Raw genomic sequence first — 72089 nt, 5'->3', positions numbered from 1 at the left:
TTGAGTGACAGACTGCACGTAGTTTGCCTGGTGCCAATAGAGCAGCAAATTGGAATTCTGTGCTCCAAATTCCTATTGTGGTTTCTATTTTTTAGCAGCTGTCTATCTAACACAAAGCGTTTAGACGAATCATTTGGCCTTTTGGGAAAGAAAGAGGGAAAGAAAGGACTCCAGGCCAAATCAACTTAGGGAACTGATACATGAGAGCAGGTTTTTCAGGAATATTCAGGCAGCTCCTAATCTGTCTCCATTTTTACCCCATTGCTGGGAGCAGAGCCAGCAACATCCACTTGGTTCCAGAGAAGCAGAAAATGAAGCTGAAGTACCGGCGAATGACAGTGAAGAGGAACCAGAAGATGTTGAAATGTATGTGACAGATAAAGTGTGTCTTCAAAGTCTAATTTCTGATACATGGTAGAAACAGGTTTCTGCCAAGCTTTATGGTTTTTCTTCCCTGTTCATGAACTCCTAATTAAATGTATCTTTCAGTAACACTTTAGTAACACTGAAGAGGCTGAAGTACATAAAACTAATTGAAAGGGGGCGGGAATGTTTCTAAATTAGAATAAGGGGTGTTTTACTTTTTGGCATTTCTCTATCAGTAACCTGTCATGAATGGTGAAATTAATGTTCTAATGTTCTAATGCTGCATGTTCTTTCTGCACCTGTTCTCTATAGCACAAGGCCCTCTAGTAGTCTCCTCTGCGTGATTTGCATGAGATGCTACTCACAGGTAAGGATCCACATGTTTTTGTCCTGTCACATTAGTGGGAGGGGAAAGAACAAAAAGGGGAGCTGCACAACTGAGCTGTTTGAGGTGGGTGCCACGGGCAGCTGGCTGGAAGCACAGCCCCTTCTGGGAAGCTCCAACTTGCACATCCTTCCAAGTGCCTCCTTGGTGGTGTCCTTAGAGGGAGAAGCCCTTTCCAGCAATGGCACTGGCAGATCTGTGTGTTCCTTGTAGTTCTAGCATTGACTGATAGAATTCTTTACTCACAAATTTCTGTTGTGGCTTCCTTCCTTCAGCAGCTGTTCATCTAAGATGAAGTGTTAAGGTTATCATAGCAGAATTTGCCAGTTTTGGGGAGAACAAGGGAAAGGAAGAGCTCCAGGTCAAATCTGAATAGGGAGCAGGAACAGGGGACCAGGGAGGAGGCTGTTCAGGGGGTGCCTAAGCTGCCTCTCTTTCTACCCTGTTGCAGCAATGAGAGCAGAATCAGCAGCACCCACTTCTTTGTTTTTCAGGGCAGCAGCTCTTTGTGCTACTGCTTTGAATGTTCCCAACCAAACATAGAGGGTGATACCCTACCCTTGCTCACCTCCCCTGCTGTAACTGCTTTCTGAGCTGAGGCTTGTGTGAAGCACCAGTGGGCTCACCAAATCTAATTGTATCTTCTTTTCTCTCCCTTCCCATGTGTTCCCTTCCCATCAATGGAAGCTTCTTGAAGGTGAGTTGATGTTTTACAATTGGTAATGGACTTTTACCTAAAAGGTAATAGTTATTTTTGTTGTTCTTTTCCAAGAAAGTCGAGCAGCGGGGATTGAAACTGCTTTTTAGCAAAAGGCAAAGCACTGGGCTAAAGCCTCTGGCCAGTGTCTCAGAGAACAGATGCAATGTGTGTGTGATGGCCTCTGTCAGTCACAGTGGGAAATCCCTGCAAGAAAAGTGGTAGCTGAATACTTATGCAGAAGGAACTTTTTAAGTGGTAACACTTTCTGCACTTTTAGCTGATTGGTGGTTGATTAGTGTGACATGGACACTGGAGTTGCAGAGGTCACCATTGCCTGCGGTTTCTGAGAGTTAAAGAGCAAACAGCATTTCTTGACCCTTTGGCTGTTACAGACCAGGCCATTAGAAATGGTTCTCCCTGTAACTTGGTCAATATGTTGTCCACAAAAATTGGACTTGTTGCTGGGGTGCAACAGGTAAATAATGATACACTTGAGGGAGACATTGGTTGTTTGTTTCAGTGTTTCACCAGTCTGGGTGCTCAGTGATATTTCACAGATCTGACACACCCACTATCAAAATAACTTCTCTTATTCATAAATTTAAACAAACAAGAAATTAGCTGTAACTGGTTGCAAGTGACAAGGTTATCTTCTGAGCTAGTATTCTGTCTCCTTTTGGTTAGTGATTGTCTCACTTCTCACTGTAATTAGTCCACTCAGTGCATTGCTCAGTCTCCCTCTTCTTTTGGGCTGGGGGGTTAATCTTGAGTTGCTGCTCCATGAGTCGGGGCTCACCATCTCCCCCTGCAGGAATTACTTTTTACCAGTCAGAGCTGATTTCAGGAGAGTTGGGTTTCTTAGTTTCTTCCTTATCTTGGGAGTTGTGCCAGATGTCCATGTGGCCCCTCAATTCTGCAGTTTTTGTGTCCACTCTCAGTGGGCATCCTTCTCCCCAAGCTTTGTTAAGCCTTCCCTGGCTCTGAGCTCCTTGAAGCATGTCAAGCCCTGAACCTTAACAAGGCAATTCTACCAACAAGGAATTTGCCCATGGGCAGCACTTAGATCTTGTTTGTGAGTTGTTGTCTATTTAATGGAATAAATCTCCCTTCCAGCTGATTTGGCTTGCAGGTGTACAATGATCTGACCTAGAAACACACAGAGCATCCCTCCTTAAGAAATCTTTTACATGTTCTGCATTTTGCATCACATATAACTTATGAAAATTAAATTACAGTTTATCGACAGCAAAAGAGAAGGGCCACCCTGAAGAGACATGGACAGGTGGATGGCTCTGGTAATGGAACAGGAGCTAATGATGCACCTGGTGCTGACTCAGCCCCTGCAGAACAGGGAGCAGCAGAGGAGGGAACTTCACTTTCAGAGTATGTATGCCTCATGCCCCTACCAAACGTGAATTGTTTTACCTTTTTTTTTGTTTTCTGCATCGGACTAACTTATACTGCTGTGCCTGGTTTATTTTTGAAGCCTTCCCATACTCTATGTATTTCCCTCCCTCTCCCATTTTGCATGATGATCAAATGATACCATTTGCATTTTGGGAGAAAAAGGCAGCCCAGGGCAGATGTACAACCTTGCACAGAACCTGAGAGATGAGTGTGGGGGTATGGAGATGGGAATTACTTGCATCAAATCCGAGAGCTGGGTGACTGACTACACCTTTCTTCTAGTGAAACCAGGACACCCTTTCCCTCAGGACAGGGAGACCCCAAATCCTCATTAAATGCAGCACACAGAGACTTAAAGAGAGCTGGGTTCTTCAGAGGAAATGTGTCATGGCTAGTCAGTGCAGTTGCATGATTATGTGAGATGTTATGTATCAATAACTATTGAAGTGTGCTGATCTTAACAGCTGCGTGTTCTTTCTCGTTCTGTTCCCTCAAGTGCACAGCAAGGAGTTGTCATTAGGTGTCCCATTTGCATGGATTCTTACTCAGAGGTAAGGATCCACCTGTGATGGTCCTTTCTGCTTTGTGGGAGGAGAAAGCCAGAAGGGGAGCTGCACAAGTCAGTTGGATGATGTGGGGTGCTGTGGGCAGCTGGCTGGAAGCACAGCCCTTGCTGTGAAGCTCCACAAGTCACTTCTTGGTGAAGTGAAACCAGCAGATCTGATAGTCCCTTGTAATTTTTATTCCAGGTGCTTTAAGTCTCATTTGCCTGGTGCCAATAGAGCAGCACACTCAAATTCTTTCCTCTCAATACCTGTGATTTTCTTTCCTTCAGATTTTACAACGTGGACGACTGATTGTGGCAACCATGTGTGGCCATGTCTTCTGCAGCGAGTGCCTCCCTGTTGCCCTGGAGACTATCGGCGCGTGCCCAACCTGCAGGGTGGAACTTACTCCAGATCTATACCACCCCATTTATATATGAGTACTTCTGCTTCTCAGGACAGACTCAGATAGATTTGGACTATAGGCAGTGTAGAGACTTGTTTTTTTATGTATATAGTTCTTCCTGTATATAGTTTCATTTTTGCTCAATTCAATTATAAATAAAGTTTTGAATAGCTGAAATATTGTCTGTCTGCTCTTCTGTGTTGGACTGTGCTGATAGGCAGAGATGTTGTGTAACAGGTGGAAGTAAGGCTCTTGGGAGAGCAGTCAGAAGCTTGTTCTTTTAATCTCCCTGTAGTCATTGATTTGGGGGCAATGTGCTAGAGCCACAAGCTTTGTAGTTCTTGTGGCCAGCGTGTGTTGTACGGGGAAAAAGAAGCAGGGCCTGCTCGGGGTGAGAGGGATCCGATTTCTCAGGGCAGACTCTGGTGCACGCTTTGGTGAAAATGTGCTGATTTCATAGCTCAGAAGATAGAAAGAGTAGCAGGTTGTGCACACATCCAAAGAAAGCAAGGTTCTTTGAGAATAACTGGTACATTAACAAACTGCTGCTTTGAGTGTTGTAAGGTTTCATTAGAATTAGAATCTGGAGGCTTTTGAAGGAATGTGGTTTTGAATGCATATAGTTGGTAGCTGACTTTGAGCTGTTGGCAGTACAAGTGTGTTGTAGCTCCAGTTCCTTCAATTACAGCCAGACAATCCTAAGTTCCACTGAAGAGAAATGCAATTGTCCAGAGATAAATTCACTGGACATAAGAGAGGAAAGAAAATGATTCTGTTATCCAAAAGTAATAAAGAGACAAAGGCAGATCTCAGCTAAAAATGCAACTGTAAATTCATTGTACCATGAAACAGAAAACTGAAAATTAAACTTTCCTTACTTCCAGCATTGTCTTGAAGACAATTTTTTTTATATCTTTCTCAGTTTTGGTGTTTCATTCCTTTGGATTTCTGTATTTTTGTTCACCTTTCATCAGTAGCATTTCAAAGGCCTTGGCAGGACTCCCATCACAGGTCTATAATTTTGTAATGATTAGGGAATGATAGGTCAAGTGTTCCTAAAATGATGTTTCAGATATGATGAAGGATGGAAAAAATTCTCAGTTCTAGACTTTATATGGGGAGGTCACGCCCATTTCTCAAGGAAGCTGCAGAGTTAGATGGAAATCATAGTGTTTTGGGTTAGAGGGCTTCTAAGAGGCCTTCCTCTCATTTGCCCAGGGGTGGAAATGAGAGTGACCTCCATGTAGGTCCCTTGAGTTGTCCTTCAGGCTGAAAGATTTAGCTTTCTGAAATTATTGGGAAACCACCCCAGGCTTCACATCCTTTCAGGCAATAAGCAGCAGCCTCATGATGATGCCAGCCAGCTCTCCCAGGACTCTCAGATGGGTCCTGTTTACTTCTATGGACTTGTATGAGTCCGAGAACTACACCCACGTAGAGAAAAAGAATCTGTGGCTGTGGAAGATAAGAAATGGCAAACATGGAGGAAATGGGTACATTTTTTGACCTCTGAAATAAACATGGATAAGTCTAAAATGTCGTTTTAAACTTGGATAAGAAAAAAAACATAAAAACCCCATCTAGTAGCTACCCTACCAATATTTTAGATGTTTTAGCCTGATATTCCCCACATAGGTGGGATAGTTCTGGTGCAGGCATGTGGAGAGGAGCAGTGGGGTATAAATGTGCAGAGGTAAGGGTGGGCTGAATGGAGTGTGGTTATTTGACATACTCCAGCTGTGGAACTCTTTCCCTCTAGCAATTTTGTTCCCCTCCCCTGCCATATGTTTATAGAAAGATTTTTAATCTGGTATATCCTGGATTGTGGACTATTTCTGGCTTATCAGTGGCTGTTTGAAATGACAGAGGTAAGACCTCCTTATGTGGTGTTTGGTTTTTTAGTTTTGGTGACATGCTGATCTCCAATTTGGTTGCATTCAGTCTTGTATAAAAAATACACATTACAATGCAAGCAGAAGCTGAAAAAAATCTTGTGGGTGATTTTAATAGCTTTATGCAAAGAATCCTACTATTTTGCAAAGAAAATACAAAAATGGTGGTCTGGGATATCATAAAAAAGTTCTTGTAGAGCTCTCAGTTTGCAAACTCAAAGTTAAGTGATTGCATTTTATAACATGCATATTTCTTTGTGGTATTTGTATTTAGCCAGTGGAATTTCCCACAACAACTACCATTGAGCCAGGTTTTAAATTAGGCTTTCAGATAGAAGGGGTTTTAAATAAGGACAACAAAGATATGCATAGTTAAAATAGATGACAGGGAAGGATCATGAGGGATGGAAGCCTCATGGTTTAGAACTTAGGGCAAGAATTTTGAGCCAACTGCTATTCATTACAAAATTTGTTGCTCCTTTCTCAGAGGCATCAAGTCCAGATCACTGTTGGCAACCCGAAGAATCAAAGATGTGATTCACTACTGCAAATCCCAGGCATCCTCCTTCAACTGAGGTCTGCAATGGGCAACTTCCTAAAATTAACTTTTATTCAGTTATATTTTGCAACTATGCAAAGGCTGTAGAATTGCCAGGCTTCTGGTTATTATGGGGCTTGTCTATCTAAAATTGCTTTTCATCTTCAACTGTAGATTCTCTCATGAATTGACACCTATTTTTGTACCCATTTTGCAGTGCTACAGTTCCTGAGCTGTAAGGCATATATTTTGCTATGGTTCAATATAATCTTGGACGATGACATTTTGGGCTGATAAAAACTTCTGGTGTATTTTATTGGCATTCCTCTCTTAAACAAAATCACATCAGATACAGACTATAGAGTTGGCTGAGAGGTCAGCAGTTATAGTAGGTGTGTACAATTTTGCACACATTTAGCTAATTTTGTAGAAAGAGTTAATGTTTGGCACCCAAGAAGGTTGTTTTTATTCATCTGGCATGCTTCCATTCAAATACCCATTTAATGTGGTCACCAACTATAGAAATAGTTAAACAGTACTGTAAATGGACATGTTTTCTTTGTTGGGATGATCGCTGACACACTGAATTCTTTTCATTAAGTAATTTGACCACAAGCATCTCTTTACTTTGGAAAAAGGAGGAAAAAAGCTCTAGCAAACACGCTTCCTTTCAGTTTTCATATTTGCAGTGTTTATATAGGGGGATATAATTAGAATTTCAGGATAAATTGCACAAGGTATTGGAAGAAAATCAAGACTAAAATAAACATTCAATTCCTTTTTTTTTGGATTTGACCACTGCACACAAACATTTGGTTATAAATAGGTACTTCATCCGTGTTGGAGTAACATTTTACATTCAAAGTACGATTCTGGAAAAGAAAATCCTTTTCAAAGTGATCTGAAGCAAACATGCAATTTGAAACCTTTGGTTAGTTTATGAATCTTTACTACAATTGGATTACATTTATATGCTCTGTAGTAAATACCAAAAAGCCTCTGAAGTAAAATACGTTCCAGTGGAATAATCCTTACTGAGAGAACTTGCAATTGCAGTTGTTTTTGTCTCTTGATAATTTTGCATTAGCAGGGTATTGTGTACTATTGGTATACACACTAGCTGCTGTTCCAAGAATAAATACCACTGGCATGTACACTGCCAACCTGACAGACATAAATCAGCTAATCAATTTGATGGTAGCACTTACCTTACCTGGAAGAAGTGGGAGCACTCATTTTCTGAGAAGAACACAGCACCATTCTGTGTCTACCATCCTTATACAGAATATGCTACTCTGTGTGGAGATTGCTGGAAAATATAGTTTTACATTTTTCCTTGTGAAGTGAATCTTGAAGAATTTTAGTGCCTCTCTAAAGATCTGTTAACCATGAAAATGTAGGCACACACATGTACAAGATTCCTAGTAATTAGTACTTATCTTCATCTACAGAGAAGAGTCAGTGCAGTGCAGAAGACAGTAAGATAAAGTTTTCAGCTGGTGTTCTCAAGCTGTACTTTTGAAGAGTAGTGTTTTCTGCCTGAATTATCAAGTCCACTAGATTCATTTCTTATATGAAGCACATGAGGTTTCTGTAAGTACTGTCTGACTCTCATCGTTGTATATATGCACCTTCCATTTATTGAGAAAGAGTAGAAAATACCTTTATTTGGTAATTTGCTGGTTTGAGCCAAGAAAATCAAAGCTGAATTTCACTCCCATGAAACCAAATAGGAAGAAATTACTCAAAGCAGTAAATGCTAGGAGGTGCTAGTTTAATTCTAATCAATACTCCAGACCTTACTCTGCTGTCACTGTGTAAGGAGTGAGAAACTCAGTCAGGTTTTGAGATGTAGAAGGAATCTATAGAAATTTCTATGAGAGATATCCCTAGGGCACACTGAAACAGTACTCTTTGGAGTTGCATCCACTGTACACAGCTGCCCTAGAAGTGAGCACACCTAACTTTTCATTCCTCAGTGCTATTAATTTTGGGGAAATGATTCATAAACTAAATGAATTAAAAGTCCAGGACAGCTAGGTTTGGCTTCAATATTTGTTTGTGTGAATCCAAAAAGCGTAGTCTTCTGGGAGCCAAGAACCAGAGATTAGCATCTTCAGTGTCATTTTATAGCACAAACAAACCTGACTCTTTAAGTGGACTTCTTTTGGTTTCTTCCTGATTTAACATGCTTAAAATACATTAATTTTTCCTTAGGTGATCACTGCATTTCCTTTCAGTGAAAGTACAAACTGAGTACTATGCAAGCCTGACAGTCTGGTTTTCTGATGGGCAGCTGACATTCTTTAACTGCACTTAAAGGAAAAATGACACCTCATTTAACTGGATAGTTTCCCTTTGTCTTTTAGAGCTGACTATTTGTCACTATAAAGGTGCAGCTTTTATGCTATTCAGATTATTGGAAAATATTTTAGAGGAGCTCAGGCTATGGTTCTTGGAAGAAGGTAGGCCTTTCTGTAGACACTTTCCTGTCTAGTTTTTCAACTCTTAATAGTTCCCCCACTTGACCAAGCATAGTTCTCAGTCATGGTTGGTTGATAAGGGAAGACTAAGTGGTGTCACCTGCCTGGACTTGTGCAAAGCATTTGATACTGTCCCACATGACCTCCTTGTCTCTAAACTGGAGAGACATGGATTTGATGAATGGACCACAGAATGGATAAGGAATTGGCTGCATGGTTGCACTTAAAGGGTTGTGGTCAATGCCTTCATGTCCAATGCTCATGGAGAGCAGTGACAAGAGGCATTCCTCAGGGGTCAGTCTTGGGACTGGCACTTTCTCATGTTTTTGTCTGTGACAAGGACAGTGGAATTTTAGTGTGCTCTGAGACAGTTTGCTGACAGTACCAAGCTCAGTGGTGGGTTTGACATGCTGGAGGGAAGGGATATTACCCAGAGGCACCCTGGCAGGGTCAACAAGAGGGTCCATGCAAACCTCATGATATTCAGCAAGGCCAAGTGCCAGGTCTTGGACAAGCACAAATGCACAGGCTGGGTGAAGCACAAATAAAGGCTGGGTGAAAAATAGATTAAAACCAGCCCTGAGGAGAAGCACTTGGGAATGTTGGTGGATGAGAAGCTCAATGGAGCTCATCGATGTGCTCTTGCAGCCCTCTGTCCCTCCATAGAATTTGTCATTAATTCTGCCACTAAGTCTCTTACAGGTGGAATCTGTAGAGCTCTGTAGGACTGTTTTTAATTTATCTTGGAACATTTTGATAAAGTCTGAAAAACAGTTTTTAAAATTGTCAATAGATTTGTTGCAGTGTCTTTTAGAATTTCCCTCTCCTTTAATGATATTCATTACAGCTCTTTTTGAAACTTTCTTATTTCATCTTCTGTGGAGTCTCCTCATTACTGATGGAGAAATCTTCTAGTCTTGTGCTCCCAGTCTAAGTCAGAACTGTTTTATTTCTCTGCCCTAAGAAAATTGCAATTCAGGAGAATTGTGCTTTATTTCAATAGTTCCGGCATGCGTTGGATTGCATTTTAAAGGAAACACAATACTTATTGTCTCTTCTTGAAAAATATCCCTGAAAATACATAGAAGTCTTCAAAAGTGTTATTTGTGTACTTACTGGTTTTAAATATACAGCTTCAAAATGAACATAGTATGAAATAAAATTGAATGCTACTGCATTGTTTTAGCAGAATATAAAATAATCAGTAAATGTCCACCAACCCCTGTAGATAACCCTGAAACTGCTTTACTTCCTTTCATGCTCAGCACTTAAAACTATCTTAAAGCTTCTGCATCCTCTTGTTTCTCACAGTGTATTCTGAAGACGTGAAGTTCATGCACATCTTAGTCTCTCAAATACTACCTAATGAAAACCACAAACAAAATCTGTACTGCTGAAAGGCAGTAAAAGGCTCCCAAGCAACTCTCTGTGTACTAATCATGATACTAGTCAAGTGCCTTATTTATCTATTACTACTTTATCTATTACTAACCTACTTCTATGAGATCTTGTGTTTGTTTGTTTTGACTTAAAACAGATGAAAATTTTATTGCTATAAATTTCTAGTTTCACAGAGGTTTCACTGGGTCCTGATCCGTTTAATGTCTTTGTTACCAAACTGGATGATGTGGCACGTGTGCCCTTAGCAAGTTTGCTGATGACCCCAAACTGAGAGGGTGACTGACATGCCAGAGGGTCATCCAGAGAGACCTCGACAGGCTGGAGCAATGGCTGGCAAGGGCTCTATGCAGGTCAGCAAAGGCAAGTGCAAAAGTTCTGCACCTGCAGAGGAACAAGCCCATGCACTGCACGCTGATGGCTTTGCAGAAAAAAGCCTGGCATCCACTGGGGGCCCAGTGGATGCCAGGCTGAACAGAAGCCAGCAGTATGACCACTGCAAAAGCAGTATCCTGGGCTGCATTAGCAGGATTGCTGCCAGCAGGTCAAGGGAGGTGATCCTTTGCCTGTACTGAGCACTGGTAAGGCCATACCTGGATTGCTGAGTTTAGCCCTGGGCTCCCAAATACAAGAGAGATACAAAGCTACTGAACACAAGTCCAGAAAAGAACCACCAAGTATTTAAAGGACAAGACCATTTCTCCCAGGAGTAAAGGCTGAGAGAAACTGGACTCTTTAGCCTGAAAGATGAGAAGGCTTGGGGGAATCTCATCAATGTGGAATAATACTTGAAAGGAAGGTGGTGTAAAGCAGATGGAGCCAGGTACTTGCCAATAGTGTCAGTGACAAGACAAGAGGCTATGGACTTAAACAGGAGATTGCACCTGCACTTGAGGAAACACTTTTTCACTGAGGGTGACTGAATGCTGGAATGGGCTGCCCCGAGATGTTGAGGGGTTTTCAGCCTTGAAACAATTCAAAAACTGCCTGGACACAGTCCTGGGCAACCAGCTGTAAGTGACTGTGGTGGTTTGACAGGAAATATGTTTTCTGGGATGCTGTGGTCAGGCCAATGGGTGCTCAGATTTCAATATTGGCACCTAATGTGGCCATTGGGACATTGGACCCGCCTCTGAGAGCACGGGGTTAAAGCAGGGCTCTGCCCTGGGAGGCTCTCTTGGGTTCCACTCAGTGAAAGGTTCAGAGCTCCCCTGCCCGGCTGTGGGCTGGGCGGGGCAGGGGCAGCCATGCGGCCCTGGGCAGGGGCCGCAGCCATGCGGGTGAGGGGCAGCCATGCGGGTGAGGTAGGCCGGGCCCTGGACAGAAGGGAGGGGAAGGCCCCTGCAGGATGGAAGGGTGGAGGAGCACTGAGAGGCATCGGGCAGCCACCACCTCCAGGAGAGACAGAGAGAGAGCCTGTGCCCGTGCTTGTGCCACCTTGAAATTTAATAGTGGCCGGCCGAGAAGGAGAAAGGGGAGGGTGCAGCGAGAAGGTGCCTGGCTGGGCAGCCATGGGAGTTCTGGACAGACAGAGCCTCAGATTTTTAACCCTTTTCTTGGATGATGGAAACCTTACAAATGCTAATCCTCCTGGAGCTGAATGAGAAGAGAGATAGAGATATGATAAGAGGAAATGGGCCACGAGAGAAATAGAGAAGAACTCAGGTGGAAGAGATGATGGAGTGGCTTATGCTGGACCCTTTTTGTGTAGCCATGGACAGAGCCATGTTCCTTGTGATACAGGGACTGCATTCTAGGGGGAGGCAATGCCTCAGGACCAAGAGGGTTCGGTGTGGGTACCCCTCGGCCCCAGGGGGTGAAAAATATGGGGGGGACAGATGTCCCAAAGTTGAGACTGTGCCTTTTTGGAGTGGGACAAAGCATCCTTAAAAGTCGACCCTAGAAGCAGCTCTGGTCCATGTTCAGTGGTGAGAGCACTGGACCTGAAAGGAAGAGGTCACCATTGGCACAAGAAGGACTCCTTCTCCTCTTGATGAACTGAGGATCGAGTATTCTGAAGGGTAGTGCCAGACTGAGAGTCGATGATTTGGGGGATGTATTGTATTGGGAATTTGGTGGGGAGGAGGAGGAGATGTATTTGTGAAGTTTTCATTTTCCTTGTGTGTTTCTTCTTTTTTTTTTTCTCCCTTTTCCTTGTAGTTTAGTTAATAATTTTTTTTTTCCTAAGTGGGAGCCTGCTTTGCTTATTCCTGGTCACATCTCACAGCAGAAACCAGGGAGAGGGTATCCTCATGGAGGCACTGGCATTGTGCCAGTGTCAAACCATGACAGTGACCCTGCTTGAGGAAAGAAGTTGAACCAGGTGACCAACAGAGGTCTCTTTTTCACTCTCAACTATTCTTTCAGAGTTTGCTGTTTAATATAAAGTTGAACAGAGAATCTGGGTCAACAAAATCAAAACTAAATGAAAACTTCCTCAGAGCATCTGCACTAGGTTTTCTAGCCTGCTATTTCTCCTTGGTATCTCAAAATATACTAGGAATTTTCTGTATGTCAAAACAAGATTGAAATCAAATAAAGAATTCCATTAGACACATCCATTTTCCCCTTGAGAATAGCAATTTAAACTCATTTTTATATGCAGTTCTAGGTCAATTATTATTAACAACTAGTACCAGAGGATGCATGTCATTACACAACTATAGCTGAGCTTACGCAAGCAAAGGTACAGCACCTGAAACGAAATGAAACCTGGTTTTCCCCTCAGGAAAGAGGGACCAAGTGTGATTTATTTATTTTCAGCTAATTTACACTATCTTTGTTAGAATTCATGTAGAGATTCAGGTTCATTATGAGAAAAATAAAACAGCCTAAAGGACCAGGTTAAAGTAGTGCTTGATCATTTCTCTCTGGAAAGGCATTGTTATAATTTATATAGGAAGTCTGGGCAGCATACCCATACTTGCCCTCTCCCTCCTCCCCCAGTATTGGCAAAGAGCCCAAGGCACAGCGAGGAACGAAGTTATGAAAACTGTTTGACAGTCTAAGCTGGTACCTTAGGCAGTTGTAAATAATTTTCTTCTGGTTCTGCATCTCCCAGTGTACTTCTTGCTGTAAGGACCATAATTCATGAGCAGGAACAATTGAATCCACGCTGCAACAAATTATTTTCTTCTTTTGTCATGAAGACAGTACTGGTAACTTTTCAGGTTGATTTACGGCTCTTCCTTATATATTAAAATTCTTATATAACCTAAGAAATTCTAGCTTGCAGTTTTGGCTCATGAAAGAGAAAACTTAGCTGAATTTTTTCAGGTAATATACAAAACTACTGGCCTGCTTAATTCAATACGGTTCCTATTAGAATTATGTGAACAAGAGCATGTCTTCATGAAAATCTCTTCTGTTAATGTTATCTTTTTCTTTTGTTGAAATTATAGCAGAAATTGTGCAGTTAAGTTTGGTTTCAACTCACATATTTGTGGTTTTTGATTCTTAAAAGCTTTTTATTAGTTATCCTCTCTATGACATACATGACTCTTCCTATTTTATTTATATTTTATTTAGTTATGGAGAGTAATCTGGTGATTACATTTTTGTTTTTTGGGTTGTTTTCTTTTTTAAAGAATCTGTCATCTGCATCTAATGTTGTTGAACAGAAGGTTTTTATCCACTTCTTGCCCATGGAAAAGACAGTGCCCTGTTGACCCAAATTGTTGCTGACTGTGTATTTTCTTGCCATATAAGTAATATTTCTTTGGTAAATACCACTAAGGCTGAATGTCTTGCTTCTGCCTCAGTTTTGGTCTCTTCCCTCTGATTGCTAAATGCACATGCATGCATCCTATGGAGATAATCAGGATTTAAGTGATAAAGTACTGATGATACAGTACGGTGTTCTTGTGTTCCAGCACTGGCCTTCCTGAGGAAAGCAGACAGCATCAAGCATTGGCTGCATGCTGTAAAACTGGACATGAAGAGCTGTAGCATGAGCTGAAAAACACATGCTGTAAAGCTATCGGAGCTGCATTGGACTCAGTGTATTACTGGAACAGTAGAACCTTACAAAAATTACAGGGAAAAAAGTGAGGCAAAGTAGACTGACTCCCTAATGAATGGGGTAATGTTAAATTTGGGGGATTATCATTCTGATGCCTTGTGCAAAATATGTTTGGTAACAAAATTGGTAATGTGGAGAGCTAGAAATCCTTTAAAATTATATATGCACATTTCATACATATGAAATTTTACAGAGTTTTGAAAGGCAAATTATTGTTTATTTACAGGGGAAGATAACTTCTTTGCATTGTAATGAAATGCAGTAAACTTCAACAGAAATACTACTCATAGTGTTTAAAGAAGGATCAAGTATATGTGGAAAAAACCAAATTAATTTGGAAGACTTCATGCAGAAAAAGCATATGGAAGCTTTTGAACTGGTATCCAAAGCACAGGGTTTATCTGCATAGAAGGTAATTGGATACTACAGTGTCTGACAGGCTGAATGATTTCCTTACCCTTTCAAGAGGGTTTACTAAGAGAGAGCTGGAGTATAAGAGTGATTTAGCTGATTGAATCGCTGTATTTCCTTGATACCTTATAGTTTTCTTATTAGCATGGGAGTCCTAGAGATTTTTATGTGCCATGTGATGGAGATAATATTTACTTAATAAATTTTACTTTTAAATATACCATAGAATTGCATAGCCCCAGAGGAAAAGTAGTGCCATTGAAAGTCTTATAGGTAATTTGGCCTTGGATTCTTTCCTTCTGTTCCATTTTGTAAGAACTATCCTTGTTACATTAACAGCACAAATGCAGACTGTAACCCTGCTTGCTATTAACTGCAAATCAAGTGGTTTTTACACAAGTTGTGGTGTGATTTAGTGACTTGGGATAATGTGGGATTTATGGTCAACTTTCTCAGCCTCAACGAGAGTGAAATACCTAGAAAAGAGGAAGGATGGATTTGTGGTTAAAGTATGAAATTGAAAAACAGGAGATCTGTTCCGGATTTGATGACAGATTATTTGATTTGTGGAAAAGTAATTTTTCTGTTCCCTAATTTCTGCTTGTGTAAGTGGCAGTGTTATTGACTGATTCTGCTGAATAGAGGACTTGATTTATTAACATTCATAATGTGCTTTAAGACAAGGAGGAAGTCAATATGAGGAAAATGGGCTCGAAAGAACTTATTTAATACCTTCCTCAAAGAAAAGTTAGTTGGCAGTAGAATACCCTGAAAGCAAAATCTTCTATTGGTGTGTTTATGTCCAATTCATAGGTATGTGTAACAATGAAGATAAATGTTAAATTTCTTTCTGTGTGATTTCTGTTATATCTACCATATTCTGTCATCTACCATATGTACCAATATCTGTCAGCCTAAAATATCTGCCACTTGTATCTTTACAGCTCTTTTTTTTTTTTAATATTGCCTGTCCAGATGATGCCAGGGAGTATTCTGGAAACTGTTTCTGTTCTGTTAGTTTTCCCCCTTGGGAATGGTTATAGCAACAAAGAACATAAAAAACCCTGGAGTTCATCCTGCAGCAGAAGTTTGGAACACTGAGGCTGCTGGGCACAGCCTACCTCAGGTGAAGTAAAAGTAAGTAGTGCTGTTAGAGAGGAGCAGATCCCAAGCACACAAGGTTCATTTCACTAGACAAAACTGCAAATAAGCTTGTCTTCCTTAGAACTGGGTTTCCTGTTTACACATGTTTTTAGTTGATGTTCCTTGAGTTAGCAGTTACATGTATGGCTCATGACAGTGATTCTTGATTCTTTAATGGAGTACACACTGCAAACATACTCTGCACTGTACTGTTGTGGATTTTTGAAACATCACTACTGTCCTGAGCAGTGCACTGAACACATTCCCCCATGTGTAGTTAAACTGCAGTGTGCCAGATGTCACTGTGTCACACTTTCTGTCCTAGAAGCAGCAGTTGCTCTCACCACCTTTACCCTCCCTGCAGCAGAATTAGCAAGCCCCTCTCTCAAAGCATTTCTTCACTCTCTGCTGCCTTATCACCAGGATTCAGATTTGTGTGCAGTCAGATGTGCCTTCGTCACTTATGGTGCAGAATACAGCAATAGAATATGTACCTGAGACTTGATTCCCTCAGAAGTTATAGATAATTCAGAACCTAATGGGCTTGCTAATGGCATGGTCAGATGCAAGTTTTTTCAGCTACAAGTATTTTCAACTCTTCCTCTGCTCTTGACACAGTGTATCTTATCATGTTTAGAATCTTGATTTGCATAGAATTGTCTCAATCTGAGCTCAACATACCGCTGAGACTAGAAGTCTGAGATTAAGATCATGACTGATAGTGTGGCTATTTTGGCACAAGACACATAAAGATAATTATCAAGGAATGGAGAAGAGTAAAAAAAATAAACAGGAAGGATCACTATGCTTACATTAAATGAACACTTTTTCAGTCAAATTCACCTTCCTATGAGATTTGACTTTTTATATAGAAGGATAGAAGCATTGCTATCCAAAATACTATCTTTGTTTGCTTCATTGTTGCTAATTTGCAGCTAAAAACCTGACTATCATGTTATGCTTAACCAAGTGTCTTACCAGTAACTTTAAAGAAACCTGCTTGGACACTTGTTCTAGTCAAACATCTGAGGGCTTGATGCACAGCTGCTGGATTCTATTGTTAGCTGAGTCTTGCTTTACATCAGATCAGCCCACCCCATGGCATCAGCATTTTGCCAGACTTTCATACTGCTTCACTAAACATAAGGCACAAAAGTGCTTTTTATTGTCACACTGCTAACAACTTCTCTGTTTCCATCTTCTATATAGTATCTTGAGGCATACCCACACAACTTAATACACCTTTAAGTCATCAAGAGATCTGGTTCTTTGACAGCTCAGTAATCCTTCTACTGTCATGGATATGAGAAACTGCCTTAACTGCTGGGAGAACACCACTAGTCATGATGAACCATTGCCAAAACAAATGAATTCATAAGTGAGTGGATGTTCAGTTCCACTGATGGGTATGGAAGTGTAATATGTGATCTTTGAGTGACTGGTTAACTGTTTTTTTGGGTTGATGTTCCAAAACAAATTGTAAAGGCAGCAGAAGTCAACCAAAAGCAGACAATCTTAATTAGAGTAGGCACCATGTCTGACCAGCACACTAGTATTAACATAACAAGAGAGCCAAACAGGCTGCTGAGGAAGTCTTAAATACTCAGTGCAGTCTGGAGAGATTAAATGATCTTACTGCCATCTGTGAGTGAACATGCTTTAAAGGAATAGCGTGTGCTTTAAAGTTGCGGTGTACATTAAGTAACGTTATGCAGCATTGCATTAAAGGAATTGATTTCATGACATGTCCCTTTGGACATGAGAGGGAAAGTGTCAGGTTGCCCTAGACCTTAATTCAGAATGATGTTCAAATGTTGTTTTTGGCACTTGTCTTGGACTTGGCAGTGGTGTAATTTGTGTACACTTTTTTTTTTCCTTCAAGTTGGAAAAGCACACGCAGATGCTGTTGCCAGAAAGAAATCCTAGTGTTTATCACAAATAGGTTATATCCCCTTTTGCCCATTAAATCTTGACAGTGATTTCACTATGCATGGTCTGTTACACCACATCACACATCCAAGTGAAAGAAAACAATTATCAATCAGTCAAGAGTTGGCAGTCAGCTCTATATTTCAGCAAGGATCTAACGCAAGCCAGATGCTCTTCTGTCTTTCCCAAACAGCCCCGTGTCACTGCATTCACTGCTTGGCTATCAGCTTCTCATGTGAATGGAGAGAACCAGGCTTGGTCCTCAGTGCAGTTTTTATACCTGAGTCCTCTGGAGGGCTTGCATGTTATCTGAGCACAGGCACAAGCACCTTTCAGAATCATTCCCTTCAGCTTCTAAAGTGTTTTTTCTCTGTGTCTGAAAAGTTCTAGGCTGATGCTATGGACAGAAAGTTTATCTTGGGGATTGTAGGGTCACGAAAAGATGAAAAAAGGAGGGGAAGGAGCATTGGAGGGGGTCTTCTGCTCAAACGTGAGCAGAAAGTGCTAAAATAATTCTGAGAAAAGGTGTAATTTTTGAAGGCTTACTAGCACAATCTGTATCTTGTGCAAAAAATGGCCACCTTTGTGCAGTATAACTTGAATTATCTGTGAAATGTTTTGAGGGTGGAAAATGCTCTGCACAGAGCTACCAGCTGAAATCTGAAACTTTAAGTCGTGGTTGGCATACAACTGCTTTCTGAAGGGTTTGGCTTTGTGCTATAGCACAATCCAGAGACAATCCTTGTTTTCTGCTTCTAAGCTACAGCCAGACTCTTGTAGGAACAGCTGACAAGCTTTAGCCTTGATGTGGGCACAATTTAAACAAATGCTGCAACCCAGACCCAGTGCTTGACCCCAGCTGTTTGTAATCAGAGAGATCGCAGAACAACTCTGACCCTAAACTGGTGACAGGCTGCTATTAGAAGTGTCCTTTGGTAAGTCCCAAAGCTGTAGTTCATAGAAACCAAACAAAAATAAGGGCTGTATTTTAACATGTTAGTGGTGAGTACAGATGCAGTCATTGCTGTCAGTAACAGTGCAAGCACATTGCATGCTGTGTGGTTAGTGTTTAAACTAGTCACTTGTTCTTCTGGACAAGGGCTGGACACCTGATGTCCCACCTGAGAGCTATTAATAGAAGTGTTTGAGACAGAAGAAACCACATCCACCTTGTAAGTGTTTAAAAGAAGCTTTGTTGTTGGGAAGGTTTTGTTGGTAAAAGAAGGCCAAATCATAACCTTCTTGCCTTTAGACGGGAGCTTTGCCGAGAGGAGGGCGTAACTATCTTCCTTCAGGAAGTTCGAGATACAAAAGCTCATGACAAGGAAGCCCACCCTTCTCAGTGCCCCCAGACCGCGGTTCGTGCCTCGCTGTCGGCAGCAGCTGGGGCTCGTTGCCGCTCTCTGCCGCCCCAGGTGTCCCACGCTCGCCAGGTGCCCCTGGCAGGGGAGGCGGCCCCGGGCGGGCCGCGGGCGCCTCTGCCGGGGTCGGGCGGCGCTGCCGCTCCCCGCGCCGCGCCTCCTCCGCCTGGCAGCCAGGCGGGCGGGCAGGGACCGGGAGAGGGAAAGGGAGGGCGCCGAGCTCGCCGCCGTCCCGGAGCTGTGGCAGCGCGGCCGGCCTGGGCGGCAGCCGGACCCCCGCCCGCCCGGCAGCGGGAGCGCCTCGGCCACCGCCGCCCGCCCGGGGCCCCGCCGGCCATGGAGCTCTCTCTGCGGCTGCTCCTGGCGTCCTGCCTCTCGCTGGGGGCGGCCGGGGAATTTGACAGAAGGTAGGCGCGGGGAGAGAGGGGGCGGCGGCCGAGACCGGCCGGGCAGGGCGAACTCGGCGTTCCCTCGGGGAGAGCGGAGCTAGCCCGGGCTCTCCCCTTTTCGACGCGGGGCGCCGCGGTGGCCCCGGGGCTCCCGCCTGGCACCGGCCCCCGGGGCTGGCTCCCGGCGAGGCGGAGCCCTCGGCGGGACGCGTGAGGCGCTCCCCGGTGCGGGCCGGGCGGGCCGCAGGTGGAGGCGCGGGGCCGCCGGTGCTGCTCCCGGGGCTCCCGCACGGACCTGCCGGCCCCGAGCCGCCCGCCCTGCCCGGCGCCGCGCGTTGCTCGGCAGCCCGATCACGGGCTTGGGTACAAGATAAGTTCATTGCTCTGGCGGGGCCGCGTCCCGCAAGAATTAAAAACAAAGCGCATCGCGTGCTGTAGAGATAAAATTAGCTTATTGACGCCCGGAGGCACTCCCAGCATACGGCGGCGGAGATCGCGGCTCAAGTTCTGACACGAAGCTCGGGGCGCGTGTGCCCCGTCCTGTCGCGTCCTGTCGTGTCAAGTGTCGCGATCGGCAGCGCTGCAGGGAGAGGGCACTGCGCCCTGCGGGACAAGCGGCCAGCGCGACCCCCGCCCTCCCCAGGGGTTCTTTTTGTTTTTAATCGCATCTGTTCAAACGCAGCGCTCACGGGATTTCAGCTTGTCCTTTAAAGACATTACTCATTCGTGTCAATAGTTTACAACTGCTTGAGGCCGTGGTATCTTTTCCTTGGAACAAAGGAAGACTACAGCGCTCCTTTTATATTTAATTTCTGTTTAACAGTCCAAGAAGCTTTTCTTTTTTTTTTTTCCTTTAATGTTTCAGTGAAAAAAATTGCCATCTATTGTGAATGAAAACAAAGCCTAAACTTTATGGTGGCCTTTATTCCATACTATAGGTTCCGTTTCAGACTTCTGAATTTCTGTTCAGTGCCAGCCTGGGAGTGGCAGCAGTGAGCATACTGCAAAGCATGTCAGCTTTTTCAGGCTTTGCTCAGTTATCCGAACTATCATTTCCCCCTTCACCTATTGTCGTTTGCATTTTTTTAAGTGAACAAAGTATTAATGATAGAAATATCCCAGGGACAGAAGAGAGCAGTTACTCTCTTCAAAAAAAGTAAAAAAAATTATACATCTCTGCAGGAGAAGTTTTTGCTATTCTTTGTCCTTTGGGGTTTGTTGGTTGGTAAATTAATTTTTTTATTTTTTTTTTTTACTCTAGGATGATTTGAGCTTTTAAAATGTTTGATGGTTTGAACTTTTACAATGTTTCACCAGACTTTGTGGAACTGTCTTGTACAGGTGGCCCAGACAAATGGTCTCGTCTGCAGGACTGTGTCGCTTTGGAAGCAGAATTGACTGCTGCTGGGGCTGGGCCCGGGTGGCCTGGGGACAGTGCCAACGTGAGTATCACTGCTGCTGGGGCTTCTAGTCACTTGTAGAGAAGGCCTGTGTACACCTAGTCATGTCTTTCACATGTTCACACACATCCTTACCATTCAGGGCTAGGCTTTTGCACGTGTGCACCTGCCTGACTTAGAAGGATGCTGTCATGTTAAAATTCTGTCTGTTTTTAACAGTGCTAAAAATGATTGCAGTCAAATAAGGTAAAGTGGAGTTAGGGCAATGAGAATTTGGAAATTTCTTTTTGGTTTCTGCTTCGTTTTGTACTCTGATCTTATAACCTGCTGTAACTACACTGTGTCATGTTACAGGCACTGCAGGATGATAATATTTGCATCCAAGAAGGAAACCAAAATTACTGATATTTCACTTAGAACATTGATGGAAATGTTCCAATTAAGTATTAAGTTCAAGTATTCTTTCAGTAAACCTAAACTAAGGGAATAAATCTGCCTGACAGCATCCTTTTACTGGGTCACACGTGAAAAGACACATCTCTGAGATTCTCACATCTAGCTAGACTCTTTGATATGACTGCAGGATAAACCAGTAGATAAGTCTTCATCATAAACTACATCTTCAGTAAGAATTCTGTGGAGGCTAGTACTGTGTAAAAATTAAAATTGTTAGGAGTGACTTAGAGACCTCAGCTTGTTAAAATTGCAACCTTTGATACTGGGGATGCTTACTCATGTTTAACACTCATACATGAGGGACATCCTGAAGTTTTTGGAGGAGCAAGCCTATAAACACTGGTCCTTAGTTTTTTTAATTTTATTTTTTTTATTTAGACACAAACATATGTGGATGAGCTAATTTTCTGTCAAGCCATTTTCAAAATAGAACAGGTGTTAAATGCTGTGAATTCCTAGTCTGCAGGGCAAATATTTGGCAAAAGATAGGAAATGCATTAGAAATGCAACTCTCAGCAAAGGTTTTGTTCAAATCTGTAAGCAGCAAGACTGGTTTCTCTCTTCCTAAGTATGTTAGAAGCCCATAAGGTTTAATAGATATATAAGATGACTGGTAAAAAACTATGGAAAGTACTTCTGGAATACAACATCCCTGATACTGTTTCTTTGATGCAGAGATCTTGGGTTGATACCTCTCAGGCCATACAAAGAATAATTTTGATTTTTAGGATTCTAATTAGTAACAAGTAGTCCTTTCCTTGGTATGAATTTTATGAAGATGGAAGAAGAATATTTGGTAGGTTGATTGAGGTTACTCCAGAGGCAATAGGATCTATGTCCACCTTTTGTGATGCAGTTTTATTTGAAAATCATTGTGTGTTTAAATGTTTGAGGCTATGAAGGCTCAACTTGAAAATATAAATAACTGCTTTGTTTAAAAAAAAAAAACAAACAAAAACCAAAATAGTCCAGACTACTGTGTCACTTTTCTTAAACAAGTTGTCTTCCATATTGTGACCATAAATTACAGTTCATGTCTAGGTGAAAGTTAGTTTCTCATTATTACCAAATCTGATTTGTGTTTGCGTTTTTATGATATTGGGAGACAGAAGTTGCATAAATTTATACTATCGAAAGATTCATAATTAAAAATTGGAAATGAGACAAAAGTAATAATACACAGAAAGTAGAATTTATTTGTTGTTCTTTGAATTCTGTCAGTAAGTTAATTTTTAGTGCTGGCTTTTCCAGATACTATAAATGCTTTTTTCTTTTCCTTAAGGCTAAAGGTAGGTGAATTGTCACCTCCTTCCACTGCATTTTAGTCCATTATCCACAAATTTGTCTCCATGCACATTTAGAAGACATGTAGATAGGTATTTTCTGGGATCATCTCCAGTAATTGGGACCAGACTTTCAAAAGAATACAATTATCACTTAGGTCTCAAAAAGCATTTTCCCCCTTTTTTTCTCTTTACATACTGGTAGTTTTTGAATTGCAGGGTCAGAAGAGTCTCATATATTTAGGTGAAAATATTACTGAAACCATCAGCAGCTCCTTCTCTGTTCTAAATGGCAGACAAACTATTGGCAAAATAAAACATGAAAATCTGCCCCAGTTGCGGGTGGTGAAAATTCCAGACATATCACAAAGCAGGAGATTACACTAAATTAATCTCTCTAGTGCTTGCAGCCAAATAGAAAATCTGTAGTCAACTCTCCACCTTGGGAATGTGGCACCCAGTATGTAGGATAACCTGGCACAGAAGGCAACATTCCTGGCCTCAAAGGAAAACTTGGGTATTTTACTGTACAAAGGAATATCACTGAAAATTTTCCAAAAAGTCAAGTACGTGATAATTTCTTCTGCTTTCTCTCTGGTCAAAGGTAAAGCTCTTAGCCCTGTCCCCAAAATGAGTGGCATAAATAGATGTCAGACTTTCTTCACTAGATGTACATTTTCTTTGGTGTTTTAGTAGAAGTTCTGTTTGCACAAGGAAAACAAGTATAAAGTCAGGCTTAAAAATTAGTAGTGAGACCCAACATTCATAAATGTGTCCAAAAAAGAAGCTTCAAGTATTTAGGCAATAATGTTGAGCTCTTTATTAGTGAGTTGGAACTGCTGTTTTTCAAACCAACTTGAGCCATCTCTGGTATGCCTGCAACTGCTACAGCACCTTTGGACTCTCACCTGCTTACTCATGCATAATTTACCACACGAGCACTAATTATCTCTAAATTTATCCTTCTGACAACAAATGTAAGGGGAGGAGACGTGCTGGAGGCAGAGTGGAGCAGGCACACAGATACAGGATAGGGTGGTCCCAGTTTGCAGAGACCTCTGAACTGTGACGAGCCAAGGGCACGTGGTCACTGATATACCTGGATATGTTTTCTGCTGTCCAGCTGAGCTGCTCCACCAAGCAGGTGTGGGCGTGCCCTCTGCCCACAGCTATTGAGAAAAGTGTTTTTTTAAACCAGCAGTGTGATTTAAGGTAGTGGTTTAGTTGTGACAAATGCTTAAGCTTGGATATGTCAGCTCTAGCAGAGCAGGAGTGTGGTGCAGCTGACGAGTGTCATTAAGGCCTTAAGCCTTGGTGACTCCATGCTCCTGATCTTCCATCCATAATCCATCCAAAGAGTTGCAAATGGAAACTGAACTGTGTTAGTTAAACTTGGATTTGTGAAGTGTGAAGTTATTCCTTTTATGTCCCTTTGACTGGCAAGGGAGTGCACGTGGAGCATAATCATGCTTAGTGCTGCTTAGCAACGTCACTCAGCATAATAACTCAGCTGTCTTCTGCTCTTATAAACATGTAGGAAGAAGTTGAAATAGGGTCTTCCTTTAATTTACACTTCTTTCTTTACAACATCCTCTCTCCTCTTTACACCAATCAAGACTTGTGCACGTAGGTCTGATCTGTCTGTAAGCTTCCTTCCAGAGCCTGTCAGTGTCAGCTGTAACATCTCAGCCAGTAAAAGTATTCACTCATGAAATTCCCTTCCCAAATGCCCTTTCAAATTCCAGTAAATGTGCTTAGAAATTGTCCTTCAAACTGAAAGAATCAAGAACTTTGAATCAGGTTGGATTTTTTTTTCTTTCTTGTGGGTTTTGAATACCCAATTGAGATCCATGTTTAGGCAGCTAAATGCATTTTGAGATTGATAAAAATATAGGCATGTTTTCAAAGGGTCTGAACAAATGTAACTCAAATTCATTGGCATTTCTTAGTCCTTGTAAATTGAAAGTCCATCCATGCTTGTTTAGTGGCTTCAATTTAGAACTGTGCATATCTTCCATCATTAACATAACTAAGTAGCTTTTCTTAGATTTTGATTTGGTATGTAAAAGATTAATTAATTCAACCTGGTGTATTGAAAGGCTAATTTGTAAGCAACAGAAATTATGTTTAAACACCAACTGTTGGTGCTCCCATGAAGTGCCCTTGTCATTGATAGGGTTGAATTTTTACACTGAGGAACTCACTGCATCAATGCTCTAAAGTTAGATCTTAAATATCCCACTTGAAATTAGTCCAAAAATCCCATGTTGTTGCCCAGCCTGCAGGATTTACTTGCACTTTAATTAGTAGGTGTGGGAGTAATAGCTGTAAGTGGGAATAATCACACAAAAGCCTACCTCTCTGAAAGATGGTATGTTGATAAAGTACCTGATGAAATATGTGTAAAAATAGAGGAGTTGTTTTCTTGCTTTATGTCTTACTGTTGTGCACACAGCTGAGCTATAACCCAGAATAAAAGTGAGGGTAGAAGGAGTTGCTTCTGGATTTCTTTTCTCAGAGCAGGGGAGGTGACTTCCTGTGACAGTATTTTTGCTGAAAGCAGGTATCAATAGTGCATTTTTAATTCCTAAATGCTTTTGCATTGTAAGGCAACAGCATCTGTGGTACTGAATGTGTTGTCCTAACCCAGAGCCCATTCAAGGGGTTTTAAAGGACACAGGTCCTTGCACACATCTTGCAGAAATGCAAAAAATAATTTCTTGTGGGTATTTTTGCCACTCATCTATCTAGGTTCTCTCAAAACTGTTCTTAAAACTAATGGTCTGTCTGCCTCTTTTTTAACTGGCTTACAAATATCTCTATAGTTTTTTCAAAAGCTATAAAAATAATTTCTGCCTGTGTGTGTGTGTCTTTCATGAACAAAATATACCTGCTTTGAACCTGGCTGTGTCTGTAGTTGATTTGTACACCAGTTATATGTAGTCAAGGTACACTACAGATGTGAAGATTGTTTCAAAATTTTAGCTGCAGTTTAACAGCAAAAAAACTGGAAAGAGATAACATTTTAACATAGATTTAAAAAGTTCAGGATTTTTAGAAGAAAAGCAATACGAAGTGGCTTGAATTCTCATTCTGCATTACAGTTTGGACAACTCCTTTGCTGGAGGTGATGGCAAAAATGGTTCCTTTTGCTGTGTTAAAATAGACCACATCTGCAGCTTCTATAAACAAATACAGATCTACTGTCAGACCCTCTGCTGACCTGAGTCTGTGTGACTGTTGGAGTCGGCAGATTTTGTCTGATGGATAGAAAGTTTGATCAACAGAAGATGCTTAACAGAAATAAAATTTAACTGAACGTGGGTTTGTTAAGCAGTGATATTTGATGACTTCACCCATTTCTGTGTGTAATTCTCCTTAAACAGTAAGAAAATCCATGCAGTCTGTCTCCAGAAGGGGTAGTGAAGATGAGTGTGCTTTCTCAGAGAGCCCATTGGTTGTAACTCTATCTGGTTATCTCCTCATGCTGAGGTTTTAGTGTTTTTTACCTGGGAAGCAAACCCAGAGTAGGTCAACAAAGTAGTTTTCCACCACAATTGGCTTAAAGGCCTAGGGACAGAACAGTCAAGGATGTATAAAGTCAAATCATCAGTTTACACCTCCCCTTACCTTAGCAGCACTAAAAAGTGTTAATTGAAGGATGTCAGGCTGGCATTTAGATTTAGCCAAACCTGGTAGAAAGCATATGATTTCAGGAAGTTCTAAAGAGCACTTGCAAGAGAGAGGAGCTTGTACAAGTTGATGTATAGCAGATGCAGGCATACCTGATTGCTTTGCTGGGAACTGTGCATGCTGCTGCCTTCTCACAACCCTTGGGAAGGCTCTTGCAGTGTCTGTGCTGCTGCTGTCCTGATGAGTTCAAAGGCTGTGTACCTGTTCTGTGCAATCTCTTACAGGGGTGGGAGGGGGAGGAAGCAGTGTCTGTGCTCTCATTGATGCCTAGAAGGAGATTTTGTATTGGTAAAAATGAAGTTGAAGATGATTTACCCATATAAATCATCCAACACATCAATGGGAGAAGAGGCCGTGGGCAGCTTAGGATTTCTGTTTCCTGCATGTAACATTGCTTTCAGTGGAAATGGCAATTCTGTATAGTCCAAGATGCACAAAATAAAACCATGATTTTGTCAGTAATGACCTGTGAAAATAAGAGTTTCTAGGAGGCTGATCCATTGAAAGAAACATCCCTAAAGTCAGTAAGAAATTTGCTACTGAATTTGGGGTTGCAAGATCACCATCTGAATTAATGCATTGTGTTGGCAGTGTTTAATAAATACTGATATGAAGCATGTCTGCTTCTTATAAAATGACTGATATTTTTGTGCATCCCTGGTACTTTTCAAAGAAAAGGCATTTTATACAGAATTGCAATACTGCTTTACACTGCTATTCAAGAATAAAAATGAGGTTTTGCTATTTTTATTCAATTTTTTTCCCAGTTTAGATCCTTATGCATTTAAAGCATGACTTGACTGTGTTAAAGATACAGTATCCTTTTCCATTTCCCTACTGCATTCCTCATGCACTTCATATGTAGATTAGTAGTTTTTCAGCCTGCTTTTTTCTAAGGAAATGTCATCAGTAATCAATTTGACAATTGCAACTGTAGTACATTCATAATTGCATCTTCTCTGAAAGCCCAGCAACAACCTGAGGAGCTTCCTTTCACTGTAACCAAGGCTAAGGGACTTCCTAGTTAAAACCAATTTAAACAAGTATAAGTTGCAATCATAGAAAACCCTGAAGTGTTGGTCACACACTACTTAAAATACAAAGAGCTGCTGTTGCTCAAGTCCCAGCCTGCTATCACAAGGCTGTGTAGCCTAACAAGCCATGCTGCTAACATTAATTTATGGCAAATAAATTGATTCCAAATAGCCTGAGACATATATCTGTGTTTTCATCTTATTTAAGTTATGTAGCATATCTTGTTTCATGTGGTAGCAAGAGCTGAAAAGGTTTCTTTTAAAGTAAGTATTACTTTTAATTTAGATGACATTACATTTTTAAATGTTATAAAAATGACCAGTAAATTTGTGTGCCAACATGTTTATTGGTTGCAGATGTTCAGATACATATAAATGGGTGTAATTTTAATTGCTCTCAAATTAGCATCCAGATGCTAGGCCTTTGTGTTTGAGCTGTGAAGACAGTGTTAAATTAAAAATATATACTCGCACTTAAATGAAAGGATACTGTGTCTTTAAGAAAAGCATTTGTGCTCTGTTGATGGACATGTTGAACCCGAACCATGAAACGTGAGAATTTTTACAACTACTTACTGTATGAAGTTTGACAAAGTGTAGTTCCTTAGTTGATTGAATAAGAATAGCATCACATCATTATATTTAATTACTCTTATGTATCAGAATGTGTTTGTTAAATCTCATAATGAGATACTGATGTAAGGTATTTCCATTTTTAAATGTGTACTAGAATTTTTTTTATTTCAGAAAAGCTCTGAATGTTGAATGTATGTAATTCTCCAGGAATGTAACAAGTTGATAAAAACCACAGCCAAGTCCATCCTCCTTACAGAGAAAAAAAAAAAAAAGCTGGAATTTCTCTTTTGGATTTGTTTTGCAGCGTTCTACGTCTTAAGGCAGAGAATAGCCAGCCTAAGGTGCCAGCCCAAAGGTTAGCTGAACATATTTCTTGAAATAATTTTGACAAGTTTATGACTCGGAGTTATGGCCTTGAAGTCATAAGTTTACATGAAAATTTTAATATGTGACAAGAAGGTAATTTTTTGTTGTTTTTTGTTTTTTAAGCATTTGATTTGGGGAAGATGAGGAGGGAAAGAAATTAACAGGGCTATTTTATCCCAGACGCCTATACAATGATATACTTATTTTCTAAAATATGGCACTTTTTCCCTTTTTACTCCTTTTCTTTATTTTACCCTCAAGCCCTGTGCAGTATTTTTCCATTTCTGCAAATTGTTTGTACTACCAGCAATGCATTTACAAGCCGTCAGACCTAGGAGGCCTAATTTGCTTTCATGGCATTGAATCATGTGCAGTGAGAGGTTATTTTGGAATGGCTGAGGCACTTATTGCCCCCCACTGCCTGCTTTGCACTTCCACTACAGGTTTTCCTTCCCAGAACATGGAAACTTTACAGCCCTTGGTCTCCAGCAGTATAGAACCTGGCAAAATGAAATCAACATAGTTTACTTTGGTACCCAGGGCTGTAGTCTGCTGCTCCTTAGGAACTGATGTGTCTCATCTGTTCCTGGCTCACTGGGGAGGTTCCAGAGGACTGGAAGCTGGCCAATGTGACCAGTTCACAAAAAGGGTGGGAAGGAGGATCCTGGTAATCATAGACTCAGTACCTGGTAAGGTTACTCAATATAAATTGCTCCATAACCTTACCCAGTACCTGGTAAGATTATGGAGCAATTTATACTGAGTGTCATCACACAGCACTTCCAGGATGGCCAGGGTGTCAGACCCAGCCAGCAGGGCTTTAGGAGGGGTAGGTTGTGTTTGACCAACCTGGTCTCCTCATATGACCAGGTGACCCTCCTGGTGGATGCAGGGAAGGCTGTGGATGTTGTCTGTTTGGACTTCAGCAGGGCCTTTGGCACTGTCTCCCACAGCACACTCCTGGAAAAGCTGCAGCCCCTGGCTTGGACAGGAGCACTCTTTGCTGGTTCAGAACTGGCTGGATGGCTGGGCCCAGAGAGTGGTTGTGAACAGTGCTGCATCCAGCTGGTGGCCTGTCACCAGTGGTGTCCCTCGGGGGTCTGTGCTGGGCCCAGCTCTGTTCAATATTTTTATTGATGGCATGGATGTGGGGATTGAGTCTTTCATTAGCAAATTTGGGGCTGACATTAAGCTGAGAGCGTGTGTGGATCTGTTGGAAGGTAGGAGGGCTCTGCAGAGAGACCTGGAATGGTTGGATGGATGGATGGGCAGAGTCCAGTGGGATGAAGTTTAATAAATCCAAGTGCTGAGTTATGCACTTTGGCCACAATAACCCCCTGCAATGTTACAGGCTGGGGACGGTGTGGCTGGACAGTGCTCAGGAGGAAAGGGACCTGGGGGTGCTGGTTGGCAGCCAGCTGAACATGAGCCAGCGGTGTGCCCAGGTGGCCAAGGAGGCCAATGGCATCCTGGGCTGTGTCAGGGATGGTGTGGCCAGCAGGAGCAGGGAGGTCACTCTTCCCCTGTACTGGGCACTGGTGAGGCCACACCTTGAGTGCTGTGTCCAGTTCTGGCCCCTCAGTTTGGGAAGGACACTGGGATGCTGGAGCGTGTCCAGAGGAGGCAACGAGGCTGGTGAGGGGCTTGGAACACAAACCCTGTGAGGAACGACTGAGGGAGCTGGGGGTGTTTAGCCTGGAGAAAAGGAGACTCAGGGGTGACCTTATCACTCTCTGCACTCCCTGAGAGGTGGCTGTAGTCAGGTGGGGGTTGGTCTCTTTCTCCAGGCAGCACTGACAGAATGAGAGGACACAGCCTTAAGCTGTGCCAAGGGAAATATAGGTTGGATATTAGGAAAAAGTTTTCACAGAAAGAGTGATAAAGTACTGGAATGGTCTGCCCAGGGAAGTGGTAGAGTCACAATCCCTGGATGTGTTTAACAAGAGACTGGATGTGGCACTCAGTGCCATGGTTTAGTTGAGGTGTTGGGGCATGGGTTGGACTCCATGATCTTGAAGATATCTCCCAGCCTAGAGATTCTGTGATTCTTTTTGCACTCCCTGTGGCAGAGGCACGAGTCTCAGACAGGGAGGAGCAAAGCAGTCAGCCATTCATCTCTGTGTGAAATCAGCTTTGTTGCTGTGATACAGAAGTTACACTGCTGAAGCCAGTGGATGTTTTATATTCGAATAAACAAAATATCAGTAGGACCCAGTTGGTCTTCTGTCACCACACAGAGACACTCATGCTATCCCATTTCTACCTGTTGGAATTCTGTGAACACATAGAAAAATTCAGGTAACAAAGAGGCATTTGAGATGATAAGCACCATTCTTTAAGCCGTTTTAGTGAACCGCTTGAAATGCAAACACGAACTTGACAAAGCATGAAGTAATTCTTGTTTTTCTAATTTTGCGTGTGTTAGATCAGATTTCTGCTGATTTTTAAGAAAGAGTATTTAAGTGTATAAGCATTAGATTAACTTCCACTGACTTCATTAAATCATATTGATTTCAGTGTTACCCATGCTGAAGTTACGCATGCTGTGTAGTTCTGTTCTGAATATCAAGGCATTCATAAGCCAGAGTCTGGATTTGTCTGTGTGGTTTAGAAACACATTTGGCAGCAGTCATAGCCAAGGCAAGAATTCACTGCAGTGAATGGCCCACACTGGTTGCAGTTTGTCATGTTAATGTACTGTTACCAGAATCAGAAGTGCAAACTGAGTAACTGATTTACTTGGGTAAGTGTTGGAGTTGTGCATGAAAAATAAGGAGCCACTTACTTAATAAAATGTATGTTTCAGATAAAAACTTGAACATTTTGACATCATGAATGTCACAAATAAGGGCAAATAATTTCTGAAAAAGTATTCAGGCATTAGATACTACCATTTTGTCTGATGTTATTGTCAGTTTCTAGTTACAGAAGCTGGTCAAGGACATTTATTATCTTCCCCAAGAAATAGATTAAGAAGCATTGTGCAGATGAAATTATCTGAAAATTAATACCCAGTTGTCCTAGTCAGGCTTATTAATCTCTGCAGAGATATATTCTGTGACTATTAATTCACTTACTTGGGAAGCAAAGTCACTTTTTCAGAAGTAATATCCTAATGAGAGTTATGGGTATGATGCGTTTTTACCACCTTCTAGTAACTTTGAGGTGGGATAAGCTTTATGCATTCTCTAGCAGTTGTGAGTAATTGGAGTATGTAGTTGAACAAAGAAGAAATATGCAGCTCTGAAAGATCTACAATGGTTTATTTTATAACTTAGCTCATACCTTTGGGATCCTAGATCAAAATTACTGTGAATAAGGTAGTTTCATTTTCCTGAGCATGTTTATGTGATTGCATAATTTATAAAGAATTGCAAAAGGTAAACAGCGAGAGAGATGTGAGCTGCAGCTGCCTCTGGGGGAGAGAAGTATTATGGAACTTGGTGTTGTGGTCTGTGAGCACCACAGGAGGAAGGCACCCAGGTTCAGGTGGAGGAGGCAGCCTAGAGGAAAGCTTCTTTCACCTACATGCAAGTCTTGTTAGAAAGCTGGTACTGGGGGGAATGTAAGAAACGATCTGAAGATGGGAAATGTGTTCTGCAATCAGCAGTGTAAGAGGATCCAATGGAGTTTTGTGAAGCTGAATACACTGTGTAATCATTTCTAGGCTGCTGCACAAATTACTTGCTGTGCCTGAGCAAATTGAATTTTAAGGAGCTGGGATCTGGAGTCAGAATAAATAGGGGGCTGTATGTTACTCAGGAAGAGAGGGTAGAAACAAGGCCATTCAGGCAGATGGTTAGCATAGTTTGGTTCAGATGCAGGTATTTCTGTGCATAATTTTAGGCTTCAGAGAGATGAAAAAGAAGTTCAGAAATTGGGAGACAAAGCAGAGAAAAAGAATATAAGAATCATACCCAATGCTGTTTTAATGAAAAACATAGCTAGGAGTGTTGGAAGACCAAAGGGAATTTCAATTGCTAGGAACGGTCCATTAAGAAAGCTGAGGGATTTCCATTGCTGGCCGCAAATGAAGAGGAATTAGTCAGGTAGGAACCAGGCAGTGCAATCTTCTGGTGAGGACTCCACCAAACAGTGTTTGGTAGTCAACAAAGAGATCATTAATGTTAAAATTCTAGACGAGAAGGAATAGAGGGGACAGCATGTGGTAGTCACCCATGCCCTCGAAAGTGGGCAGCTTAGTGCAGAGGATCTGACCGAGTCTGAGGTGCACTTTCAAAGCAGTTGTGAGGGAACTGGGTGCATTGAGAAAATACAGATGAAATCAAAACATCTGCCAGCATTACAGACCCATAATGAAATTGTTGAATGTGTTTTTCATTTGTTGTATTTGTGCAACAATTTAAGATAATAATTCAGAATGGTTGAGTAATGCTTGGATAACACCAACAGCAAGCAGTGGCTCAGAAGATTGGTGGCTTCTGGCTTTTTCACGAGCATAATGCATGCTAGCAGCATGTGCACTTCACCAGAAATTCTTTCTTCCACTCTTTCACACTTGAAAAAAAAGAAAAAACAAACAACCCATCATAAACCCAAACCACCCATTCACATTTCAATTCCTTGTATTATTTTTACAGGAAGTTTAATTTGTCCTGAAGTTTTAGTGAGACTTAAAATGTGGTATTTGTCACCTTATTTTTGGGGGAAAAGGTAGTTCCTGCCAATCTTGAAAAAAGGTACTCAGATTTATGGCCAAATAAAAGGCCCTAGGATACCTCCTTGAAGTTAATGGGAACTGAGAGCAAATCTTCACATCTGACCCAAGAAAAATGCATTTAAAATTATCCAATTGAAGTGAATAATCATGAGACCAGAGGTTTTTTTATTTTTTGCTGATTATCTCTTGAATGAATTGGTCAATAAAGTGAAAAGGAAAGTTTAATTATAGTTTATTCTGTGTCAGAGATAAAAAAGCAAGACTTGACTAAAAATGAAAATTGCTGTGCTTAGGATTTTTTCTGTCCATGTCAATCCACATTCCTACCCAATGGGAGTTCAGCTTAACAGCTTTCAGAGAGTAATCCTTGGATGTGGTAGGTCTGCTTTGATACTGGTTCAACAGTTAATTAGCAGTCTCATTTTGAATGGCACTTGTCTGTGCCAGTATAATTTTAACTTTTGTTTACAGAAGTTACTATTATAAAGAGTAGAAAGTTTTTACTGGGTTTTGGCAGTCCTTTTTTCAGACCCTTCTGGATTTCACTGCCCTATGTTCATTAGAGAGTGACTTTCTCAACTTGGAGTAACCCTTCTGTCTACGTTTCCTTCTTTCCTAGTAGGGAAGCAAGTGTTACATAACAGGCTGAAATCCAGGGACGTGGGTTATTTCAGTCATTGTAAATGTGGGTCACTTGGAAGGAAATGATGGTTTATCGGTTGTGGAGAAATTCCTAAATTCTCAAGAGGCAAAAAGTAGTAATTGGGAGACTTTTTTTCTCCATTACTTGTGAGTCTACTTGTTTTCAAAAAAATGCAGAAACTCCTTTTGTCTGTGTGTGAATGGAGTGACTGAAGTATTCTGTTCTGTTGTATCTGGAGCTTTGCAGGAAAACAAGTAGAATGGAGAATTAAAGGACCCAGTCACATCAACACATGTAGTGTATGCTCTGACTCATGCCAAACAGCTGAAATAATTGTTTGCTATTAAAAGAAATGCGGAAAGTCTGGCTTAAGCTTATTTTTGTACCTGCATCTGGTTGTTGCCAGTGTTCAAATAGAGCTCACTGGGAGTCAGTGAGTGGATTTTCTGCCTTGTATGGGCAGCTTCTCCTTTGAATAAGGATTTTCATGCTGGAGATGGCAGGGCTGGAGCTGACCCACCCCTCTGGGCCTGGTCATTCTGGTAGGGCTCAGTAGGGACCCCAGCCAGGCATGCAGACTTGGCTGAACCATCTGATTCTTTAGTCCTGAGCACCCTGCAAAGCCCTGATAAAGGAATAATAGGAAGATGCACAAGTTTTATCCTGTGGGTGGCTTGATTCCTCATAGGAAATGCCATCAGATTTATCTGTGGTGTTGGCTGAGCTACAGATGTTTTTAAGCCTACTGCAAAGCATTTTTTTCCTGTATATAGAAATTCTTCAGTTTTAATACTGTGTTGAATTTCAGCTGTGTCTAAATAAGATTTGTAATGCTGAAGCAGCCCAAGTTCATAGAATGTACTCTAATAAACAGGTTTTCCTCAAGAACAGTGTTTGGCAGCAAACAAAGGTTTCCAAATACCCACTTAATGTGCAAAACCTCCAGTGTTTTATGATGACTGACTTTATGGACAGTGGTTTGCTAGTCATTTGAAAGCTTTCCTTGGAATAATAGAGATTTTTGTCTTCAAGTATAAGATTTTTTTTTTTCTCTAGCTGAGCTGCTGCTAATGTACAATCTCTGCAATTGAAGGAGGGACCAAGGCATAAAAAATTCAGCTAAAACTAAAGTTGCCACAGGTTCTTCTAACAATTACTGAACTGTTACACTTTACACAAGTGATCCCATGGTATTTCTTGTTTCTTAAAAAGAACTGATTTAAATAAGTGTATCCCACTTCACAATACAGATCTTTAAAGTGCAGTTGAAAATTCAAGCAAGTTTCCAAAGCATATTTATAGTAATTTCTTTTTCTCCACTGTAGTTTAGATCACAACTTTTGTTTTTCCCTGGTTGCTTTGAAGTCATTAAGTTAGTCTTCATAGTTTTCAGTTTGCCACCATCACCTCTGATTAGAGCTGGGTCTGTGGTGCCAGGAAGACAAAAATCTCAGCATCTAAATGAACTCTTAACAAAGGAGATCCTTTTTTCCTGTTGATGACCATAGTGATTAAAAAAGCGTGAGTGTTTCCAAGTACAATGTTCTAGAAGTGTCTCATGGTGGATCAGATGCTCTTCAGTCAGACCTGTCCATTACCCAAGGACAGACTTCCTGAAGCACACCCTTTCAGTAGTCTGAGAAGCTCCTTTCCCTTACACTTCCATTGAGAGGTGTTTCTAAATATGAATCTCATTTCTTTGTTTCCAGACACTGTTTGTTGGGGGGAAAAAAAAATTAACAAAGATCTTGCATTTCTGTTGCCTTTTAAGATATTCTTAACAGTTGTGTGGAAAGAGACTTTGCCATCATACTAGGAAGATCCATCAGGAGCAGAGCTGTAGATTTAAAATAAGGTTTTATGGTCTCAGGATATATCCCTAATAATATATATATATACTACACTTAAACAAAAAAACATGCCTGATAACAATGGGAGTCCTGAAACAGTCCTAAATAAAGGCAGTCCTAAAACTGGAGCAAACTCTTTCTATGCTAACAGTTACTTCTCTGGATATATTTGTGGGAATATCCAGTTCTGGATGCCTTGAATCTTATGGAGATTTTCAGAACATTAAAGGAGTACATGGGTGGTTCTTCCACAACCAAACCAAATATCTTTTTTGTTTGTTTTTGTTTTTTTTTTTTTTTTTTTAATTTTTGTTTAATTTAACTGTGTTGAACAGCTTGGCTAGAAGGCAAATTACATTTTTAAGTGCATTCTGGGAGATTTCTGTTAAATTATGTCCTCAATATATCTGGTTTTATGATACAGCCCGTTGTTGTCAGATTAACATTGCATCTGGATCTGGTTAGTTACTTGCAGATTTCAAATGATACTGTTACTTTATAAAATGAAGTTTAAGCTGGGGTAAATAGATAAATCCTGGTTACAAGGTATTCAAGTTATGCTACCATCTGATTTCTGTCTATTTTGTATCTATCTTGCTTTAGCAGAGAGCTCAGCAGGATTGTGTATCTGCATTTTGTCATATAATGATAAACAACATCTTAGAGCATAGTAAATACTGCATTTTTTCCAGTAGGTTTAATAATAGAAAAGGATTTCTAATGCAAAGGACTTAGAAATGCTGTTTAAAATTTTAATCTGTTGAATGTTTTTTAGTTACACAAGAAAATATTCCTGTTGGCTAATCCTACATCAGCAAAAATATATTTGTGCATGAATTCTTATATTTATTCAAAAACTATGCTTTTGTTATTTGCTATTGAAGCTTTGAATGTTTACTTTATGAATTTTGTTTGTGTCATATCGAGAGAGGTGCCAAAAATGCCTTTCTATTATTTCTTGGATTTCTGTATTTATTTTCTGAATATAACATAGGCAGTACTTCTATTTGTTAGGTAGTTGCTGTTTATTTCAAAGTAATTTGAAATAATTCAAATATTCAAATTATTGAAATATTCAATAGTTTCAAAGACCTTTCACTGTCAGCTGTGGCTGGAGTGGAAAGATAATGAGTATTCCTCTGTTTGCAGCTATATGCCAGCCAGGGTGCAAACACGGTGAATGCATTGGGCCAAACAAGTGTAAGTGCCACCCAGGATACACTGGAAAAACTTGCAACCAAGGTAAGAAAGAATTTATTTTTGAAATTGTGGAAGTATTGTTGATCTCTGTACCTACCCCCACCAATGCTGTGTGTGTCCCCTCTGTTTATAGAGTAATGAACTCATATGCCAGGTCTGTTACTGCTGCAGCAAGTCTGATATTTGCACTGACTTTTGTAGAGAGATTGACATCTGCAGTGGGATGACACAGGGTCAAAATTGCTTTCATTCAGAAGAAATCATTGAGATTAATATATAGGATGTAGTTACCTGCTCTCCTTAATCAGAAGCAAATTATTTAAACCTTATGGTCAGGATTGTTGCTTTTTATAAAGTCACAGTTTTCAGATTTGAATAGTGGAATAATATTTGTTTCATTAAAAACCTCATAATTAATGCATTTTCATTTTAGTGTTCCTAATCCTGAGCTAACAAGGTTGCATTAAACTAATAAAGGGTTAGAGTAAGGATGAAGTTTCTCTTACTGGAATATCAAATTTCATTGTTTGGGGTTTTTTCTCAAAAGTTATGTCCAAAGCATGTAATGGTATAAAGATCATAGGGTATAAACAATTAGAGAATTGTAAAATGTGATTTTTAGACTTTGATGGCTAAGACATGTTCACACACAAAGATATCTCAATTATATCTCTTTTGCAGTTTTCTCAGTCTACAGGAAAATTTGTGCATTTTCTGAGTGCTGAGAAAAGTATGGTAGAAAAGTGTGATATTTAGAATGATTTTCTTTAAGGGTGTATTCTGATATTGCTAAATTTCTTATGACAGTTTGATTTTTAGACTAAGTTATTTTCTTTAAAAATAGATACATATTTATTTTCAGATTTACTAATCCTTCTCAAACTGATGTGAAAATGTGTGCTGTGTTTTTCAGTTTTCTCAAAAGTTTCCATCATCTCTTATATTATCCTCTCTTTTTTCCCCCCTTACTCTGGGCTGACATTTTAAAGGATGTGTTGTTTTGATTTTATTCTACAAGTTTTCATCAATCCAAAGCCATTTTAGAAAACAGTGCAGTGAACTAACAGTTAGATGTGTGTGTAACAGTTTTTATAGGTAGTCAATAGTTTAACAATATTGAAAAAATGCTTTGCAAATAGCTGGAGGCTTCAGTTTTGAACTAAACTATTTACTTGCCACTAAATGCTAAAGAAGGAAAAATGTGATGGGTTATCAAAGGAAGCACTTTGGGCAATGTTGATGAAATATTCTTGCATGGTGCTGGTTACAAAGCTTCCCTGGCAGATGTAGACGAGGTTTCGGAGATGCCAGCTGACTGTGGTGCCCCAAATGTGCACCAGTTCAGGTGGCGGCTGCTGCTCTACTGCATGGTGGGACCCTGGAGCTGTTCCTGGGGTCATGATCTGTGTTCTTGCTGTGTGCTGATTCAGTGTTTGGATGAGACTTGAAAGAGTGCAGTGAATGCAGAGTCTGCTTTTGCTGGGCGGAGATTCAAATGGCACAGGATAAATGTGACCTATTTTGTTATAATACAACACCTTAATACAGCACCTGCCCTGTTCAACCTGTGGCCCATTTTCTCAATCCTGTTCTAGAATAGTAACAGGAGTAACAATGTTGGCAGAGAAGATGTTGGAGTTCCCTGCAGAGATGGAAGTGTTTCTAGAATGCGTGAATCTGGGCTGTAAAGTATGCTCATGTTCTTAGTGAAAGGCTTTCTTGGAGTACAACCTCTGATAAACAGGCTTTACATCTCCTGTTCGTGTGCCCCATGGATCAGGCTGTGTTCTTTGTTATAAACCTGATCCAGGAGATCAGCCCAGCCTCACAGCAGAGCCTGTTCAGCCCTGACTGTGTGATGATGCTGGATGCTTGTCCTTTTCCAGTGGTACTGCAGTTGCTTGACAATCCATACCTCACTTTAGATCATTCAGAAGTTAAGACTACCTGATACTTTTTTAATTATGTTGCTATCCTCAGCAATCAAATTGCAGTGGCTGCACAAGAGCTAACCTTGTGTTCTCCCTACAGCATTCATATCTCCTGAATAGCTTTGGTGTTTCCCTTCTGGCTTTTTGATCCAGCTTTACAGCTGTACAGAGCCACTTGAGAGAAAATACCCTCTGCCACCTCTCTTAATTTATAGTGATAACAACAGAACTCATACTTTCCAAATGTGTACATCAAAAACACTTTTCTGGTAGCTGCTCTTGAAGAAAATACAGTTAATATTCAGTAAGAGAAATATAAATAGATGTAATTTTTGCTAGCAATCTAAAGCACATACAGGTTAACTGTCTTTGGCTGGAAAGGTTGTCTTTATCAAAAAAAATCTAAGGCTGCTTTTCTGTAACTTTTAATTCTCTTACCTTGTTTGTTCTAGGAAAATGATGCAAATTTCACTGCTTGAAATTCTTGTCAGCACTTGATATGTATGTATATTTATTAAGTGAAGTAATGCATATTGCCATGTTTTTATTATCCCTTCTCCCTATCCTATGAAGATGTGCAGCTGTACACAAGTCTACTTGGTCAGAGCAGGGAAGCTCTTGTGTTCCACCCCCTGGATCATCCTGCAGGAAATGTAGCAGTGAGGGGTGAGGTGCTCCTGTGTTTCAGGTGTTGTGCTCCTCCTCTCTGCATGGCTTCAAACAGGAGTGCAATTTCCTGCAAAGGGAGTGGAGGCTGATAGACCCATCAATGGCTGGGATGTGAGAGCTCAACCTGCAGTACCCTTAGCATGCAGAGCAAATAATTGGTTGTATTTCCTTGGTGCTGTTGTGTGCGTTTTGAAAAGTTTTGACTCTTCCATACTCGTGGTTGTCACTTGCATTGTTTCTCTCCTCTGCACTTTTTTCAGAGCCCGCCCTTTTCCTTTTCTGAGTTCCTGTGTAAAGTGATAGTGATGGAAATTGTTTATCAGGTTAGATAAAGACAAAACTGTGATTTAGATGAAGTTGGAAGTTGTAGAAAAGGAGGGCTAAAAAAGTTCAATTTGTCAGCTGTTGATTAGTCAGACTAAGTGAACAGAACTGTTCAGGTGATAGACATCTCTTATGAAGTTGACATGGTAGTATGATTGCAATTGCTGGAAATGAAAGCTGGTTTACTGTTTATATTATGGGGATAACAGTTTAATTATTCTACTTGGTTTCTGGTCCTTGGATTTCTATTTTCAGAGTTGGGTAAATGTGATATTGAATGTTTAACTTCAGTGTTGCCTGATCCAAGTTACGTGATAGGCAAAAAAGGCAGAAAAAGTCTTGAGTGCTGAAGTCTGCAGAAGCAAATTAAAAGAAAATAGCAGAGGGCATTGAATCTGCTTAGAAATAAGTGGCCTGTTGTTGGGTGTGCACTGAAGTTGATCCAAGACCATGTGTGATGCAGTGCAGCAGTCAAAGGAGTCACATCCGTGTTTGCCAGCATAACACTCTGTCCTTCCCTTGCACTCACATTTCATTTAATTCCTTTAGATATAAAATACCTGTGCTCAGCAGCTTGTCTTGGTTATAAACCTGCTTCCAATAGTGGCCAAAACAGTCAGTCTGCTTTTATGTACTCTACTGCCTGGTATTACTTTGAAATCAAGAGTGCTGGTTTTGCATTGGCTGTCAATTGTAGGGAATGTGGGAAATTAAAATATTGAAAACTGAAATTCTCAAATCCAGGAAAATGAGTGGACATTCCCACAAAGAAATTAAATGAATTTGTTTAACTTTTTAATAGTGTTGCACTTTATACTATTCTCATAGTATGTCACTAATAGGTGTCTATTTGTCAATACCAGAGCTTTCATTTTTGTACTAAGAATATTTTGTATCAAGTGGTGGTGTATAATTCAGAGTCCTGTAAAAGGATCCAGTATTTTAAGGCTCATAATGTAATTTATACTCTATGCAGGGTGATATACTGGGAACAGTCGTAAATTCTTATTTTCAACTTTGAGTCTGTGGTCATAACTCTGGAAGTAAGTGCATGACAGTTCTTTAGTAGTCAGGAGTATCTAAACTTAGGACCTGAAGTGCAGTGGAATTTAAACACTAGAACTTAACACATGGCAGTGTTAAAATCCTGCCCTGTCAACTTAATTTCAGTGTTACTTTTCCTTATTCTGTTCCTACTTCTAGTTAAATAATTTCAACTTAGCTCTGTTATACCTTTATTTTGTAAAGTGATTATTTTTGTAAAAAATAGGAAGAATACAGATATTTTAGACTAAGAGAACTTTTTTTCTCTTACTTCAGAATTATGGCTGTCAATGAACTTCAGTATATTCAATACTATGGGTTCCTTGGGGATACATTTATGAATTGAAATCAAATGCTAACAGAGTTTTTGAATGTAACAATGACTTTTTTAACAGACACATTGCATGCATAATAAATATATTAATAGTGCTATACTGTCTGTCAGGAACTGCCTACTTGTGGTATGCTTTACAGAAAAATGAAAAAACAATTTTTATTTTTTTGTGCTGCCAAGAGAAGTTTGCCTTTCAAAATGTGAACTTTCATCTGCTTATTATTGGAGATTTTTATGTAAACCTTTTTTTCACATGAAGGTTTCCACAATGAGAACTTGCCCTGTAGCATAATCATCTGCTGCATTTCCATTTGGCCTAGGCATATACCCATAGTCACAACTCCCAGCAGAGAACCCTGCTTTCACAGGACAAAATGTACTTTCTTCTACAGCTGTTTCTCTCAAACCCAGAAGGTACTTTCTTGGGAGTGTGGCATTGGTGCCTGCTGTGAGAAGAATACTCTCCTTGCAACTCCTGAAACTTTTTCCGACTCCCTAAGAGTGAGAGCTGCAAAGGGATGCTGTCTCTGCAGCACGTGGTCCCCAGGAAGATGGCAGAGGTGGTCATCACTCCTTCTTTATCATGCACAGGTCATGCCCTTATTTGGCAATCTTTCCTCACTGAAGTCCTGCTTAGGCTCACTTGATCCTCCTCGCCACTTGAGGAGGAAGTATTCCCCTTCAGGTTTCCTGGAAACATCTTGTCCAGCCTTAACAGGTAGAAATGGAAAATTACATCCCTTACTGCTGCTGTCTTGCAGAAGAGGGGAGCAGGAGGCATTCTCGTCCTTAAACATCCTGTTCTTCCTGAGACCTTGGGAAATGAACTAAGGGGAAGGGCTCTGGGGAAGGCTACGTCTGCATGATGCTCGCTATTCCTTCACCCCATGAAGATGGAAACAAAGTAGGTCAGAAGACAGCAAGTTTAATGATACATGTAAACACTGTTAGGAGCTCTCAGGAACAGCAGTGACAAAACAGTGACAAACATCCTTGCAGCTGAGTTTGGATTACATCAGTGACTTGTAGTGTGATACATGTATTTTTCTCTTGATGGCTCTGCATTTTACCAATCAAAATGAAATGGAATATATTTCTCGGTTTTAGAATGCCATTTAAAAATATTTTGCCTGAAAACAGTAAGGTGAAGAATGTTACTCACACGAACCAATGGATTGCAGAGTTTCAGGACAAATTTAAAATCCAGACGTTAAGAACTTGTAAAATTTCAGGTGTAGTTGTTTAGAATCAATGTTTTCTCTAACTTCACCTCCACAGCGAATGTAATTTTTCTCACTCCATTTACTACACAGACCCAGTTAAGTTTTCAGCTTTACTTCTGAAAAGCAATCAATAAATTACTGATTTCATTGCAACCATTGTTTATCTTTCTGGTTTGGCATCTTAACCTTGAGCCTTTGCTTCTAGTCCACAGGAGGCATCTGTCACCTCCTCAGCTGGCATTTTATGAAGTGGCTACTGTGTGTGTATCTATGACATGATGGGAGCCTCAGGGCTTACTTTTCTCCTACATGGATTGACTGACACTTCATATGATGGTGCTTAGGACTGGGAGATGGCTCTTGGAAAACTTCTGGAAAAAATGGCAATTCTCTGTCTGCAAAAAACCTCCAGACAGCATGGTGCAGTATTAGAGATGATGGTTGATAACTCATTTTCTTAGGTTCTAGGTTAAACTGGCTGGATTTGTGAATAGATTTATTATTTTCATCTTTGTTCTCATCTTTGTTCATCACTGTGCAAATAACTAGCAACAATAATAACTGACAAATTATTCTGGCTTACTCAGACAAAATCAACACATTCTTGGAAGAGAATTCTGAAGGAAATCATCTTCTTGTTTGAACTTCTATCTTCTAATATGGAAACTCTAGGCTGAATATTTTCAGTTCAAGCCATGAATTCTCTATTAAATTGTAAATCTGAAATGCTAGCCCTCATGGATGGTCCTTGACAAATATAGCTGATGTCAGATACTTTCTTTTAGTATTTTTTAGATGATAGGGATTGAATTTTCTCTGTGAGATTTTTTAGAGTAAGTTGGCATCAGCTTTCCTACCTTCCTCTGCCACTAATTTTGAAGCATGATAGTGAATCACTGAATTGCTATCAGAAGCACTGATAGTGATTGCAGAGTGATGTTTGCTTTCTCTCTCCTCTTTCCTCTTCCGAGTGCTGCCTGGTCCTGGACATGGCGTCAATGTGAATAGTGGCAAGACGTGGCCAGCCTGAGCTTGTGTGTTGCCTAATGAAGCAGCTGGCACTTCATCTAATGCTAATACTGTTATTTTTGAAAAGGCATCTATGAAACCAAGCCAAATAAGCTGTTTGGCTGGAGGGATGAACAGCGCTTCGTGCAGGATGTTTTAGATGCTTGCTATCAGCTGAGCTGCGTATAAAAAGCTAATTGCTGTGTTTTTCCTTCCTCCTCCAGCAGCTTGAACTGGCAGTTTTTCCACGCATGCCTGGTGTGTTTTCTTCTCCCACCCTCTTCCCTTGTGCCCTTCATTTCAGATCTGAATGAGTGTGGACTAAAGCCACGGCCGTGCAAGCACCGCTGTATGAACACCTACGGCAGCTACAAGTGCTACTGCCTGAATGGCTACATGCTCATGCCAGATGGAACCTGCTCAAGTACGGCCAGCCTCGCTGCTTGCTCTCTCCCAGCTTCCCAAAGTCCCTGCTGGAATTTCCCTGGACAACTTCTGTGAAATGAAAATGAGTCCCCAAGTAAAAGATTAATCCTCCTGAAAATTAGGCAGCTGCACAAGATGAGCTCTTTTTTTTTCCTTAGTTAAATTAGGCTGAAAAAAACCAGAAGCAATTGTTTTGATTTTTATTAGTTTTATTGAAAGTTTCCCCCAGAGCATTCTTCAGTGCTGTAAATCACTGCTAATTGGCCTTTGAGGACAAGTGCTTGCAGTTTTCATTGCAGCAAGACACCTGCATTTCTGCTGCCTTTTGGCCTTATGAATGTAAAATCTTTAATGCTGCAGATGTTGGTTGTTTGACTGGTATAAAAATTGTACTGCCATCTCTCCAGGGATCAGGTTCCTACTTGTTCCTGTAAAAACAGTTACTTTGAATATCTGGATAGAGGGGAGGGGAGAGAAATTACCTTCAATTAGAGATACCCCATTTTTAAAATGGCAGTAACTGTCCAGGAGAGTCTTTAGTACATATTAGGCTACATATTCTGCGGACTCCACTCAATAATAACTTACTACAATAACAACTTATTACAATTGTGGTAGTTTTCTTTTTTTTTTTTTTTAATTTTCTTAGAGAAGTAGTTTGCAGAAAGAAAAATTTTACTAGCAGATGTTTTTTCTCTTTGAAGGATACAAGCATTTTCCCACTTTTATCATAAATATGTGATGTCTTAAATCTCCAAAATTCTCAGTCACTTTGTAGCACTGATCATAGTCTTTATCTGAATGTGTTCCATCATTTTTCTCCAGATGCCCTTTCTTGTCTGATGGCAAACTGTCAGTATGGCTGTGACGTGCTGAAAGGGGAGGTGCGCTGCCGCTGTCCTTCTCCAGGGCTGCAGCTTGGGCCTGATGGCAGGACTTGTGTAGGTACGTGACCAAATGTAGATTTAAAAATTTTAATTTTTTTTTCTCCAGTATGCTTTTATCCTAGCACAGAATGCAGTTCAAGTGAGTTTATCAGAGGTACTTAGAATAGAACAGGCATTTTAAAGAACATAGAACAGGCAGTTTAAAGTTGTTAATAATGAGAGTAGTAATAGGGCTGTTGCTCAGGTGTCCTTGTGTCAGAGATTGCCAGTGTTTTCAATCCTGCAAGTTTCATTGTCTGCCTAAAGCCCATACAGACTCCTTGGTATCCAAGCCCTTGGCCCTTGCCACTCCTGCTACTGGGTTATTTTAAGCTATTGCTAACTCCAAAATACCTGCCTGCATAAAAAAAGGAGTGGGGAGATCACCTTTCCCTCATACCCAACAAGGTGGTGCCTAGCTCAGTAGGTTAATTTGTAAAAATCACTGATACTGTAGTGGGGCAAGGTGAAGGTCTCTGTATGTTCCCAGTATTAGTGGGATTGAATGTGCTGTCTTTCTTCCATACTGTGAAAACTCCAGGTTAAAATAAACACAGGAACTTAGAGTGTATAAAAGTGAAATATTTTATTGCCACGTTTGTGAACATGGAAAAGGTGCTTCTGGTTAATCAGACTCTACTATGGTCTGAAGAACAGTGTGACATGTGATTTCATCAGTCATTAACTATACATCCTGATTGGGATATGATGCTCTAGTGATTTCATTATTTATCTTCTATGAAGTGGTACAATCCTATAACAATTCTATCAGCAACACTGAAAGAATGTAAGAAAATGGGGACGTCCTAATCATCCCTTCGGATATCTTGGCTCACCACAGGGTAGGTGTTTCTCCAAGTGCCTGGCCCAAGGTGACCAAAAATTTGTTGGCAGAGAAAGGGACAGACTCTAGATGTTCTGATGAGAAGAGCAGGCTCCACACCAAGTCAGAGGCTTTCTGAAGTGCATGATTGGCACATCTGTGCATGGAAAAAAATGGAAAGAACAGGACCTACTGTTGTTGCATACTGAAGGGACTAAGTTGTGATAAATCCTATTGTGGATATCATGGCAGAGAGAACTTTGAAAGATATTTGTGCCATGCCATAGTAAGCTGAATGATTTTAGGTACAAATTCAAGAAAGCTACACCGAGTAAAGAAATTTGCTAGAAAAAATGCTTGCAATGTTCTCCTAGTGCTCATTTTTATATTCAGGAAAACTTCATACTTTGAAATAAACAAAGTGTACTTTAATGCCAAAGACTAACACTCAAACCAGTACTATGAAGCTCTTTGAGTTTTTCAGTGCAGTTTTCAAAAAACCAATTTTTTTCCTCCCCAGAAAGGCAAAGAACTGTGTACCCACATTTTAGTTGGGTATGCATCATTCAGAATGACCTCATAACCTATTTCTAAAATTTCCACAAGAATTTCAGAGCAGCCTGGTACAATACAGAGAATAGTTACACCAAGAGGTGTCTGTTCTTCCTGCATCGTAACATAATGTTCTCCCCTTCTTTGGTGATTATGACATGCACCCTTTCTGTGTTATTTCTCTTTCAAGTTCGAGTTGCAGTAAATACCTCAAAGAGTTGAAGCTACTTGGGACTAAGGCTGTGCTTTTCCCTCATGTTTGTACAAGCTTGTCACTGTTGGGGATGTTGTTGGCTCCAGCAAGGGTCTGGATAATGCTGCAGTACAAATAAAAGTGTAGGTGGTGGTAAGAAAATTGAAGTGTGCATTGCCTACAGCTCATGAGATCCCTGTTTGAGGAAAGTCTGAAAGACAGCTGGGAATGCAAGGCCTATTTTTAGCACAGGTGGAAATTCCTCTGGGCATTATTCTATTCTTAGTTTAACACTTGCTGAGCATTCCCTTGTTTAAAATGTTCCTTTCAGACAATCAGTAAAGAGCCACCAATTTGGCTATAAAGGTAAATCGTATAAACTAGATGACAACAAAGTGAAAAAAATAATTCAGCAAAGTATTTGGTGAAAATGTGGATTAAACAGCTAATTAGTTGATTAATGAGTCTTGAATCAATAAATCAATTGGTCTTGCCAGGTTTTTGGGTTGGGATTTTAATTTAATGAAATGAGCCATATACAGATTTCATTTTCAAGTGTTCTGAAATTATTTGAGGGCTGAAAAGAATGATTTTTCACTATAAAATTAATTATTTCCTTTTTGTGTGTGTTTAGAAAATTGAAGATACAGCTTTGTAAACTTAAAAATTATGCTATTTTTAAATTAGTCTTAGGTTATTTTGTGCTTGGTAATGTGGTCATACTTGCAACAAGAGAGAGAAGCAATTCTGCTTCTCTGTTGGACACTGACCCTCACACTCATTAGGTGCTGACCATCACACTGCCTCATGTGCCTTTGGAGCAGCTCCAAATCCCCCCTCCATGCCCTGCTTTTCACAGGAAGCAGGTATGAACCACAGCACGTTGCAGCAGGCAAAGGGGAACAGCTCTACACCTTTTGGTCCAGGCGTGGATTGGCTTGAAAGGAGCCACAGTCACTGTGCTGTTTGAGAGCTGCAGGAAACTGATCACTGATCTTGTGGCTACTGATCAAAAAGTGGATTTCCCTTCAGCAATGAGCATCCATGCACCTCTTCTTATATGCAAGTGGAAGGCCTGTTACATTTTTCCATATTTTTGCATCAGTTTTGAACAGTATGTTGATTAACAACTCTGTCCTGTATCTCCAGGACATATAACTGCCTACCACTACACTGCTGCAATAATTTAACATAATTTTTGCCTTATGTGAATTAATATGAATATGAACAGAGGAAGAAGCAGGACATGCTACATTAGGTTTTTAAAGATCATAATCCATGCCATGATGAAGTATATTCAGTGGCTAATCTCATTCTTACTGAACTACTTTTTGAAGCTGTAGTTTAAAGATTAAAAAACCCAACCAAAACCAACAAAAACCCCAACTAACTCTTAGTAATCAAGAGTCTTAAACTTGCAGACTTGAAATAATATTTTAATAAAGGATAGAAAATTGGGACTTGTTGATTAAATTGTAATAAGAAGCATGATAGAGTTTGTAAAACTTAGTAGCATACTCAAAGCCTAAAATGTTAACAATAAATTCAAATCAAGAGACAGATTTATAGGAAGATTCAGACATGTGGAGAGGTGCCCAGTATTTGCCTTGTTTTCTTTCTCATTGAGGCCTTTACTGCACCATTCCAGCAATGCTCCTGATGGAGAGAGAGCAATCAGGCGGGCCAGGAGTGTGGGAGCTCAGGGGTTGAATCCTTTTACTGCTATCCTCAGTAATTCTTCATGCAGAGTGGGACAGTGCCAGCAGGAGCTGCTGGGATGACCCATCTGGCCGTTAATTCATGGCTTTAAGTCACTTCTCTTGGCTGTGGGAGCCCAGCTTGGAGAGAAGCTGAAGCTCCATCTCCCCCACTCAGGTAGCTGCCCTAACTAACTAACCAGCAACTTTTGGTAACATATTTTCTGTGCACTGGAAGAGGCTCTGCCTTGCTCAGGCCCCTTTCACAAGAGCAGCAGGGCATCAATCACTCGACTTTGTTTTGCACTCTTGACATCGGCAGCTGAAGGGCTCCTTTTGGGAAAAGCACTGCATGGAGAGCAAAATCTTGCTTTCCCATAGATCAAGAGCCTGATAGAGCTGCAGAGCAAAGGCTTGAACTGTGCCCTGTAGATAACCAGCAAACAGGAGGAGCTGCGTGCGTCAGAAGCAGCCGTGCATGGCAGGTCTGTACCTCAGTGGAGAATTAGTGTTTGAGCACTCAGCAGCCTCTGCTTGGTGTCCAAGGGCTGCAGAGTGACTGGCAGCACAAGCAGCTTTTGTGTGTCAGCCTGACCTCGTCTGAGAGTTCCCCAGGCAGGGAGAGCAGCAGTGGGTGGGCATCAGCTGCTCCCTGGGCATCTGCCTGTGACCCAGAGCTGAACAGGAGGGCACAGCAAGAAGTGCTCTGAATTACTGCTGGCTGACCAAGGACTCATATGAAAAACACTTTGGCTATTCTTTAGCTTTCCATTATGTGAAACCAGTTTCATTTAGACAGCACACATTGTATTTTAACTGTTATTAAGAGTAACACAGTTCCTTTGTTTCCACAGATATTGATGAATGTGCTACTGGGAGAGTTCTCTGCCCACGATTCAGGCACTGTGTCAATACCTTTGGGAGCTACATTTGCAGGTGTCATAAAGGCTTTGACCTGATGTACATTGGAGGCAAATACCAGTGCCATGGTAATAACAAGCTATTTCTCACATGCATGTAATAGAGTTGTGTATTTGAAAATTAAATTAATGCTCAAAGAGGAATGTTTATTTATTATGGCTGAAATGTTGAAGCAGGTTGTTTTACACTGCATTGGTATTTTAAGAAAGGATGGATTATAGAAATAAGCTGTGAAAGAGAAGGCATGTATTTGGCCCACATTCTTGCAACTGGTTCTTGTGTGGAAGTTAGTGGGGAGAACAGAGCTGATGACTGCAGGAATTCCTTTCCAAAGCTGTTTTTTCCTCAGGGTTCACTGCTCCTGGCTGTAGGCTTGGAGCAGTGTATGAGCTAAGGCTGTGTCTGAGCTGTAACACTGGTGTGCTCCATAGCATGTCCCAAGATCCAAGATCAGAAAATGTGCACACCCTACCCCCTCCGAACCCAGACTGCCCAACTTTCCTTCCCCTGCAGACAGGTGGGGAAGAGGCAGGAGTTGGGAAATAACCTGTTTTTGTCTGGACATGAGACTGGAATGCAGATGGTGTATGCCCTTCAACAAAGATATTCCCAGGTCTCTCTGCCTTAGTGTCACTGGGTCTCAACTGGTTATCATTCTTTCACTGGAAAAAAGATCATATGGAGATAATTTATGTTTGCTTAAGTATTTTTTTTCAGAGAAATTCGTATTCAGAGTGCTAGAATTTGGAGATTTTTGCTTGCATCACTGACAATAAATGTGGATATGGCATATGAAACATTGCCAGCAGTTTCTACTTGATAGAAACTTCTATACAGATGTACAATATAGAAAGAATTTTATGAAGAAAAACCGATTTAATATCTGTGTGATTAACAATAGGCATACTCCTACACTCTTTTTTTCTTATTCTGACATCTGTAAAAGTGGTTGTTAAATTGTGATGTTAAAGATCTCAGCTGCAATCTACCTATGGCATGTGTGAAGCTGATGCTAAGGTAAAAGCTGAGCAATACCAAAGTTTCCCAATAGTCCCTATTTTCCCTAATGTTTGCCTCACCACATTGATTTGTGACTGTCTATTTTCCTTTTCTCACTGACAAAAGTTTTATTGTTATTTTTTTTTGTATAATCAAAATGGTATTAATGTTTGGGGGTTTTTGCAGGGATAAGCAGAAGGTCAGGTTTCTATGTATGAAGCTAATGATTTTTTTAATGTAAATTTTCTGTTGCAGATATAGATGAGTGTGCTCTTGGCCACCACCAGTGTGGTAGCTTTTCACACTGTTACAACACTCCAGGATCCTACAAATGCAAATGCAAAGAGGGGTACAGAGAGAATGGAACAAACTGCATACGTATGTAATGCTCCTTTTATCATAGAGATTCTGAAAGCTTATGTGTCCCATTTTGTAAACTTTAGGGTACAGCTCTGTCAGGCTCAATTTCTCATCACTATTTTTAATACTAAATAAGGGGCTGGTGAATGTACTTGCAGTTTTATAGGTCTTAGCATGCCTTGGTAAAAATACCTTTCCCTGAGACATTTTCATAATTAGAAAGAAATTCACCTCTCCCTATTCACAGCTTGATTCTAGAGATTGCTTCAGGATGAGAGCAACTGAGTAAGCAGGGTAGGTCTGATCAAACAGTGCACATTACTCATACACTGTTGTTATGTACACTCCACAACTGGCCCGTTTCAGCAGCTCATCCCATCCACTCCCTGCTGCTTCCCAGATGTGAGAAGACCCAGGAGGGAGGATTTCTCTGGAAGGATTTGCTGTTGGAAAATTCCCTTGGCCACCTTTCTCTTGGGAGAAGCAGCCACCCCCTTGGTACAGAATAAGGTGTTAGAGCTCTCCCATATTTGACATCCCACAAGAGTGTGCAGCTCTGTGGCATCTGCTGGATCTTTTTGATCCTGCATTCCTTTGTGGGATCTCGTCTTTGGTGACTCACTGATCTCTTTAAAGAGCAGCACCATTTTTCCCCTTCAGCTGTAGCTGTCATGGTATAAGGTGTTCTCCCACATCCTTAGTGCTTGCAAGTATATGTGGGCACATTTCATGTGTGTTACTGGGACATGGTCCTAAGGGGTGTTTTATATTTTAATATACTATAAATGTCAAAACTGCAGGGTACTCAAAGGGATAGTAATAAACAGGTGGCCAGAGGGAAAACATTTTTACCTGCTATCATCAAACAATTCACTGCTTAACAAACAGTAGTTCTTCATTTTAACTGTGTGCTATACTTGAAATGCTTGTACACAAAATATGTGACTAGAGTTCCTACTGAGCCTTTTAACATCTCCAGTGAGATGTAAAAGTCTTATTAAGCAATAGAAAACAACAAAACATTCTTGTGATTCATGTCCTCAGAAATTCTCCTTGTGAGACTAAGTTAAAACTTGTCCTTTCTGAAACATTGGAGGAGATGGTACTGTGGGCACTGTCTCTGGGGTGAAAGTGGTGCTCAGTCCAGCACCTCATTTTTATGAAGGCTGAAAAATGTCTTAGTTTCCTGGCTTTTAACAAAGAGAAGGATCTAAATGAAGGCTGGCTTGGTTCAATCTCTAAAATAATTCTGCTTATTGACAAGGAGAAATGTTTAGAAGGAAAGGTCTGCGAGAATTTTCTTAATCCAAAGGCCATCTGTGATCAAAATGCTTGTAACATCGGGGTCTTAATAAACTTGCTTCCATTCCTGATTATGAACTTGTGCAGTTTAGGGGGCTGCTTAACCCATGGCTTCCTGCCCATGCATTTTTTAACCAGCAAGCTTTTGTGTAAGTTTTGCCAACTCTGAAAGAGACTCGATGCTTGAGAGGATGTGGGATGGAAGTGTCTTGACCTTCAGTCATTCTAAATTATCTCTAAACTGCTGCACTGCCAAGCACAACCTAAAGGGATGTGATAATTTAGCAGTGCTGATGCTAAACTATGTTTCTAACTGGAAACCTTCAGAAGAAAAAAAATTATTTCATCCAAGTGTCTCTGTGTCACAATGAAAGAGACTGTTAAGTTTCTGGAGTGAGAGGCTGAGATGTCCATTTTGGTCCCATTTTGATTCTCTTTGCAGTTATTCCTATTTTTCTGATTGAGCCACCTGGTCCATATCACATATTCAAGGCCAATTGCGCTCTCCCTGAGGGAGGCAGTGGTAGAATGAGCAGGATTGTTGATGCTGAAGGCACAACTCCTCAGACCACTGCATGTACCTGCTTTTGTTACAGAAAGGCCAGTGACCAGGCCAACAGCTCGTCCTACAGTACCTGTGCCAACAGCTCGTCCTACAGTACCTGTGCCAACAGCTCATCCTACAGTACCTGGGCCAACAGCTCGTCCTACAGTACCTGGGCCAACAGCTCGTCCTACACTTGTGCCAACTCAGCCTGCACCCAGGACAACCCGACTGACACCCAAGCCAACCATGAGATATGTGCCAGTGACAACAAGGCCGGTCACCACACCAGTGGTGAAGCCTCCACTTCCAACAACACCTCAACCTACAACAGTAAGACCTACACTACCACCACAAAGAACTCCTCTGGTAATAACTGAAGAGCCTGCACATGTTCCCATTGAAACTACAACTTCCCAAGGAGTTATAGATGACAACAGGATCCAGCCAGATCCTCAGAAACCCCGAGGAGATGTGTTCAGTAAGTAATTTTCCATATGCCTTTGTTTATCAAAGCTGTAGATGAAAGCATGCACTATACTGTTTGGGATTTTTGGAACAATATATCATTGAGAACAGAGAAAGGAAACTGAAAATGGTTATATGGTAAAGCTGCAAAAGTAGTTGATTTTATTACCTAACAAAAGTTTGCGATGGAAGTTCTGAATCAATCAATCAAAAAAGTATTTATTTTTTCCCCCTGAAATTATTGAGTATATTGTCCTATAGAAGTACTTAATTAAGCTTTCAGATGAAGGTTTTAAGGAAATGAAAGACATTTTATTGAAAAGGATTGAAGTACAGCATAGCTCATAAAGTAGTCAATGGATTTAAATTCAGAGATTGAGAGTCCCTCCTAAACAGAATATTACCATAGTTTTAAGAATGGTAAAGAAATGGGATCATGCCTAATTACCTAAAGGATTCTATGTGACTTTTTTTTTGTATGGGTTCAAATAGTCTCAGATGTTCATGACTAAACAATGGGAAAAATGCATAAAAATAGCATAGAGGGTAATTTTCTGGACTGTGTCTGTGGAAAGGGATACATGAAAAGCTGAAGATAGTAAAGATTATCATAGCATGAAGACATGTAACTTTAGGAGCTCCTCTGAAGTCTACAGCATCATTGTGCCAGCTTTAGTGCATACCACAGGAGACATTACTGGCACTTACAGAGCTGTGCATATCTGCCAAGAAATACTCGACACCCGATTTCATCTTTAGTTCTGAGGCTAATTTTAGAGATGGGGAGGGTGTGTTGGATCAGCTCTCCAGCTTGTTGTACAATCAAGCTGCTGAAGCAATGTGGTAGGAGGAAAAGTTTGCTGTCTCAGAGCAGGTGCACAAGCAATGTGGGAGTTTTTTTCTGGTTGCTTTGGCATCTATGTGGTAATTTCTGGGCTTTGTTGTTCCAGGTCATTACTCAGTGAAATATTTTGCTCCTTGTAAAAGAGTTTTTCCCTGTGACATTTTATCTGTTGTAGACAGTTAGAAAATGGAGAGTGAAGCTGAAAAAAGTTAGAAGAAAAATCCTGGTACTGCTTAGTAGAGCGTACTTTTGGCTTCATATTCAATTAAAAATATGGACATATGTTTAAGTGAAATTTTAAAAGGAAATATAATAAAGATTTATGAAGCTTAATCTAATGGGACCCAACAGCTAAACATTTAGTTTTGTGGAAATTATTGTTGACTCCAGTATTATGCTTCCCATGTGTCTGTCTCATGTTGTGAGTGTTCTCTAGAATACTAAAGGCAGGGGCTAGTGTTCAGTGTTCTGAATTTTCGTGAAGTCATAACAATCCTCTATGTAAAGCTTATTATTTACAATTAGTCTTTCTATATTGCCCCTAGAGGGATTTTGAAACTAATGCTTTCAATACATGTGTTTCAGATACAGGAGTTTGGAAAATAGGAAAATGAAAGCCTTTGAAGTTTGGCTTGGTCTGACTGCAGCTTACATTATGGTACATATAACAAACACAGGACCTTTGCAAAGTGTTTATCAACTGTTGGTTTAGGTCAGCTGCCACACTCTGAGGTTTGTGATATACATACATAGCTTCAAAGGCTTCAGTGCACGGCACAGCAGGACTGAAACGGGTCAAGCACCAGCTGTTCCTGGCCTCAGCAGGTAATACAGGGACAGAGAGGCCTCAGATCAGGTCAACAGATGTCTGTCTTCAAGGCCATGTAATTTTTTTTATTCCCTGCAAGAGCCATACTTGATGCCCATACGTGTGACTGAAAGCATCTTCCACTTGTGCTCCAGATGATGCTAGTAGTGTGATCTTCAATGAAGCTGGTGTCTTTTCTCTTCCCTTCCCTTCCCTTCCCTTCTCTTCTCTTCTCTTCTCTTCTCTTCTCTTCTCTTCTCTTCTCTTCTCTTCTCTTCTCTTCTCTTCTCTTCTCTTCTCTTCTCTTCTCTTCTCTTCTCTTCTCTTCTCTTCTCTTCTCTTCTCTTCTCTTCTCCTTCTCTTCTCTTCTCTTCTCTTCTCTTCTCTTCTCTTCTCTTCTCTTCTCTTCTCTTCTCTTCTCTTCTCTTCTCTTCTCTTTCTCTTCTCTTCTCTTCTCTTCTCTTCTCTTCTCTTCTCTTCTCTTCTCTTCTCTTCTCTTCTCTTCTCTTCTCTTCTCTTCTCTTCTCTTCTCTTCTCTTCTCTTCTCTTCTCTTCTCTTCTCTTCTCTTCTCTTCTCTTCTCTTCTCTTCTCTTCTCTTCTCTTCTCTTCTCTTCTCTTCTCTTCTCTTCTCTTCTTCTTCTTCTCTTCTCTTCTCTTCTCTTCTCTTCTCTTCTCTTCTCTTCTCTTCTCTTCTCTTCTCTTCTCTTCTCTTCTCTTCTCTTCTCTTCTCTTCTCTTCTCTTCTCTTCTCTTCTCTTCTCTTCTCTTCTCTTCTCTTCTCTTCTCTTCTCTTCTCTTCTCTTCTCTTCTCTTCTCTTCTCTTCTCTTCTCTTCTCTTCTCTTCTCTTCTCTTCTCTTCTCTTCTCTTCTCTTCTCTTCTCTTCTCTTCTCTTCTCTTCTCTTCTCTTCTCTTCTCTTCTCTTCTCTTCTCTTCTCTTCTCTTCTCTTCTCTTCTCTTCTCTTCTCTTCTCTTCTCTTCTCTTCTCTTCTCTTCTCTTCTCTTCTCTTCTCTTCTCTTCTTTCCACTCTGCTTTCTGCTCTGTTTTTCTCTCTTTTCTCTTCTGGACACTTTGAAAGTATCATCTAGGTAGTGGTCACTGGAGTCCTCTCCTACTTTCTCTCTGTGTAGAAGTGTTTGTGTTGGGAGTGCTCAAAAGCATTTGTTAAGGATTTGAAACCTACAGTTTAGTGCAAAACAGTTCTGTTTCAGAAGAATGTGCTACTTTCTCAAAGAAAGCATTGCTTGTAGAGTAGGGTGTTTCTTGAATCCTGTTACTGCAGAGGTCTATGGGGAAGAGCAGAAGTTAATTTCCTCATGTGGGACATTTAGAAAAGCAGGTAGAAAAGTTATAGCCCTTATACATTACTACAGTGGAATGCACAGAGCGTGGGTCTGCCTCTCTGCAGTAGTGCCCTTGTAAGGAAAACACAGAGATACTTGGACATCCCCAGATGCCATCACACCAGGGTTCAGCTGCATGGGAGCATTATGGCAGGTGCTGCATTCCTGGGCATTAGCTGGGCTGCAGACCTGGCTGCATGAGTGCTCTTGGCCCATGGCAAAGTGAGGTGAGGTGCATTACCTAAAAGGCCTTTCATGTTAGCTTACAGATGTTGTGCGCAGGGGGTTTGAGCTCAGGTTCCTGCTGGCCAGCCCTGCCCCTGCTCCAGGTGTGTGGGAGAGCAGTGCCTGGCTCTGTTTGGCTGCAGCTGCTCAGTGTGAGGCACTGTGAGCTCAGGACAGCAGTGCTCCCACCAAGTGTAAGCCAGTGCCCCTCCAAAATCATTCCTCACAGCCAGACACAATGGTAACAACCATGATGTTAAGACAATACAGGATTTCAAACTCAAATAACTAGTAACATTTAGCTAACCTTCAACTTGTCTCTTAGCTGCTAGCTGGATGTGCCAAGCCCTCCCACCTCCAAAAACATTTGTGGATTTTTCACTTGCCTCTATATTTCTTCACGTAAGGGGAGTTTGGAACTATTTCTTTCAGCTTCTTTAAAGCTGTTTCTGTTTTAGTCTCACCTACATCAGACATCTTTGTAGTATTCCTGGGTTCTGGATATGAATAATTTTGTTTTGCTTATACTGAGCTTCTTTAGGTTCATTTCCTCACATCAACTACTTCTCCAGATGAGACAGCAAAGAAGCCAGTTCTCGAAAATGAATTAGCACTGTCGTCCCCATAAGCCTGCCTGGAAAGAGAAGAAAAAGCCTTGCCCTTTCTGCTTTTCTTTGTTTCTCACTGGAGAATACAGAGAGCAATTAGTGGTCTTGTAACTCTTATTTTCTTGGAAAACAGAGGAGAAAATGGATGTTAGATCCACTCAGGTCATGAACTAGGATTTACCCTCAGTTTTATAAATCTTCAAAAGAATTTGTGTCATCTTATCTGTCTGCTTCCTCCTCTGTCTCCAAGGGTTGTTGTATTCCAAAGAGTCACAAAAGGTAGTATTTTATCACACAGGGATGGGCAAAACCCAGCCTAGAGAGCACCAGCAACCGCTGGCAGTTCTGTGCTCAGAGAATTCACAGAATCTCTAGGCTAGAAGAGACTTTCAAGATCATCAAGTCCAACCCATGCTCTAACACCTCAACTAAAGCATGGCACTGAGTGCCATGTCCAGTCTTTTTTTAAACAAAGCCATTGACATCTGCTAAAGACCTCAAAGTTGTGTTTTCAGCTAGCTTATTATGGACATTTCCCTTTCTTTTTTCCCCATGGGGCTCTGCAGCCTTAGCCAGACTTGCAGGAAGCAACACTGCTTTGCTCTGCCATGGAATAGGGGGTACTTCTGTCAGTCAGTCCATGGCAAAGGGGGCATTGCCTGCTGCACAGATGTCCTAGACCAAATCCTGGTGATCTAGGATTGGTCGACATCAGGAGAGGAAACATGCTTGCACCAAATGGACTTTTTTTCTGCAAGCTCCTCTCAAATTCTAGTTTTTGTTAGTTAACCTTTTCCTGGGGTACCCTTGCTGACTCCTTGCTCCCTATTTCCCCCCTTTGTTGTTATTTGACCTGCTGTTCCACACACTGACTCAACTTGACCTAGGATTTCACTTTAGAGCTCTCTTGAATGTGCTGCTCAACTTGAAATGAGCTGAGGATCAGAGAAATTGCTCTCTTCAGCAGTGACAAAGAGCACAAATGATAAAAATGCTGATAATTTTATTTAAATCCCTTTGCAATTTTTGAAAGGCATTGGGTTGTTGCTTTTCTTTAGATGCTTTACCCCTTTTCTAAAAAAGCCTGCAGTGACTTTGGGAAGCTGCTTTTTTAGAGAACAAAAAAATTTTTATTTTTTAACATGGAATTCCTACACTTGGCCTTTGAACCACTTAGTCAGATGCAGACAGTGGAATCTGGCACCAAGGATAATCTTCTCCTGATATGGATAGGGGGGGAATGGCAATGAGAGAGGAATGCAGTGATAGCTTAATATTTAACTATTTCAGCACTGATACAAACTACAGTGAAGTACAGAGGAATCTTTTCTAGTTATAAGTCTCTAACAAATACAACAAACTTCTCAATATGCCTGTGAATTTCTGCTGCCATTGGGATCTGGATGATAAGCACCAAAAGCATAAACTTAAAGCATAACACTAGATATCAGCATAGCAAGAACAAACCCCCTTATCTATATTAAAAGACAGTTCAGCAGTTTTTCTTCTTAGCCCTTAGTGGAGCTGAAAAGATTGGAGTTAGGAAATGTTTCTCATAACAGCTATTAAAAATGTAAAGATTGGATTAAAACTGGGTTCTTTCTTTTCTCCCTTTCAGTGACTGCAAAGTCCTTAGTGCTGTAAGTGCAGTTTTGTGATCCTTGAAGCTGTTGAAAAAAGGGAAATAATAAAAGCAAAGACTAGAGGGTTTGTTATTCCTTGATATCCTTAGACTAGCATTCTTTTACAACAGTATTTCATTTGTCTTCACTTTTCTAGCACCTTTTAAAATGTATTTATGTTTATATTTAAGCATATGTGATAGGTGCTTTGTTCCTGTTGGTACTCTGGAGTTCAGTCATGAAATCTAGGAGTCTTACAAGTCTCACCTTCAATCAATCTTCCAGCAATTTTTGTTCCCAGATCTGATATGCAAGTTTCTGTTCACTCCTTGTTTTAGCTGTGTTTCCCTGAAACTCACGTGACACTCTGCACCTCCTGAATGGATGTTCATACAAAAGCAGGCAGGTCACTTTGCAGAAAACCTTCTGCAAAGGTAAATACCAAGATGCTTGATTTTGGTAAAACTTACTGAGCCTTATAACTGCCCAAGAAATGCAAGATTGGACTGTAGAGGGGTGGCATGCTGAGACTGTTGTGTCTCCCCTCATATGTAAATAGTGCTGGAGAGGGTGGCACAGTCCATCGAAGCACTTCCTCTTACTGCAGAATTGGATCTGCAGAGTTTTAAGAAATATTTTCTGGACACTGTGGGTGTCTGAACAAAAGGGTGAAATGTGCCTCTCTGTTGCCTCTTCTTTTTAGCCCAGCACATATCAATATCTTCCCTGGAGGAAAGCAGGACTTATTCTTGTTTTCTCAATCTGACTTACCTCTGGACTACCCTTACTTTTAGCTGTTTTCTACTGGTTGTGTGTGAGATCTCATTGCTGGTGGGAATTTTTTGCAATTTAACAGCTTTCAGTTGTAACTATTCAGTCAAAACATCTTTGTCCTTTTTTGTTGTTGTTTTTAGTGAATGGGAAGCTTAGTCATAATTACTTTGAGGAGTGGAATTGTACTTACAGTGCAAAATCAGTTTTTTTTCTGTAAGCCAGACAACTGCATTATTAATAGTAATAACAGTTACTAATAACATGAAGTTGCAGTCCAGGTCTTGGTTTTGTAACACCAAAACAGCAATTATTTGTTTATTGCAAACAAGCTGATATATATACATGTACTTTTTTATACTCCCAATCTCAGCAATTAGCAAGTAAAAAAAAAAAAAAGCTGTATTGCTTTCCCAAAGGTTAAAAAAGCCCAAAAGAAATCGCTCTTATTTATTATTTAATAATCACAGTTATTTAATATTTCCCCCCAGATTTGTGCATCTATGAAGAAGTTAGCTCATGAACTTTGAGAATATGGCAGTGTGGGTGTATTGGCTCACTCAGAGCTTATAAAATTCTTCAAGTAAAAGAAGCCAAGTTTCTATTTGACAAGCTTTATCAAACCATTGAAGTTAAGTGAAAAGCACACTGATACGCTATATAAAGTACACAGAAAGGGCTCGGAAAGCTTACAGAAAATAATTGTACCAAATACTTTCTCCCACGATCACCACTGAACATATTGGTTATTGTGGCAAAAAGAAGTGTACATGTGGGTTATATTTAGATTTCTGCATCTCTTATAGTAACTCTTGTTTCAAATTGAGTGCACATTCCTGTAATTAGTGCCAAGCACTGAAATGACTCTATTAAAACACTACAACACATTCTTCTAGAAGTTAGTAAAAAAAGTGTTTGGAAAGGACTCTCAGGGAATTTTTTTAAAAATAGTTTTGCGGAGCTTTAATTATAGGCAGATATATCAACTTGAATTTGGAGAATTCTTGTATGTGTGCACAGATGTAACTCAGGCTTATAGAAAACAGTGCATTAGAAGTGGTACTTGAAGAAGTAAACTGAAGTAGTTTACAAGATAAGTTGCTAATATTTTTTGCAGTATTTTCCATAAACAAGGACTGTGACAGACTGAGAAGAGAGTGTGCAGGAACATGTACCTTAAAACTGTGACCTCTGAGTATCCTACAAACCTTCGAGCATGGCAGAGAGTTTCCTTCATGCTCTTTGCCACAGTGCTCATTTAAAACCTTGTAATTAACTCCCTGTGAACCTGTGGTCTGAGCCTTTGGTGCTTGCTGTGCTGTGCTCAGAAGTTCTGAAGCTGACTTGTTCTCCACAGCACAGAAAACAAACAGTATCTCCTTCCCTTGGCACAGTCTGAGGTGAGGAAGGCAAGGTGGTGCTCCCAGGGTGTGCAGCATAGATGTGCTTGTTCAACTGCCCCACCTGCATAATTCAGGGTGAACAATGGATTTATATATTTGTGCATAGATGTTCTGCAAGGAAATGATTGGCCTGGGTTGTGGGGACTGTGCACATTTATAAATTTTCTTTCATGTTAAAGCTCAAGGTTTTAAAGCAAAACAGCCCAGGTGAAATGCAGCAGCAAAAATGCTATTTACAATCAAGGTATCTTTCAAAATTAACAGTCCTCTAATACCCAGCCTTAAATCTGAAGCTGTTTTGAGCATTAATATCCTAGACTGCAAATATACATAATCAAAAATATGCAAAGGACTAAAAAGAAAACAAGAGAAAGGGAGACTTAGTGATTCAAATAATGACTATTATATTTGGGAGTTCATTGGCTTCCTACACATTTTGAGCTTTTTCACTATTTGTTTTTGTTATATAAATTTTTTATTCAAGACCTCTAGCCTAGAATAGTACTTTAAAAATACATTGGAGTTTGCTTATTTTGTCCTAATATCAACTTTTTTTTTTTCCTTTTCTATCTTTTGGCTTTAGAGGAGCTCTTGTAGCAGTGCTATTTTCATGTTGACCTAGTGCAAAAGAAGTTCCTTCTTAACCTTAGATTTGATTTTCTGAAAACAAGAGTCCTTTCAGTTATCTTAATTCTTCTTGTTCTCACTTGTTCTATAGAGACATTAATAGTTATTTTAGCACTGCAAATGGAAAACATGCCAAGTTTTTAATAGATAAGACAATTACAAATACCTTAGGTGTCAGAGGTGCCTATAAAATCTGAGGACATGTCTGAAACACATTACTACTGTTATGAATTATGCATTAGACCTGCCTCTAAAAGAGGAATTTTCCAAGACAGCTCTATTCAGTGCAATCTGTTTATCTCTGGCTGACAGCTGTCCATCAGGCAAGAAATCTGCTTGAAACTTACACAAAGTGGCACAGCATTTTCAGAAATACATGGGAGTCTTTGTAGCCACCTGACTTTGGCAGCCATCACTCCCACAAAGAGCTCATAAATTTCAGGTTGTCCTGGATGCTGAATGTCTAATAACCTCTGGGCCCCTTAATCACTGAGAGCTGTTCCTTCTCCTCCAGCTGGGAACAGCAGCTGAAGCACAGGCTGTGCTGGAAAGCAAAAAGTATAATTACAGTTGAATTCCAGCTTCCACTAGAGCTCCTCCCTCTCAACTCCCAGTACAACCCTGATAATTGTTTTGGGAGCTCTAATCCTTTGCAGATTGATGGATGTACCTTCAGCTGTATTTCAAAGGTTAAGTGCTCGTGGGGCCTCTTCCAAGTGCTGCTGCCTCCTGTCGAGGTTCTCCTGTAAATGTCTGTGGAAGGCTTGTGTGAGGACTTTCATGTGGCTTTATTTCATTGAGAAACCACTGTCTCTGAAAATGTATTTGGAGAACAACAGTGGGCATCAAGGTTAAAGCTTTCCCCCCTGGTTAAAAAAGGGCTTTCATTCAAAGAGCTTTTAGGAGATTTGAAATCACCTTTTACAGTGCTTAGGTAAATGTTACACCACAAATCATAAATCACGTAGGCATAAAGTTTATGAGACTTTGTGTTGAATATAATTAAATGTATTGAAATCTCCAGGAAAAGCACAATGCCAGAGCTGCTCTGCTGGTTTTTGTTAGAGATAAATTAGTGACCCACTTCCTTATCTCATTCATTTTTTCTCACAGTTCCACGCCAGCCTGGAGTGAGCAATAATCTCTTTGAAATACTTGAAATTGAACGAGGGATTACAGCTGATGAATTTGAAGCAAATGATGACCCAGGTAAAGGCCATGCCTCCTATTTAGGATCTAAGGTTTATGATTTTTTGAGATTTCTTGGTAGTTAATACATTTTTCAGGACTCTTATATCTTATGCCCCTCTTTTAATCTATGCTTTATAAAATCATGTAAAATCAACCTTCTTCTATATGAACCTTACACTTTTATTTCCTAAAAAAAAGTCACCACAAAAATAGCATGAATTGTTGATAATACAAGAGTCCTTTTTATTGTTTTAGTATTTTTGTAGATTATTTTCCTAGAGTTCCTTCTTCTATATTTAATTTTCATACTTACTTGCTAGTGTCAGCCACATGGGAAATTGAAAACCAAAACAATCTGAATAATTTCTGGGTTTATTTTGTGACCTCCTGCTCTGTTCTGCCAGGTGTGCTGGTGCACAGCTGTGATTTTGACAGTGGACTGTGTGGATGGATCAAGGACAAAGATGATGACTTGCACTGGGAACCAGTGAGAGATGTATCAGGTAAGTGATCTGTGTACAATCACATCCTGCAGTTGAAGAACCACCAAGGCTTGAGGTTGATGACAGTTCTGCTTGAGGGCAAATTACACAGCTTCTGTTCCCTTTGGTTCTGGGGTATATTTCACACTGATGCCTCTTCTGGGTATAAAGAAAAAAATTGAGGATTCCCAATGTGAAAGAGCAATTGAAAATTTACACTTTTATCATAGCTGACATCTTTAAAATAGGAATCTCTGTGAAGGAGTAGTAAATGTAGTCAGCAAAAGTTTGTCTTAACGCAATCTGAAAAAAATGTGGACCAGAGAACAACTTTTATTTATGGTGAAACAAAGCTTGTCTTTCAAATTACCACGTAAACATATTTCCCTATCACTAGCAAAATTATAGAAGGTACTGGAAATAGTCTTTGTTTTACTGCAGATACAATGTTCAAGTTTAACCTCTCAGATTGCTGTGGCTTGGAGTAGAATTTGAGAAATTCAATCTGTATATAGGAAAAATGTTAAGTAACTGGAAGGCAGACGAGTGAAATGCTGAAACACAGAGGCTTCTGAAGAAGGGACTATTTGGGATGATAAAAAGTGACATTACCCCAAAGGTTAGAGGGGAGTGTGTAGTAGCTGCTTGCAGGAACAGGAGACTGGCATCAGCGCTGGTGCTCAGCCACAGGAAGAGCCCTTCCCTGTCCCCCAGCTGTGCTGTCCCAGGATGTGGATGTGTTTTGTCCCCTGTTGATTTTGGTGTGGCACTGCAAGGCTGCTGCCCTTGCCTGCCTGCCCTTCCCCCCCAGTGCCGGGATTAGACACACATCCCTGGCTCCCGTAATGATGGGATTACTCCGTGCCTTTGAAGCGCACAAAGCTCCCAGGATGTGTGGAAGGAAAGGAGCTCTCAGGCGGGACAGTGGCCAGGCTAGGATGAGGCAGGGTGAGGGCACTGAGAGCCATTTTCTTCATGCAGCACCCTGTCAGAGCTGTCTGGCCACTGATGGGACAGTCATTTGCCACCCCAGCAGGTGCTCTGGCACCTTTCCAGGCTGTTCGGCTGGCTCAGTGGAAGTGCTGCCTTCACTGCCTGGGCAGGGGTCCCCCCAAACCGGCTGCTCTGGTACTCCAGGAGCTCCTTGTGACACATGAAAAGCCCTGGGAATGACTGGGAAAGCAGAGCTCCTTCCTCCTGCAGATGAGAAAACAGGCAGGTGTCTGCTGCCTGCAGAGTGGTACTTAAAAAAAAAAAAATTACATGTAATTCATACCTTTTTTTGAAACAACAGATTTAAAAATACATTTTTTTCTAAGTCAATCATTCAGAGCGTATTCATTATCTGTACTCAAAAACTGTTATTTCTATATACTGAATTCCAGAACCACGATTTTTAACTGGCTCTTTTTTGTCAGACTGTTCCCCTCCATTGCTACCCAGTAGTGAGGGACAAGCTCAGCTTTTTATTTCCTGTGTATGTTCTGCTGCTGTTGACATAACCTGTTAAAACTAGTCCCTTGAAGTCACCCACCCATCCACCTACCCCCTCCAGTCTGGAATACCTCGTTGGAAGGATTTATTTTCACAGCTTGTTCCTGACTGCTTGCTTTCACCTTGCAAAGTTTGCTATAGGTTGGTTTATCAGAATCTGCATTTTGAAAGGCGCTGTGCTGAAGCATTATAAGCTTATCTTGCATGCAGAAAATGCTGATTTGAGGGGACCTTTTCCTGCAGGGGCTTGCCTACAGCTATGTTTGCTTTGTGCTTACCTAAATCTGTTTCCTATTGATTGGCTTCAGCCGCAGTAACTATCTGAAAATGATGCACTTAATAAGTCAGTACTTTCAGAGTGGTATAATTGTATCTTCAGCAAACAGGTACAGTTATTTAAACTCTATATGCTTATTTCAGCAGTTAGTGACCTTGCTGCAAAAGCAGTACATTAAAAAACAAAACAAAACAAAAAAATCCCTGAGAAAATTCCCACCAAAAGGCTTTAACAGATCCTTGGACAAATGGATCCCACTTCATGGCTAAATGTTGATCTAGGGCCCCAACAGCAGCATAATACTTTGCTTTGTTAAATCTCATTCAGACCAAAGAACTTAAAAACTTATGTAGAAGTAGTGAATTGGAGACAAGGTTGGCTTTCCTTTTAAGTGTGTGACAAGCCATGGTACATTGTAATTAAATTTTACAGCTTTTCAAGGGAAAACATTTTGACTTTCAAAGAGAAGCTATCAAAAAATAATGCTGTTTGAGTAGTTACAGGGACACAATTAAAAATATTTTTCTATCCTGTTTAACTGTGTATGTCAACAATATTACAAATCCGCAATATTTCTAAATCTTTCGTTTTAAGTAAGGAGCCTAAAAGTGCCACTTTCTTAATGAACTTAAGGTAGAGGTGGCATTTTTTAATTAAAAAAATACATAAAATCTGATCACATAAAGAAAATATATTCTTAGATTCAGTGTAAGATAAGGTTTTTGGTTGGTTTTTTTTTTTTTTTTTTTTTTTGAACCTTTTTCCCTTTGGTAATTTTAGATTTTAAAGGTTTCACCCACCTTGCAAAAGTTTTAATGCAAAGTACAAACAACTCATACAGGTCTGGGTTTTCTCTAGGATGTGAAATCTCATTTAGTGTAGTTCTGAGTGTAGGTGTGAAAGGTGCCTTTTTTCTTTCTAGGTTTAATGGATAAGATCCTTAGCTTCTCATGTTCTGAGTGTTTTCTGGAAGGCACCTTTACTTCATGCATGATAAGAGATAATAATAATAATAGGGTTTGGAATTGAGTATGTATGTTCACTGACAACTTCCTACTGTTAGAATTTGGGGTTAACAGCCATGTGGAAATCATTATTGCTTCTTGCTTTCTCTATCTACGAGATTAAGAGTTTAAATTACAGTTGAATAAAAGAGGCTATCAGGGTTGCAAATGGATATGCTTTGAGATTTACCTGGTTAACGCAGTTCCCAAACAAAAGGAAAGGGACAGAGCCACAGCTCAATTCCATTATAGCATTTATTCTGGTCTCTGTTATCTATCCAACAGCAAAACGTTGCAGCTTGAAAGGTGCATGAATTTGTACAGTAGCTTTAATGTCACTGTGGGTTTAAAATCATGCAGTGATCAAGGGGTTGTCAGAAATGACAGAATACATGAGGTTTTAGTTTTGGAGAGGGGGATATTATTTACTTTGTCAAAAAGAAATTAGATGGGCAACACCTAGCCTGGTACTAATGTAGAGAAGAGCAGCACTGTAAATCTTACCCTGTAGGAGACAGATGCACTGGTTCTGGTTCTATATGAGTTATTTTACACTCTCTGGACCTTCTTTTACCTTTATTTATTTTTAATAACTCTTGTGTGTTCAGTCCTGCAACTTAGTAGTGTTAAAAGCACCAAACCACCCGCCCAACTAACTGCTCTTTCCACTGCAGGGGGACAGTACCTCACCATCTCTGATCCCAAAGGGAAAGAAGGAAGAGTGGCACATCTTATCCTGCCCTTGGGTCACATGGCTCAGGCTGGAGATTTGTGCCTGTCCTTCAGGCATAAAGTGCCTGGGCTGCACTCTGGTGCCCTGCAAGTCTTTGTGAGGAGAACTGGTGCTCATGGCCCAGCTGTCTGGGGGAGAAATGGGGGTCATGGCTGGAGACAGACACACATAACCTTACCAGGAGCAGGCATCAAGAGTGTAAGTACTGATCCCCTTGTGTTGCTGTTTGGGTTTGGGCATGAAAAAGCTGAGGATGCTTAAATGGTGCAGCACTGCAGTGTTCATCTTGTGGGTTCAGTTTCACTCTGTTTTACTACTTTGGTCTCTGCCAATGGAATCACAATACAGATGAGAGTTATTGTGCATTTTTTAAAATTAGTTTTATGTATACAAAAAAAGAAATCCTAGCTATAGAAATATACTCATAGTATAGGCTACTCTGTCATTTCCTGAGCTGCCTGGTACAGCCCATTTTAAGGGAATCACCACATAGGAAAGAGCAGCCTCATGGACAGAGGCATACTCTATAGAGAATTCAAAAAAATGCCTGTATCAAGATTCCTCATGAACAATGTTTTGAATAATACGGTGCCATGAAATAGGAAGAATAATCCCCTGTAGATTGGTAACTGGCTAAACCAGGGCAAAGATACTGAAAATAAGTAATTTTTGGTAATGCAGGGAGATTACAAGTGCAATCACACGTGGTTTTATGCCCTTTAGCATGCCTGCAGCTGATCAGGCTGAGGAGGTGAATGATGACCTAACAATGCCCGTAACACAAAATGGTTTAGCGCAATCAAAAGAAGGGGCCTGAAGTGCCTTGGAGAATCTTTTAATACCTGGAAATTTTAGAATCGTGTGATTATACTGCTATCAAAAGCTCTATGTTATTCTTCAACCTCTGAAGGTAGTTTTTATTTCAGATCTGCAGAAGTGGCTTGGGTATTTCAGGGCTTGTTTGACTTAAATATCAGGTGCTCTGAAAAGCTCATACATATAAAGTTCATGATGGGAGCAGGCTACAAGACAGACACAAGTGTCTAGCTCTAAAATGAATATTAAGGCTGTAATTACTGCAGATAATTTTCTAGAACATTTACCTCAGCAACAGTAGCAAAGACACCTGACTTTGTTAGCTGTCAATGAATGTTGAACTGAGAATGAGGGCATTCGTAACAGGTGAACAGTATAGCTGCAATATTCTTACCCTTTTCTTCCCCCTAAATTTCTCACTTCTGGCAGTCCCCCTTTGCCCTGTCCCTTGCCTTTCCTGACCCCCTGGCAGTAGCTGTCAGCATGGGCAGCCAGGGCTGCTGACCTGGACCACTGGCACTCTTATCCAAACATCAGATACTTACCCTCTTAAGTAAGCAGGGAAGGCCTCTGCCAAAGAGAAATCAGGAAGAATGTGGAAGTTTTATTTTCTAGCTAATTAAAACCCAAAAGCAACTAAATTGTAGTGATTTTGGAGGGGCCTGCTGGAGACCTGAATTTGAATGAAGACCAGAATCTTTCATCACACTTTTTAATGAATTATTTCTGTGTAATTTTTTTCATCCCCCACTCAAATTGCTTTGTTTCTCTTTCTAGGTTATTTTCAGAGGTGAGAAAGGGAAAAGAAGAACTGGGGATATTGGACTAGATGATGTGGTCTTGAGGAGAGGACGCTGCTCTGAAGAGCATTAGCCAAGACAATGGACCAGCAGTCATCTCCTCTTGCCCTTCTCATGCAATTCCTACAGAACTTTGAAACAGAACTGCATGGAAAAGAAGAACAAGTGGGAGAGCAACAACTTCTTAGTGGTCTGCTAAGTCCAATCCCATGGAAATTTCACTTAAATACATGGAGAGCACCTCCCAGGATTGAGGAAATCAAATCTCAGGCTGGTTCTTTCTATTAATCCTTACCCCTAAATCATACATTGTATGTAATAACTTTGTTAAGTCTGGTGAGTGTTAACAGAAAGAGCACTTCTGAAAAAGGGAGAATGAATTACAAATGGTATCAAAAGAAACCTCTATCTCAGAGTTTGTGTTAACTGACAGCCATTATCATCCCATACTGCTGTCTTTCATTGATTAATTTGTGTGAGTCACATTGGATTAGTGAAAGCCTGGACCTGAGCTATGGCTTACTGCCACTGACCTTTGAAGAAAGGTTCTCATATATGAAATAGCATTTATTTTGCTGTTGCATCTGTATTAACCAAAACCAGTTAGAGAGAGTAGGCATTGCATCCTGTAATATTGCTACTGCTGTGTTTTGTGTATATGTGTATGGTTGACATATTTATGTTTTTTTAGTATTTACAGATTGTAGTTGCAGGGTAATTGGCAGCTGTACTTTGTTTTGTACAAGACAGGAGTTCAGCATCTTTTTCAATACTGCTGGTCATGCCAAATTATCAAAGTCAGTTAATGGTGCTCATTGAAAAATGCTGGTGCAGTTTTTCATGTTGTAATGTCCTGAAGGCAAAAGACCAAATGCTTGCCTGATGGAAACTGGCATCTGAAAATGCTCTACAAGTTTGCATAGAGCTCACAAGCAAGCCCTAAAGGGCTCTCAGTCCTGCAAGGAGCTCCTGGTTCAGCTGAAGCAGCCAGGAGAGGATGAACTTAGGTCTTGTAAGGTTGCGCCCATTGACAGTGCCAGGAATGATCCCTCCCACAGGTGGCACAAGCCCACACGAGGAAAAAGGGCAGCTGTGTTAACACTGTACAAACCATTCAGAACTGAAATGCCTCCAGTGCTCTTTGGCAAATGTCCATACTCTGCCCAAACTTCTGTATATAATAAGCATTTTATTCTTTAAGAACAACTATTAGCTCTAGTGGGAACTGAGTATTTATCAAAACTTTGGACTAATTTTATAGTTATGTATCATGCATGTGCTGTGCAGTTTCCCAGGGAATTCTTCTGTTTGGTTTGAAATTTTTTAAGTGGGCATCATGATCACTGCTAGCAATTCTAAAATTGACAAAGAATTGTAACATTTAAGAAAATGGCAAGAGGTTGGTAAAATGTTGTTAGTGATACAGCCTTAAAGCTTCAAAAAATACATATATAAGAAGTCAATCTCAGTTCTTTTGAATACTTAAATTCGGTGTAAAATAAATGTCAGCTGCATAGCATGTTCAGTCTTGTACCAAGTTCACAGACACAAGTTTGCAAGCCCATTAGAGGTCATATTCCAAATCCCTGTTCCTGACAAAGTACAAGTCTGAAAATATTTTTTCCCATTCAGCCCCTAGGACAAAACATGGTGTGTAGAGCAGAAATGTATGTCACCAAACAGAAATTCTCCTGCAAAACTGTATCAGCAAATATTCTGAAAAGAAAAAAAAGCAATGTGTTTGTAAACATTAAATTTAAACTATTTTGCTTTGAATATGATTATGATCTTTTTCTCTTATGTTATTTTGTGATATGTCAGAAATATCTGTGAATAGTTGAAATACCTTGTCCTTATTTTAAAGTAATCAGTAAAAGAGACTGTTACTTGCTACTAATGAGGAATCTTGTTTTCATTTTTAGACAGAAAGTCTCAATTTTCATTGCAGTGAAATGAAATAAAGGATGACAATCTCAGAGTGAAATAAATAGCTCTTATTTACCAGTTATAAAAATCAAAACACATTTCACTCTAATATGAAGAGAGCACTGTATTTATTATTCAGAAGGAGGAATGGCAATTTCCAACCTAACTTAAAGAGCAGTCTCACAGGTAATTTAAGAGCTTCTGCAATATTAGATGTCCATTTTACAAGAAGGAGCAGCTACCATAATTCCTCACTCTGATTCAACCAGCACCAACTGCTGTTAGATGCCAAGGAATATAAGATGAACACATTTTAGTCTGGTTCATCATATTACTACAGGTTTCTGAGATTAACATTCCCTGGTTAAAATGGAACCCCTATCAGAGTTTTTTTGCCATTTTTACAAATGGTCCCTAGAACCCAGAATCTGGATTAATTCAGAAGGTAGAACTGCAATAAGTACTCAGGTGACAGGGGAGGATTCAGGTCTCTGTTTTATCGATGCATTTCATTGTTACAATAAAACAGGGACTTGTAAATCCCTGTGACAGCTGCAGGACAAGACAGGAGTTCAGCAGTGGCTTTGAGCTCTGGGGGAGCTGCTGTGGCTGTAGATCACTCACCTCCAAAGCTGGTGGTGCTGTGTGGTGCCTTCTCTCAGTCTTTTGGATAGACAAGGTGAGGTCACTCAGAGGTTCTGTTGTGAGGATCCTTCTCCAGTTCTTGCTCTCCAGGTGCTTTTTAGGCAGCTCCCCCCAGCCACAGACCTCAGCCAGGACTGCCCTTTCCATATGAGCCTCAAGAAAGGGATGAAAATATGGCCTGAGGTCCTCCTATGAAGTAGATTATAGTTTTGGATTTAGTAAATAGGTAATAGAAGTTCCTGCTTAGATACTTAGGCAAGCAGAAGAAATTACACTAAATTAACATGAAAAAATTTATCAAATATTTAACCTCTTGCCAGTTTATATATGCATGTTCTTAAGACATATTCAACAAAGAGAATGAAAATAAGATTCTTTATAAATGACAGGTACTGGGATCAGTGGCAGGTGCATTTATGAATTTGCTGACATCAAAATCAGCAGAATGGAAGGGACCAAGACAAGATTTTTTTAGTTCTAGATTCCATTCTGTACAGTGCCCTTATCTCTCATCAGAGCCATGCCATTAAATCGCTAGTGAGTGATTTTAGTGAAGCCAATTCATTCTGAAGAAAAGCTTCCCTAGGTTTCCTTCAATAAATTACCTGAGACTTGGAGGTCAACATTGCTTTTACCACAGTTGGAGGTTACAATAATTGCCCTCATAAGACTCAGGTAGTCATAAGAAGACAACACTGAACAGAAGAACATTTATGACATTCATCATCCCGCTCTATTCTGCTGGAGAAAAGCTGCCACAGTAGCAGCTGCCTCCAACCCATGTGCCAGGATCCCTCTATTTAGAAGTTATTTCTCCTTACAAAGGAAGCACAGTATTTATCAGAAAGATAGCTTGATCCAAAATCTCTTGATTTCAGGAATGCATTTTTTGTGACACTCACCTTGAAAGCTGTTTATTCTGCCCTTAAAAATTTGTAACAAGAAACTATAGCTGTCTTTAAAATTGTAATTGTGAAGGTTACACATACAAAGTTATTAATTACCAAGTGAGGTCCAGTTAAATACTATACAAATTTTTGTTTATATAGATCTCTGAAACAGCAAATTATTGAAGTTTTGCTGGTGTTTAAAACACTTCCTTACCTGCTGTTTTATTCTGACATCCTGTAGTCACACAGCATTTTATGACTTCAGATTTTTCACATCAATTAAAAACAAGAAAAGAAGTTGAAAAATGCATTGGTGTAAACTTGCAACTTTAGAAAGAAATGCAAAACATTTTAATGTTAGATTTCAGTAACGATTTGAAAGATCACTGCATTAACTTTCAAAGCTTGAGGATAGTCCTTTCTCAGACCCCACCTACTGCACCAAGCAGACCTAGGGATACGTTAGGAATTACATTTGGAATGTCTGTAATGCTCCATTTGTTTAAAATGCCAACAGACCAAAGGCCATCAAGAAGCATAAAGACAAGTTTTCAACAGTACAGACTGAACCACCTCTAGATTTCAGAAACCAGCCCCATGTAAGCTTTCAGGACTGTAAGTCCATAATGAATAAAATCACACTCTAATGGCTCTGCTCTTACCAATTCTGGCAAGGAAGCCAAGATCCATCTGGCGCACGGGATAAGGATGCTTCTCTCTGTGACACAGCCAAATTCTGCTTTCCTCTGACCATGAGTTACTACAGTTCTTTCCCAGTAATTTTTTTAACTTAATACTTTGAATTTTTACCTTCTCTTCAGGCCAGGAATAGTCTTCTGTGACACTTTTCTCCCAGGTTTTAACTTGCTGTGCATTTCAGCAGCCCACATTCTCGTTTCAGACTCTTATCCTGAATACTCTTGATACATTCATTTTGAGTTTGCCAAACACCTGTAAAGACAAAGTATAGTGTGTACTCAGAGAATGATTTTACTGCATTTATATGCTACACCAGTGCTAAAATTTGAGATTGACACTCTCAACGAGTTTCAGCAAGACACCATCACTGTTTTGATACCACGGAAACAGGGGACCACATCACCTTTCCACTTGCCTTTTGTGCTGCCCCCATTTTAGGTAAAAAAATTACAGAAGTGGACTCAGCAGATTTTTTCCACTATCAGAATGGTATTCTTTATGTGGAAGCAGGATTACTGTGGAATGCAGACACTCCGGTACCAGTGTCTTTGAGCTGCAAAGAACAGAAAAAAAAGCCTTCCA

At 40.4% G+C, this 72089-nt stretch overlaps 1 protein-coding gene across 1 annotated transcript; it reads left to right on the top strand.

Moving 5' to 3' along the window:
• The first annotated feature begins 19310 nt into the window (after positions 1 to 19310).
• Positions 19311 to 69240, top strand: NPNT (nephronectin). Its single transcript, XM_066549008.1, has 13 exons — positions 19311 to 19392; positions 20716 to 20816; positions 28121 to 28171; positions 36506 to 36598; positions 43394 to 43513; positions 44341 to 44460; positions 48561 to 48695; positions 49882 to 50004; positions 51885 to 52313; positions 61664 to 61759; positions 62146 to 62244; positions 65673 to 65929; positions 67325 to 69240. Exons 1-13 carry the CDS (start codon positions 19322 to 19324, stop codon positions 67418 to 67420), a joined length of 1791 nt encoding a protein of 596 aa, XP_066405105.1. The 5' UTR covers positions 19311 to 19321; the 3' UTR covers positions 67421 to 69240.
• The last annotated feature ends 2849 nt before the right edge of the window (positions 69241 to 72089 follow it).

This window comes from Molothrus aeneus, chromosome 4 (assembly GCF_037042795.1).
Source record: "Molothrus aeneus isolate 106 chromosome 4, BPBGC_Maene_1.0, whole genome shotgun sequence".
In the NCBI taxonomy this organism is placed as follows: Eukaryota; Metazoa; Chordata; class Aves; order Passeriformes; family Icteridae; genus Molothrus; species Molothrus aeneus.
This window is presented reverse-complemented; position numbering and strand designations above follow the sequence as displayed.

What these genes read in the sequence shown, in the direction of transcription:
- NPNT (XM_066549008.1), top strand. Translation starts at nt 19,322, where the DNA reads ATGGAGCTCTCTCTGCGGCTGCTCCTGGCGTCCTGCCTCTCGCTGGGG. An exon ending in AGGCAAATACCAGTGCCATG is followed by an intron (nt 48,696 to 49,881) that starts GTAATAACAAGC and finishes TTTCTGTTGCAG; the next exon opens with ATATAGATGAGTGTGCTCTT. An exon ending in ACCCCGAGGAGATGTGTTCA is followed by an intron (nt 52,314 to 61,663) that starts GTAAGTAATTTT and finishes TTTTTCTCACAG; the next exon opens with TTCCACGCCAGCCTGGAGTG.